At 41.7% G+C, this 72089-nt stretch overlaps 1 protein-coding gene across 3 annotated transcripts; it reads right to left on the reverse strand.

Moving 5' to 3' along the window:
• Nucleotides 1-21489: 21489 nt before the first annotated feature.
• On the reverse strand, nucleotides 21490-43534 carry LOC308408580 (protocadherin-1-like). 3 transcript variants are annotated; one of them, XM_080900913.1, is made up of 4 exons: nucleotides 42964-43534; nucleotides 42769-42867; nucleotides 29359-30196; nucleotides 21490-25367 (listed from the first exon to the last, which is right to left on the reverse strand). In XM_080900913.1, the coding sequence occupies exons 3-4, from the start codon at nucleotides 30172-30174 to the stop codon at nucleotides 23118-23120; spliced, it is 3066 nt and encodes a 1021-aa protein (XP_080757039.1). In that variant the 5' UTR covers nucleotides 30175-30196; nucleotides 42769-42867; nucleotides 42964-43534; the 3' UTR covers nucleotides 21490-23117. The 3 variants fall into 3 exon arrangements, with proteins under 3 accessions (XP_080757039.1, XP_080757038.1, XP_080757040.1); XM_080900912.1 differs by having other exon boundaries at nucleotides 42769-43534; XM_080900914.1 differs by lacking the exons at nucleotides 42769-42867; nucleotides 42964-43534 and adding an exon at nucleotides 35046-35163.
• Nucleotides 43535-72089: the final 28555 nt, after the last annotated feature.

Raw genomic sequence — 72089 nt, forward strand, 5'->3', positions numbered from 1 at the left:
TCAGATCAGACCGGCAAAGGAAAAGCGCCACAGCGTACTACTGAATTACATTTTTACAGCTTCAGGAAACATGCTCTCAGCACACACTCTGTCCTCCCTGCAGGCAAACATTAGCATTGTAAATATGAGTGGCCAGCCAGCAGAGCGGTGAACTATTGAGATGAACACCAAGCAGCTGCTGATGTGAAAACTGGGGGTAGAAAGCAACAGCAGCAGAATGGTGACAGGAAACAGGAAGTTCCCAGCAGGATAACGTCACAGCGGTAGACAGAAGAACGAAACCACGTCGCCCCCGTCAGACTCCTCATGCGGACAAATCGATGGTGGCGTTTGCTCAGGAACTGCAGAATTTACTCAGCCTCTGGCTGATCAATGGTGCGGTTTACTGAGGAGATTCAAGACGGACAGCAGTGGGATTGTTAGAGAGGACGGATAATGAGGGAGGGTGCTGAAGTAAAATAATAAGCACAAAAGAATGAGGAACGAGTATAAACAACAACCATGAATACATCTCCTCCTGCTTAAGATGCAGTCCGCCTCAGGATAAAACCAGCAGTGAGAGAACACTGCAACACCATCACCTTCAGAATAAAATATTGTGAAATTCCTTCAGTGAATTAAAACATCCATTTTATCCGTTGAAACTAACAGATGTTTGGACTTTAAATCTGTCCCTAATTAAATCCCCGTGCCTCTCCTCCTGACGGGAGTAGTGGCAGCACAGCCAGACAGGCACAAGCTCCAGGCCAACAAAACAGCTGAATGGCGGTCACCTGCTGCAGCACAGTTTGACCACAGCGATCCTGGCCTGATCCTCAATCTGAGTTGTAAACACCATTAAGCACTTTTGCTTTTGCCCAACAATTCATAGTTACATAACCAAAGCTGACAAAAAGCATTGGACCTTCAAAACACACCCCAAGCCTCTTCAGTCCCCTCCATTAGCAGGTCTCACATAGTCATTCCAACTTTTACTGGGCGTTCTGTTATTATTCATTTTAGCAACTCTCCAATCCATAATCCATACTCATTGTTAACTCAGGCTCGGCAGGAGTGATGATCACCTTAGCTGCATTAAACTGTGTGTCAGTCAAACTCAGTAAACCCAGAATTTTGCACTATGAGCCATAAGATCATTAATCCACTGAATTGTTTTCCACAACACAACTTTCCTAACATTATTTCAAGTCCATGAACACGACTTCAGTCGGCAGTCCTGTGTGCTGATTGAAAGGCAGATGAGCCCACATTTAGAGTTTGGTGAGATTGTCCACGAGTGAGTCATCTCGACCTTTGAAGTCACGCATGTGACAGATTTTCACACATTATTTGTATGATTTTTAATTCAAAATGTCACTCGGTTAAGGCGTTAAAAACACCTTTGCTAGAATTAGAAAAAGATCATGACTTGGGTTACCAGATCTTTCATAAGTTTGTTTTCTTGGTTGGCATGGCGACACCTCCCCACTTTCTCTACCCGTCAATGAACGCCAAAAAAAGGATTAATTTCTTCATGACTATTTCACAAACTGCAGATGAGACTGGGATGACTCACTTTACAGTAACTTCAATGTTCTTTAAGAATAAAATGAGGTAAGGTCACTGAAAAAAAAAAACAGTGAAATTCAGGGTATGACAGGGATGGATGACGTTTGGTTTCAAATATAATTTTTAAGAACTGTGAACAGCGCGAGGCTGCTCACAGTTCCATTATATTAAATATAACCTGCTGAACTGCTGCGTCCTGACATTAAAAAAAATGTGTTTTATTTGTCACAACCTTCACCTCCAAATGTTCATTTTTACTGTCTAACATAGTCTTCTTTCTTTTAGACTGCAATTCCACTCAATAACTGTGGAATTTGAGTTTAATAAGGAACAAAAATGAGTCCCATGCTCATTATTAAACTCAAATCAAATTTATAAACTGGCCGGATAATAAAAAGGAGATGTTTTAAATTAAAACAACAGTTCTATATTTCCATTAAGCTAAATAGAAAGGATAAATTGATTCCAGTAAATTCATGGAGAGTGCTTCATAGTGAGCTCAGCTACAGCCAGGTTAATGCTTGATAGCTTCAGTTAACATCATATTGTTTGAAGCACTGCATTTCTAAAATTCTATTGGACTCCTTTAAAAATGTTCAAAAATCAATGCAGCAGAACAGAAGATATCATCCTTTTTATTCCCAGCATCCTTTTTCCCAGTGCCCGTTTTACCCACAATGCAACCTGGCTACCAGCAGTTCAGTTGGAGATTAAAGTGTGTTGTAATAGTGGCTTCCAATGTAGTAATGCATCAGGCCCTACACAGCTCCTCGTGGAGACACGAAAGGCTTCATATTTTCACATGTAGTCTTCACTCTTTGATGAGTCGAACTGGCGGAGCTCCCCTTTAATCTCACCTACAAAGCTCTGATTGGCTTTGTGTTTTTTTGCCAACTCGTGGAGCACAAGTCAATCTCATCATATGCACGAGTTCGAGGAAAAGAGAGTTGTCCAGCTGCATGTTTTTACAGGACTTTGATAGCATTTTTATGCATTTTAAAATACGTGCTTCATAAAAATTGCATGACTGGCAGTGAGAGATCAAACAAGGGGGGAAAAAAACCTGCTGAGATTTTTTTTGCATTCAACACTTTTCTGTGACTCTTTCATCCAAAGAGAAATACTACTGAGGTTCAGCACAAAGACGCACACCTCACTGACAGCCCGGAGTTCAAAGGTCGCAGGTGGAATCATGCACACAAAATATGAGCAAACATTTCAGACTCCAGAGAGGAACGATGATGACGATGGTGGAGGATGGAAGAAGAGCTGAGTCTTAGTGTTTGTAGCCCTGAAACCAGAGCTCATTTAAACTTAATCAGGCACGCTGCTAACTGCTAACTTATTTAAATGTGCTGTTCTTCTCAATCTTTTGGTTTCTCGTCTTCACTGAGAGCAGGAAGCATACTCGGGGATGTGGCACCCCAACCAGATACTTTAGCTCATCTTCCTCCCAATCAACGGGATCACCACGGAAAGAGTCACCTGTCCCAGATGCCACAGGGCAAGAGGTGGGGTGGACAGGACACCGGGGCTGTCACAGGACTAAAACAGAGAGACAGACGCCCATTCACACCTGCAGGCAATTTAAAATCCCCAGTTAATCTAACACCACTGACTGCATGCCTTTGGACTGTGGGAGGAAGGCAGAGTGCTCGGAGAGAACCCCCACACACGGAGAGGATGCAAACTCCACGCAGAAGGGTCCTGACCAGGTCATGCATTGGAACCCAGGATCTTTTTGTGAGGCAACAGGTATCAATGTTTGAGTCAGAAACTGTTTCCCAGCTTTGGGTTGGTCATCATCATCTGTCCATCTTTGGGAAGCTTCTACTCAACCTACATAAGGTTTACAGGCTATCTTTGACTCTATTATTTGCCATCCCACGCTCATCTATGCCGTTCATCTTTCACAGCCACCCATGAGTGACAGGCATGGCCATAGATGACTGCAGACTACAGTTTAGACTCTGTTTCTTTTCATCTTCAATACAAGTAAAAACAGTTGCATGGGTCAAAGGTCAATCCAGAGTTGTCTCTAACCGTTAGTCAAAGGTCAACCTGCAGGTCAGGTGTAACTCGTGTTAACAGCATTCAGCAGATTTAGCAGCACGTCACACTACAGATGATTGCTGAATATAATGAGACAATTACACTCTGTACACCTCACCTCTAATGCAAACACACACACATTCTCCTTGATGCACACACACGCTAACACACACTCACACACACAAATGCCTGAGCAGCAGTGAAGGCAGTTAAGTGTTTCTCTGAGGCGTTTAGGGACTTTCTGCCTCTTCCAGCTGTCAGAACCGAAACTGAATGATAGACGGTGATTGGCTATGGCTGCCAAGTGTGCATGTATGTACACATGCACGCACACACACACTCACACACACACTTTCCTGAAACTGCTGGTGAAATATTCAGTGTGCTGTGCTCACTGAAGGCAGCTCATCTGCCTCAAGACATTTACACCTCATTTTGCCAATTTAGAATGGCATCCCTCCTCCAGCCTGATGCGCGTGTGGGCGCACACACACACACACACCAAACACACAAACACACATTTTTATAGAGTAAAGTAAGGCTCGTTAATTCCAGCCTCGGTGTACTTCTCCAGTGCTAACTCCACTCAGTAGTTCTCCAAGGCAACAAAGCTAATCACTAAGCTAAAATACAGTATGCACACATACGCATATAAAATGCACAGTGTGGCAAATTTTTATGTGTGATGGCGCTGTATGAAGCAGCAGGATAATTCGTTAGGACATTGAGCTCCTACATTATATCTCGCTTTAGCGCTGTGTGCACCCTTTTGGGCAGGTGCGTGCGAGAAAATGGTCATCGGACAACCAAAAGCAGCCCAGCACCCAAAACTAGAGATGGCACGATACCACTTTTTTATGTCCGATACCGATACCGATATCATAAATTTGGATATCTGCCGATACCGATATGAATCCGATAGTGTTTTTTAATCAACGAAACTGTTTTTTAAAATATCTTGCTGCATTTTGCAAGTCTGCAAGTTCATACTCAAGTTTAAAACAACAACTACACTAAAGCTATTCTGTTATACCTGTATACAAAAAAAATATTTCATAGTTCAGCAATACTGATCAATCTAATAAACTTAGACCTACACCATCCTCCCTATTCTGGTATTTTAAAGAGTACTTAGCGTAAATATTAAGCAACCTAACTAATAGGGTTCCAACTCCCAGCAACAACAAAAATAAATAAATAAAAAATAGGGAACCACCCCTCACGCGCCACCTCATGATGCTTAATCGACGTAATCAACCTTAATTTGATGCAGTGTAAAAAAAAAAATGCACAGAAATCAATTATTTTTCAAGAAATATTAAATAGATTCAACATCTTTCTTCAACAAAATTGCAGACTGCACAGATGGTACCTTCCCAAAGTAAAAAGTACTATAGCTTACTAGGGTATATATATTAGACTTAACAGTTACTATATACAGTAATTGACTTCTATTCATTTTACATCAAATTAAAACTTTGGGTGTCAGATAATTATTTATTAAAAGCTCGACATTTTAAATGAGAATAAGAAAGAAAAGTATGCCTTTGTGCCCCCTTTTCCCAGTTAATGCCCTATCGGCCCCCCTGGCTAAACTTTGCTAGATCCGCCCCTGCACAGTTACCAGCCGTCAGCTACATAGAAAAAGATTAAATAAATTCTAACAACAGCTTATCAAGCTTAAACGTGCTGCTGTTGTTCAGCCGCTGGTTTCCTCTTTCTGGTGCAAAGTGGACCAAAAACAAACAAGAGACAGACTCGCGACAGAAAAGCCGATCAGCTGATTTAAGCAGTTTCACGATTGAAGTAGCAGCCGGAGAGCGAGAGGCAGTCGCTCCTTAAGCTTAACGTGGGAATGCTTTACAAACATTCAGAGATGGACTTACACACTTGCTTTACTTCTCTCGGGGATAACTTTGTCGGAGATGAAATGCCAGGTTGCTAGCGAAGCTCCACATGCTATCCAGACCGGTCCCGCATGCCACAGCTGCTCTATCACGTGATGCATACTGCTCCGACGTGCTAACGTCGTTCTGAGGTGAGTTACGGCGTGTTGCAAGTTTTGTGAGGTGCTTTCGTGATATTTAATGGATCGGATTACATTTTTTATTTTTCTCCGATATCCGATCCAGTAATTTAGGTCAGTATCGGACCGATACCGATACGTAATATCGGATCGGTCCATCTCTACCCAAAACTGCTGCTGTGAGGTGCATCCGGGTGACGGAGCACAGCTCAGCACTTTTGATGCCTGTGTGAAACACAAAACTATGAATAATTTTAATTAAAATTCAATACTTTAAATAACATAATGTGTTTATACTCAAATCCTCCCACACACACACAAAACAAAATCCACCCACATGCACACAAAGCGTGCACTGCCTTGCATACAAACTCCACATTTGGCTGCTTTTGGTTCAGTTTTGAGGCTTCTGTCACACAGACCTGGCAACCCTGCAGCCGGATTCTTGATGAGGAGCAGTGAGGGAGGAGCGGAGAACGTTTGCCTGGAAGTTTGCCTCGAACAAAACCTGGACATGTCAAAAGTGAAATAGGTTGTTTTGGGTTTATAAGCCACTTTTGCTGTTTGAACTAAAGATGTGATAGATTTTGCTAGACAATACAAGCTAAATTATCTAAAAAGTTCACAATAAACTAGATATGCAAATCCAACAATGATGCTAACAAATAAACTGACCCACTATGCACAAAGAAGGAGAAAAAGGACAGTCTGCACCCACAATTACAGCAGTTCCAGGGCTGAACTAGACCTTCTTGGCTAGAGTATTTTGGCCATGAGGCTGAAGTCCTGTTAGCATCACTGAAACTGAGAAAGCAGCTCTGTATTTACCAGGCAGAAACCAACAAACCCAGCAGGTTAAAAGGAAAACTAATTTGTTTTCAGAAGCAGATCTGATACTTCATGCTCTTTATGTGTCTCTGCAAATACCCATCCTCTCCATTCCAACAGATTTGCAGTTCCCCTTGCCTTTGCAGAGCCAGTAAAAACTTTATCTAATGTGGGACGAGCCTGACGTGACAGCTCAGGAGAAGAACGTCATCAGCCAGTGCCTCATACCATGTTTTGTTGCTCTGAATGGTCAAAGGGCTATCCGACTGTATGCAGAGACATTTTGGCCTGAGATCGCTGATTTCACCTTTAGGAAACTGAAATGAAGAAAGAGGATCCGTGTTTTAAAAGCACCTGCACGCCTCTGGCTTTTTTTCTGTGATATACACCAACTGCAACTGAGGTTCACAAAATTAGCAGATGCTTACCTCTCACAGACAGTCCACTGTTTCTGCCTGAGCTGCCAGGCAAGCAAACATTATGGACTATGACAACTACTCCACTGAGAGACCTGCCTCGGCCAAGACCTCCACACTCGCTTTCTCCTTCCCACGTGCACTCACTGTGCACGCTAGCTGTGGTCAGAGGAGCATCAGCAAACATTATTCTTCAGGGGCAGGCTATGGGGCACATGCATTTGTCCTCTCAGATGGCTGGAGGTCTCATCGTGAAATCAGCTGCCAGATAGTCGTTTATTATTTACCATGCTTTGTGTAAGCTATCAAAAAGTAAATGATCCCTTCACCCTTTTCAGGCTCTGGTTAATAATTATTAACACTTCAGGCGTCACAATATTTTCTGACCAATGTTTCAAGACATAAAGAAGTGATTTAAACACACCTCTGATTCGGATGACTCGGAGGTAAAAACACACAAAAAGGAGGACATTGGCCTTTTTCCCATTAATGAGTAAAGCTGTTTGATCTTCAGTGAAGACACAACATCTGAAGCCCTTTTCAGACAGACAAATGAACACACTGTGAAGATCAGCAGTCGGTCGGCGGATCAGTCAAACCAAACTACCCAGAAGCCCCTGCAGCAGCATGCTGACTCGCCATGTGTTTATTTATCAGTTTTCAGGGATCGCTCCATTGGCTGCTCAGCCACCCGCAACATCGCATAAGGAGCCGGCAGGAGGGCAGGAAGACCGAACAAACGGACACCGTGTTGGAGGACGCGGGAGAGGGCAAGACAAAGATTTTACCTGTCTCACACGCACACAGGTAAACACAGCTTCACAGCATGACCTCAGACTGTATGCAAAGTGCAATGCAAACACGGGTAAAAGGAGATGCTTGTGTGTGTGTGTGTGTGTGTGTGTGTATGTATTCATATCCCTGCATGCCCAAACATGTCTGTGCTTCCACAGAAAAGGGTTCAGCCTGCCCTGTCATTATGTTGCTATGACGACACTGACAGGTTGCAGTGAGGATGGTTGTAAGTGTTTTTATGAATTCAGGTGTGTCATCGCTCCATTCTTCTCTCTGTTGTCACCTATAGTCTCTCTGCCTTCTGAGTATTTCCCTCCATCACTTTATGTATTTTTAGTGAGTGACAGGACACAGAAAACACACACACACACACACGCACACACACAGTGGACTCTCCCAAATCTCATTAACAAACCTTCGAATCGGTGGTTGTAGATTAAAAATGGATCAAGACTCTGCAGCAGCTGCTCGGCCTCTTTCCTCCTCTCTGGATTTCAGTCAGATTTTTGGACTTTTGAGGTAAATTAGAGGTCCGATCCCAGAAGGGGGAGTTTTAAAGAGAATTATTAAACCAGAAGAAGGAAGTGTTATTTTGTACTAAATCGCACCGTCTTTAAACATGGTGATTATGCTTTTATTTGTACTCTTTACACACTTTTTACCAGCGGGCAGTTTTATTTTCTGCATGTAATCACTGTGAAAAGCTCTTTAGTCAGCCTAAATATTTTGTCTCTAAAACATTGATATTTAAGGGGTTTTTCTGTGGTTATCTTCTTTAGGGATTCATTTTCCAATTACTCGATTGATTTTTTTCTCTCTATATACTGTTTGAAAAATGGAAAAATGCTTATTGTTTCCCGGCATCCATCATATTAAATAAACACAAAGGTGTGGAAGAACACGACCTTGGCTGTTACAGCAGCAGAGTAATGATATGGTATCACTGTTGTATGAACACGTATTTCATAAAGCTGCAATGATTGGATGTACCCCTGCTTTTGGCCACGGTTTCAAAATTTATTTGCAGCATTTTCAAAGGCCTGATGTGATTTAATAATGTTGTTAGCACAGGGAACGCAGTCTGCCTCAACAAATCTTCCTGTCTATTTACTGTTCCACTCCAAGTCGTTATTGATTATTTCGTGTATTGATGAGGTTGTTTGTTGGTGTTTTTTTAGTTGTCAGAGTGCGTCAGAGCAGATAAAGCGTCCGCTGGCTTCTTTGGAAATAAACATTAAGAGGCAGCTATGCTCGTTCAGTTTCTGACAGCAGCTGAGGAGAGAACACGAGCGCTGCAGTCCGACAAACACGGACCAAGAGCAGATTTGTTATTTTCTGTTTCTGAGCTTGTGCAGCGGCTTTAACGGGATTCGCACAAACCTTCAGGGAAATTTTCGGCTCCCCTCCCCAAAAGAAAGAAAGAAGCAAAAGAAAAAGTCGCAGATGTGAAGCTGTGTGTTAACATCCGACCTCAATCCTCTAATTTAACCTCCAGAGATTAGGCCGAGCCACTAATCCAGACTGAAGCAGAGGGAGAGAAGAGAGAGAGAGGCAGAGTCCCGATTTTTGATGTATTAGTCATGTATTTTTGTCTTTTTTTATTCGAATATATTGTTGTCAGCAGTGAGACCTCTCATTCCAACCAATAAAGCAGATGGAAGTGAAATGAAAATAAAGACGAGATGAAATGGAAGATGGGGAGCTGAGGTCGGCCAGAGGATTAGAGCGAGAGAGAAACAGCTGTTATAATCGGGCACACACACACACACACACACACACACACACACACACACACACACACACACACACACACACACACACACACACACACACACACACACACACACACACCAGGCTGCAGTTGAAGGCCTCACTGAACCCTCCTTAAATACTTGAACCAAGATCTGTGCTGCGAGCTGAACTCTCATTTGAAATATGGATGAGCAATAAAACTCAATCACTGATTGTATCATCCTGTTTAATCTGCTACTTCATTAGATTTGGAAAAATATTTTGGACCAAATGCAGGCTTATTGTGAGCTGCTGTTACACGTTATTGCTATTACGGTTTCCAAAGGTACTGCTTGCATTTACATCCCAGTGACATTTCCCCCTATTGGCCGTAGTAATTGATGATAATGTGAGTAATGTGTCGATATTGTAGAGCTGTTTGAGGGCAGATAGAAGTGTCCACAAAATGCTGTGCGTGACAGCAGCTAGCTTCTCTTCTTTCTTTTACTGCTATCAAGTGACATAAATGAGGAAGTTATTTATTTCTGTAATGTGATCATTGTTGTGGTTTTTCAATTAATTTAAGGAAGTTTATTTAGGGAAGTTAAGTTGTGGGAAACAATGCAAAGAAGATAAACAGGAGACAGAATGCGTGGATGATCATGAGCTGAAGTTAAATCATGAAAATTAAAAACATCTGGGAGGAGTTTCCAGTGCTCTACAAACAGCAGACAAGTGGACGGTGTTGGGGAAAGTTGGATCAGGCTTGCTAGGATCGCCGATGGCTTACAAGAGTGTGACACTTGTGTGGAGAAACTCCTTTTGATTTGATTTTGTCTAAAAAAGTTGGTGTTTGTGGTCCTTAAAACGCCACTAAACCACTAATTATGTTTGTTTTTTTGTAACATCTAATTACTTGAACAAAGAAAAAAGGAATCGTTTCACAGAACAAAAGTTCAAATAATCCAAACTGGTGGCCATGAGTAAAACACTGAGGACTCCTCGCATCCTGCTGACTGGTAACAAAATGCAACCAGGAAGAGGAAGGAAGAAGAAGAGGAGGAAGCAAGAGCAAAGTGAAAGGATGAAGAATGTGGATGAGATAAAAGCAGAGAGGTGATGAGAGAGGGAGATAAAGAGAGGGAAAGAGGGGGAAGGAGAGAGGAGACGAGTGTTTCCTATCCAAACAGACACTTCAGATGATATGGAGAGAAAATGCCGAGTAAAAGAACGACAACATCTCCCTCCCTCTTTCTGTTTCTCTTATCTCCTCTCCACAGTCTGAGCAGAGGAAGAAGAGGTGATTCAAGGTGAAGTACGAGGTGGTCATACTAAATAAAAAGAGAGGAGACAGAGGGACGACAAGAGAGAAGGAAAGAAAGAGAATGAAAGTTTGGTCGAGGCAGAAATGGAGAGTAAGAAGAAAACGGCGAGGAGATGGGAAAGGAAAGACAGGATGAAAGACCGGGAAGAGAAAGAGGATGGAAGGAAGGAAATAAATGAAAAGAAATATAGAACGCAAGATAATAAGGAAGGAAAAAAGGGCATGGAAAAGTGAAAGAAGAGAAGAAGAGAGGCGCCGAGAAATGAGAGAAGGTGGATGAGGGCGAAGGAGGTGGAAGGAATAAGAGAAAGGAAAGACAATGAGAGAGTATAAGCAGGAGAAAAACGAGAGGAAGGAAGGATGAACGAGAAGTATTTTGCCAACAAGGATGGAAGCCCCTTTGCTCTATAAAACCTCTCTGAGCTCAGTCGACCACTGCGTCATTTTCTGCCTCAGTGCTGAAGCAGTTAACCAACACACACACACACACACACACACACACACAGAGCAAGCCGCCCTCTGCCCTCGTCACGCTCTGCCCTGCAGGGTCCAGGGATTTTATGACTGGCAGAGGCGTGTGTGTATCTGTATCTGAGTGTGTGTGTGTGTGTGTGTGTGTGTGTGTGTGTGTGTGTAGGTGTGTGTGTAGGGAGGAGGAGACATAAAGTAGCAGCACAGAGCTAAAAACAGTCTTTAAACCTGAAGCCTGCAAAGCGTAAAAGTGTGTACGGAGGCAGAGGATGAGGATGATTGAGATGAAGATTACAAAGTGGACTGAATGTGATGAAGAGCAGAAATGAGGATCAAAGGAAAACTTCTCGCTACCAACACACTCGGTCAGAATCAAAGCCAGGCTGACTTAAGATCCTGTCTTGCTGTAAAACATGCGATGTAGGCGAGAAACAACAAGAACAGCACTCGGCTAGTGAAGGCTACATATTAGCTTTAGCTAAAGCTCGTTTTTGTTCCTATAATACCTGAAGACAAGATTTTTTTTCATCACACAAAACCCTCAAAAACCTCCACGCAGGCTTTGAGGGTTTTACAGTGAACCTATCCTGCTCATTTCCAGGTCTATTTTTATTCTAGGACTTTACTCGAGTAACTCTGCAGACTAACAGATTTATATCATACTGGTTCATCGGCTCATCCTTAAAAGTCCACCTTCTCTCCTGATTGGCTGACTAGGGGTAACCATTTCTGTTTTTATAAGTGAGCAGTTTCAGGCCTGTGCACCATACGTTTGTCAGTGCGAGCTCTGTCTGTGCAGTTACTAGAGCTACAATTGGAGAACGTCATTATGTGAAATGTTCAGCACATTTAATCTAGATAACTAACAATGCAACATAATCTTCAGTCCATGCTAGTGCAATATTTTTAAACTAATACTTTAACCCAAATCAGATTACCCTCCACATGGTGACTGTTAGGAAGTTTATTTGGGCAAATAAAACTTGAAAGCTAAATTGAATTCAAGTCACGTGTTCTGAAACCACCTTGTTTAGCACGGGACTAAAATGCAACCTTCTTGGCTAGCACAGGCGTTAAACGTGGGTGTAGTCGATGGATTGTGTTTTGGAGAGACTATTTCAGATACCAACGTTTCAGAAAAAACAAAGTTTTATTTTCTTGTTGTTTTTCAACACTGGGAAATCTGTACTGCTTTCCTACTTTCAAAAACGCCGTACCTGCAGCTCTTCACTGTGACGCGCAGCCATCAGTGTAAACAGTGAATGTGTTTCTGCTGTTTGTGCTCGGATCAGAGCCAGGAGATGAACCACAAGCGGACAGACAGCGACGGAGGATGCAGCTCAGCTCACCTATTCTGCTGCTTCTCCTTCTTGTTTGTCAGGTCAAACAATGAGGCTGCTATTTGACAGATGGGGAGAGAGAGCTGCAGGAAGTAAACACCAAACAGGAAGTTGAACACAAATGAAGGCAACAGGGCAGACCATAGCCTCCGTGTAATGATCAATTACTGTTGTAGGATGGCATTATAATCAAATAACAAGAGGAAGCAAAGGGCTGCTGGTGATTATGTGTTATTTCCTGATTGATGAAGTCATGTTTGTCTCTCTCCCTCGCTCACTCCGGTAGCTGTCACTTCCCTCATCGTCACCTGTCAGTCAGGATGCAGACGGAGGCGGTAGCCGCGGTGACTGCCTGTGACTGTACACTTGGCAGAAGGTCCTTTAACACATCGAGCTGCACTCCCTCTCTAACACAACTCTCCAGAGACTCGCTGCTGACAGTCCTGATTGTCACTTAGCATCTGCTGCCAATTACTGCACTATGTTCCTGAAAATACTGATCCTGATACTATTACGGCTACTGTGACTACTGATACTGATACTACTGTTACTCTTACTTTGGCAAGTACGCAGTAGTGATGCTACTGCTACCGTGACTCCTAATCCCGATGCTCTTTTGGTCTTGGATGCGAGAAATCACGTGTCAAAATATTTATTCCTCTTTTAGATTGCCTGTCATGCCAATAATCTCGTCAATTGCATTTTTTAAATTAAAGCCAGCGTGGTTTAGTTTTTCACAGAGGTGAACCCCATTCCAATTAAGACAGAAAAAATAGTGGAAGAAGTCATGTTCTCCGCAGAGCTTTTCCATCGTTTGTGCTTTGACTGGAGTTCTTTTAATGAATCTCTGCTCTGTCTTCTTCTTCTTCTTTTGTGGTGGCTTATTGGCAACAACTGGAGAATGAAGTTCTGCTATTCGCATGACAGTAGTGGATGGAAAACTGCATTCATTTGCATTTTCTTTTTGCCAATTTGGATTTCATTTCTGCTTGGAAAGCTGACTTTTATCAAAGTGCCCCTCACCAAAGAAAAGAATGACAAAACCCCTTGTTATTTATGACAAATGTCCAGTTGTGGCAGCCGAAATCTGCTCAAAATGAAGCAGGCTTCAGCTTTGTTGTGTCAGTGTGGAGTCCACATCAAGATCAAGGTCAGCAACACGTGAACCAAACCAATCCCATCCCATCTTTTTGCATTTCTGTTATCCTGCTCTGCTTCTATCAACACAACACAGTCACACTGCAGGCAGCATCCGAGCTGCTGCCGCCACTGCTGATGATAACAATAAGCAGCTATGTTGTGTGTGTGTGTGTGTGTGTGTGTGTGTGTGTGTGTGTGTGTGTGTGTGTGTGTGTGTGTGTGTGTGTGTGTGTGTGTGTGTGTGTGTGTGTGTGTGTGCGTACTTTCCTGCAGATAGAGTTCAGCAGCCCGGTGTGCAGAGCAGCTGTACAGCATCTGACCTCTGACCCCACTTACAGGTGTGTATGTGCATGCATGTGTATTATGCGGTGCACATCTGCAGCCCTCTTCTCTCCTGAGTCATACCACCTGCTACCAGCCCAGTCACACACACTCACAAACATAACGCTAACATACATGCTGATATGTGGAGTGAGCGTGTGTCTGTGTGAGGTTTGAGTGTGTCTGCGTGTGTGTTCGTGTGTGTTTTGCACTCGGCTTCATCATCTCCTCCACCTCCTCATTTTTTCCTCTTTACAGGGCCCACACTCCCCCTCCTCTCGTCATGCTTGCATCTACTGTCGCCTGTTTTGTTCCTGTGTGCGTGTGTGTGTGTGTGTGTGTGTGTGTGTGTGTGTGTGTGTGTGTGTGTGTGTAAACCCTGAGGCAGGTTTCCATTCCACTTCACTTGTGTTGTTGGAGCAGGTGGCAAGACATCACACACACACACACACACACATATATATATATATAGAGAGAGAGAAATCTATATAAATGCACTGAACACACAATAACACAATAACAAAATTATGTTTCTTGTGTTTTTGATTTCTGGCGCCACATAAAAGTAAAACACAGACACACACACTGATCTTTGTATTGAGTCGTCTCAGTGGCTCGAACACAATCACAGCCCTGAGGGGGCGACCGAGATAGACAGAGATTGAGAGAGAGGCTGAATAAGAGTTCCTTCATGGCTCTCTCGGCTCTCTATGGATTGTTTAAAATAAACTGGCACTTCTCAAAAGGCTAAGATGATTTTATGTTTTCTGAAGATGATTTCACTCCTGTCCTGTTCTTCTTCTTCCCTGAGAGCAAGCAGGAACGTTCTGGTGGCGTCCACTGAAGCACTGAACTGTGATTGAAGTGATTGAAAAATGTTGCTGCTTGTTGTTGTAGTCCCCATTTTGTCACTGCTGCTTTTTAAATTGGCCAAACGGCTCCTGTGAATGGCTCCTGAGCCGTCCTTTGGCTCTCAAAATAAGCTTTTGGCAGGAAACCACGAGAGGTTTTTTTTTTTACACCATCACTCTATTTTAATCATTTACTTAACTGTTTTAAAATGTTTAATTCCTCTCCTTTCCGTATACACTAAGACAGAAGAAAATGGTCTACTTTAATTTTATTGGTTTCATCTTAAATTTGAGCCCCAACTTGCTTTGGTCCCAGTTTTATGTATTTTTTTACATGGTATGTGGATGCAAAAACAGCGGCTCTGTGAAACTTTGGCTGCTGATATGGGAAGTGTATGCTGAAATAATGATGGTCAGCAGGTGTTTTGTTCATCACCTTTACCTTTTTGTTTTCATATGTTAGCATGCTAACATTTTCTAATCTCCCAAAGGCTTACTTACAGGTGTGCTAGCTGCTTGTAGACAGACATTTCCACCATGTCAGCAGACGTATCATTTATCATAAGGAGAACAGGAATCTACAAAGTAACTCTCATTACATTGTTTATCTAAAACCACCGAGTTAGCAAGCTAACTAGCCACCACGATAGGTTAGCTCAAACCACATGAGTGGTGCTGATGATACAGAGCTTTTCCCTTCATGTTTGGAAGTTCTGTGATTGTATATTTGTACTGTATATTATATGAGGTACAGCAGGACAAACTGAAGTTGCTGTTTTGCATCATGACATCTTTGGTAGCTTGCGTAATGTTTTCAAAGCTAATGTGGGTTGCTGCTAATAATTCACAGCACTTTGAGGTACACTCTATCTCTGTGTTTATCTTTGAGCTGTAAATTTGCAATTTTGTACATTTATATAATACAACCTCATACAATATAAACTATTTTAATATTGTATATACTGTATATATTACCACTGTGATAGTCTTGCAACTACTCGCACTTTAAATTCTGACTACACCCACACACAAGCTACACAAGCACTTGTTTTACTGTTTTACTATATTCTACGCTCAGAGTTAAGTTTATTCTTATTTTAGATAGTTGTTTATTTAGTTGTTTGAAGGGAAGCTGGAAGTAAGAATTTCATTGCTTTGTGTAACCACTTGTGTTTTGCAGTGTATAAGACAATAAACTTGAATCTCGCATTTTTAAGTCATTATAAATTTCATAGTGTAATTATTAGTGTGTAAGTTTTAAAAGACTCAGACTGCTGGCTTGTTGTTCTTAGAGCTTTCAGCTCTCAGGCTGATTTTCTGTGGGACCAGCTTTCAGTCTGGGTTTATTAGACAGATGCTTTTTCTACTTTTAAGATTTGAGCTAAATGTAGTCATACTTACAGGTATCCAAATCCTGTGGCAAAAATAACTGGACAAATATTTTGAATTTTAAACAAGATGAACAGTTCTCTTCCTCTTAAACTGGAGGAGGTGACTCTCCAGCAGAACCTCAGACTCATTTAATGTGTCCTATAAACACCTGAGCGAAACGTTCAGATGCTAATCTCCTGCCATCCGAACAGAGTGTGAACTGTTTAAATCAGTTATTTCAAGGAGAGCTGGTACTGGGTGTCTTCATGAATCCAATAATTTGATGTAATTTGAGGAGTGAGGTGTTTTCTACCTGTCAGACATGCCTCGATGTGTGTGTGTGCGTACACACACACAAGCTGAGAGGATTACTTTGTGCTGACAGACACCCACGCCTTAGGAATGTGTGTGTTGTATGTCTGTGTTTGTGTGTCAGTGTTACAAAGGCCCTTTGTGATGAAACTCCCCAACCATTCTGGACCCGCAACTTCACCACTATAAACACTGCGAGTAGCTGTTCGAATCAGTGAATACACACAACCTTCAAAACATTATACTAACAACAATGAACAGCCAGTAACAAATAATTAGTACGAGCGCTACTGCTAAAAGGAATAATATAGAAAGGTGACAAATTCAAGGAAATACCCGAACCTTCCCATGCAGTAACGACATATTTATTTTGGTTTCTTTGGTTTTAGTTACTCTAGTAATACTAATACTAAAAAGTACCAAAAGACCTGTGGTGGAATTTTAGGTTCTTGATGTCGTTGATGTTATTTCTGTAGCTAAATTGTTGTAAAATTGTTGTAAACTCTTTCCCCCATGAGCAACGTTTGGGGATAACCTTTGTTCCTGTCATATTTCAGACTGGATTCCAGAATAAAATGACTGAATGTGCATCAGAAGTTAATGTGGGTGATCTCTACACAGTCTATTCTAATGGTGCCCAAACCATGTCTTTACTGATAAAGACTACAGGGTACAGGGTAGCTCATCAAATGTGATCTTTATAGGGGAAAGACTCATAAATGCTCACAACAACTGCTGATTTTACATGAGCTGGGTCCTGATATCTTCTTAATGTATCAGCATTATGTATGGATGAGTGAAGATTCTGAGTTTATTTTAAAAGAAATCTTCTGGAGAAGCTATTCAACCACAAAAGACTAGTGCAACTTTAAAATCCTGAAAAGGAGCTGTGATTATTTTTACATGAGTGTTTTGGCAAAGGAAAGTGTGCAGCTGAAGTAACGTGCGAGTACAGTGGCAGTATCTGTAACCTTGCCTTCCACTCAGCTGAACCTGACTGATGACAGGCACTCTGTCCCAGCCTGATGATATTTTAGCCGCTGCCATGAAATTACAGTAATTTTCTGGGGGAGAAAAAGCTGCTAGCTGCCCGCCTAATGACTGCCATTACAGTTTCTTTTCCTGACAGTGAGCCAGACCGCAGAGAAACAGGAAGTCTTCTGTCAGTCAAACTACAGAAACACACGCTATTGATTAAAAACACCTGTTCTGAATTGCCTATGGTTTAATGAAGTGAGCGAGCTGATTATTGAGTGTGAACATTAACAGGTCCAGTGGGATGGAAACCAGATTTTGGTTCATCGTGTGGTTTCGGGTGTGTCATTTTCATGGATTTCATCTGTTAAGCTGACAAGCTGAAACACTGAATGAATGGGTCTGATGGTCTGATTGCTATTGTGGGTGAAAGAGATTAATATTTTTCTTTTCACCCCAATAACTCAAGGAGAAAATTTCATTTCATTTCCAGCATTTCCAGGGCTTTTTAACTTGGTGGCTGATGTAAGTTTATCTCTGATATGATAAAAAAAAAAAAAAAGTAAAAATATATTTTTTTCCCTTCTCTACCTTTGCCCACCCTGTGGAGGTATGAATACCAAATATGTTTTCAAAATTAGAAGAAAATATGAGACAAAAATCTGAAACAACAGTATTATTTTCATGCCATGTTCCTAATGACTACAGCGGGCCCACAGAAAAGCATCGGCCTCCTGGATGCCTGCTAGCTGAGTTGTTTTCAGGCATGACGACATGCTTAGAAGGAGTTCCTTATAGAAATGTGTTTCTTGGAAGACCTAGAGCTCCAACCAAGAAGAGCTGGTTGTCAGGGTCTGGGTATCAGTGTCAAGACTGATACCCAGATAAACCAAGATTTGGAGCCACTCCAGCAGACTGATCGTCGGTAGTACCTGATTTAAGATGCACAAACAATGCTTTAATGAGGATAGTCTAGTACTCGCTCATATTTTTCTGGACAATTACAACTTTCTGCACAACACCTACCACCACCCTGTTCCGACCGGCAATTTTGGGAAGCTCTCTCTGCGTATCTCGAAACTCCACTCAACTTTCCTGGAGAGGTTCTCCGAACAATTAGCCTGTTGTGTCTTGCCTCTCTCGCAACAAGCCAGGTTTGGACATTTGAAACCAAGAGCAACATGGTTCTCTTCCGATGTCTTGACTCCTGCGTCTTTTCTCACAAAAGCCGACCCTCCAAAAACAGCTGCAGCTTTTAATGAGTGGAATTGTTGCTTTGCCTATTTGAGACTATTAAAAAAAAAGCTGCAGAATGTTCCCACAAGCACTTCAAATGAAGCACGAAGTAGTCTTTGGATTTAAGACACACTAAATGTGCCATAGGAGCTTTCTGCACAGCCTGTAAGCCTGTAGAGCATAACGCTCAGATCATGAATCAAACTCAAACAACAGAGTGAAAGTGCAGATATGAACGAAGTGCTGGTTGTGAAAACAGTTTTTGTTCTCCTTTAAACAGCTGATAGGCGCCATGATATGACACTTGGGCTGCTGGCACAGAGATACGCAACAGCACTACAACAACAACACACACAGAGCGAGACCTGACAGCAGACATTTGCACACCTCTATGAAGATGTTTATAGTTTCTTATCCAATGTTTCAAATATGTCCTGGCTTGAATTTTTTTTTTTTTGTCCTGAATTCATTCTGGGCATATCTATTCAGCACTGTTACTATTGATTCTGGATTATAAACTTCTAATAAAATAAAAAGTAGCTTAATCATCTGGTATTTGATAAATATATGTATTCAACACAACTTTAGTATCAAACTAAAACTGGAACGCTTCAGCTGTACAGATGGTAATATGTAATCCAGAAGTCATTTAGCTCAGAGCTTATACAAACACACATCTCCTCATTCAAAGGGCAGAGCTTTCCAAAGAAGGAAGGATTGTGTTGGGTTGGATGGACGGAGAGGGAGGTTGGTCAGTACTATGAGTCAGCACACACACACACAGGCAGAGGTCGTTGTGTTGCCATAGAAACGGCTGAGCTGGTCAGCGTAAAAGCAGGAAGGATGCCGCCGGACTGTTAATGTAGAGACCAGACACAGGGAGGAGTCGGGGAGAGCTGTTAACTTTTGGCCTCTTCGCTCCTCTTTGCCAATAGCTGTTCTTGATTGATATTTGACCTTTGACCCCAGCGGGTTCAGCACCTGCTCAGAGTTGTTTTGATCTCAGTTCTTTCTGTGCTGTTTGCTGTAGGTTCAAAGTCTGAAAGAGTGTTGGGTGTGTGTTGCGTGCATGTAGGCAACACGCCACCAGGTAGGCAGCTGTAAATTTAAAGTGACTGAGAGAATAGCTGATGTGTTCCAGTCAGCTGTTATGGAGAGAAAACATATTTGGAACAAAGGGCAAAAGTAAATTTCAAGCACTGTTCAAACTGTAAAGCTCATGTAATAGACCTCCATCGGAAATGCTAACAAGAATGCTATTTTCAGCGAGTGGTTCTTAGTTGAGTGTTTGCTTATAGAAATGCTCATTTCCACCAAACACAAAAATGATTATTTGCTTGTCAACCATCTGTAAAGAATTTAAGCATGCAATGTATGTTTTCAGTTTGTTTTTGGCTTCCTTTTAGTGTCTCAGTATTACGTTTAATCTACACTTATTTCTGAGTACTACACAAATTGTCATTGTTATAGAACGTCTGATAGAGTGCTAACAGTAGCACAGTTAGCCTTTGGTTTGCATGTTAGCATGCTAACAAGTGTAGCTGAAGATAACAATGTTGTAATATGTCTTTATCACTAAATATTTACTTGGGAAAGTACTGCATTATGACCCGATGATTATACTTGGCACAATTTGACAGCTATTATTATATTGTGCTGTTTCCTAGATGTGATGCTAGGGCTAACACCATGACTCTGATGATTCTGCCCTATGAGCCCAGAGCTGCATAAACCGGATATGTGGCTCTAAAACAGTCATCTGGATACATCATTAATGTAGTGGGAAAAAAACAAACATGATAATCCATCTATCTCTGATCTATTTAATAAAAGTAGTGGATTGACAGAATTAGCCACTTTTCTAACTAACAGTCAGTTTTATCTTATGTTATTCAGCTTTAACGGAGCAAAAACTTTAAAATGTCAAGGAAAAAGCTTGCTAATTATCCTCAGATGTAATCTGATGGGTTTCCTTCTCTTACCCTATAATTTAGTAGATAATGTATTTGAGGACTTTTTTACATCACCTTGTGCTCCCTGTAACTGTGAGGTCTGAACGTAGTTGTTAAAACATCAGTATTATGAGCATAAAACCAAATAATTGAGAAAATGGTCAGATAAAGAATTAAAAAAAATATCTAAAAAGGGAAAAGATATGTTACCATTCTGTCATCCAGCTCTAAAATCTGTGTTTTCTGCTAAACCTAATTGTTTGTCTTGACATTATTAATGAAAGGTGTTGAGAACATGCAGAAACCATACTCAGAACATCTTGGGCCAAATACATTTTCTCTCCATATATTAGAAATGAAAATGAAAATACAATACTGTACCTCTCCTTGCAGCATTCCCAATATTCCCAATTCAAGAACCCAGTGAATGCACAGAAAGCGCCACTTAAACATTTAAGAAACAAGTTTATTGAAATAAATTCTGCTTTAAAGTGTTAAAAAGAAAACAAAACACTGTACAATTATGTCCCCATAGAAAAGTACATGAGAGTACACGACTGAGCAGGTGTGCACAGACTAGATGTGGCTTTAAATTCTAGTATGATGCCTGCATGTCAACAGGCTAAATGTTAAACCAGCAGGAGCGCTAGCAAGCTGCCAACAGCAGCAGGGACTCTGCGAGACTGACCAAAGAAACAGTTTCTCGCGTGTTCATATATATATATATATATATATATATATATATATATATTTTTTTTTTTTTTTTATATATACATATATATATAAAAAAAAAATATATATATATATATGTAAACTGATGATCGCGATCGCGATGACAGTGAAAATGCAGGTGTGTGTGAGTCTTTGGTACATCTTTTCAAACAGTCAACACAAGTCAGTAGAACAATGAAATGGCCTTGTTAAGCTCACACGAGACACACTGTAATGTTGCAAAATAAACAGCAGATGAAAAAGCAGAAACAAAACAAAATGTTTCACATTCACATGTATGTACAGTCTGAACATCACTACAACACCTTAATCTGATTGTCTGGTTTTTTCAGCGCATGTGACATTTTCACTTTTCACAGCTGCAGGTCCATCAACATGAAGCCACAAAACAGCCGATGTGGCGTGAACGCTCATCACAATCATACAGTTAATGGCCCCCGTCTCACAGACCCCCTCCCAACTCCCCTTTTGGTACATTAAATAGAATAAAGCAAGGCACTCTGGGTAAAAGAAGGCAAAAGCGGGTGCCTGGAAAATTACCTGCCATTAATCTGTGCAAACAATTGCCTTTTGAGCCCCTGTGATTGGGAACACAGCTAAATTAAAAGTCGTCTTTCAGCTGACCTGACAGGAAGCGTTGTGGCTCGGAAACGGTCGTATTTAGTTGTAGTGTACCTTTTCCTTCATAGCGTAGAGGCTCTTTATAACCCCACTCCCTTAGCCTTCTTATTGCCTTTCTTCCTTTCTTTCTTCTTTGCTGCTTGGCTCCCTGACTGAGCTGAAATTACCTTAAATTGGTCTGAACTGGATGGAAACACTAAAGTGCTGCTCAGTCAGTCTACTTTCTGGCAAAAGAAAGCTAAGAAACAATAAAAATTGGTTAAAAAAAAAGAACGAAAACTAACTCAGGAATTCACAGTCACTCTTTGTCACACTTCAACAAGCTGATCCGGCCATAAAGAGCAGCTTTAAGCCTCAAGTCAGCTCTCCAGACAAAAAAGAAAAGAATAACACATTCAGACATAATGAGGATGTCAGCATGAACCTTTCAATGGGTGCTCAAAGAACTCCAAGAACATTTGCGAATAATAAAATGGGGAAAACTCATAATGTCCTTCATTTAATCCACCATAAAAAAAGGTAAAATGAAACACAAACAAATGAAAAACACAGATGCTAAGGACAGACCCATATGGGATTTCCAAGTTGAACAGGGGGCTCAATCAAACGTATGCTATCAAACTTGGGTTTACATAACATCATAAGTAATTCTTTGAAATATCACATATTTCGCTATAACAGGAACTTTTAATTAAATTCTGCAGATTAAACATTTGAATGCAAGGCTTTGAAAACATCATCCAAAAAAACCCCAAAACCCATTACCTCAAACATAAAAATCCTCCATAAATGTGTTTTAGATCAACAGAGTCCATTTTAGGAGGGAGGTTACTGTAAGGAACTGACAAATTGGTAAGCCCATATTTGGTCTAGCCCTGCAATCCTTCATTCTGTGGCTTTGTGGTGTCCATGTTGAAGTGAATACCCAAAACTGAGCAGAACAGAAGACAAATGGTGAACAGAACCAAACTTAAAATAAAAGGAATCACAACTGTGAGGAGGTGGGTGATGTGCAGGGAAATCAGTGCAGCTTTGGTGGAATAACATTGGCTTTGCCAAATAAGTCCCAGCGTGACTACCACACCCGGTTGGTCCAATAGATCTCCCTGTGGTACATTGCTGTGTTTGCGTAGTCTCCTACCTGTTTGTTGCTGTATTTGGGTGGGTTGGCCTTGTAGCTGTAATCCGAATATTGGTCGGAGCCAGTAGAGTTGTTGTCGCCCGTCCCCACGAAGGTGTTGGTGGCAGGGAGGTCCTGAACAGCCTGGTGCTTCTTGGAGGCAGACGGTGACTGTGGCTGCAGCTGGATGGATGGTAGCGGGGAGTTGGAGCGGTAGTGGCGCCCCAGATCAGGGCTCCCTGGTGGATAGTTAAGGGGCAGGTGGATTCTGGGACTGTCATTGACATTCTCATTGATTAAGTTGAATTTGAGGCCTTTTTGTAGACTGGCGTCCTCATCATCTTCTCCTGTCTTAGCTGGTTTTGGAGCCTTCCCCTTTTTGCTCTTTTTCCCTTTGCCATTTTTAGGGCCCTGCTTTGGGGCATACAGGTCCTTACTCTCCTTCTTGCCAGCCTGGTAACCACTCTTGGTATCCTTCTGTACCCAGCGTCTGATGAGGACCACGGCAACTATAACTAAAATGACAACAGCAAAACCGGCAAGACTACCGTACAGAATATTGCTTTGCTGAGAATAGGCATAGTTGGGATCTCCGGCAATGTCCCTGTCCAAAGGGGTGTAGAGGCTGTGTCCAACCAGCGCTTCAATGAGGGAGACATTTGATTTTGTTTCATTTACAAAAACATGAACTAGTGCAATGGTGTTACGAGGAGGTTTTCCCTTATCAACAACCTTCACTACCAGCCGATGTAGCCCATTGTACTTCGGGGTTAATTCTTGTGCTGCTGTGATTTCCCCATCATTGGTAGATATTTGGAACAGATCATATGGATTTCCACCTATGATGGTATACTCTAGCTCAGCATTGAGTCCAGCATCAATGTCCTCAGCTTTTACCACCTCCACGTGTGTGTTTGGTCGGGTCCCAACCGGTAGGTGTACAAAGGACGAGTTAGACGGCCTGGTAACATATGGGGCATTATCATTTTCATCCAACACATTGATGGTCACACCCACATAGGAGGATCGAGGCGGGTTACCACCATCCACAGCCTTTAGTTGAAATGTGTAGGTGCTCTTCTTTTCACGGTCGAAGGAGATGCTTGACAGGATGGTTCCTGTGCCATTCTGGATGACAAACATGCCATTGTCCTGTTCCACAAACAGCCTGACTTGGGAATTCTCATCCTTATCTGCATCATTGACTGTCACTACACCAACAGGATTGAGTGGAGGCATGTTCTCTATGACAGAGAAGCTATAGCCATTCAGTGTAAACTTTGGGTCATTGTCATTGCAATCTAGAACATTTACCACCACCGTGGCAGTGCCGGTTTTACTAGGCACACCCTTGTCTGCTGCAGTTACACGGAATTCATAACGCTCTTTTTCTTCCCGATCCAATGAGTGATTCACACGAACTTCTCCAGTGCTGGAATTAATTTTAAAGAGCCTTTTGGCTGTTGAATCAGTGATGGTATAGAACAACTCTGCGTTTGTGCCGCTGTCTGCATCTGTCGCCACAATGTCTAGAACTTTGTCTCCTGGCTGGTTGCCTTCTGCAAAGTCTACCTCAACAGTTGAAGGAGAAAAGTTTGGTGCATTATCATTAATATCTGTAACCTGGACTTTGAGAGCGTTAGTGCTGGACAGAGCTGGGTTTCCAGAATCCACAGCGACTATTTCAATCCTGTAATCCTTAATACGCTCATAATCCAGCAGGGTTGTTGTCTGCAGGAAGTATTTTCTCTTCCGATCGTTGGCTGACTCACTTGCAGGACGAAGCTGAAATGGAACATCACCAGCAACAACACATGTCACCACAGCATTTTCCCCCTCATCACGGTCTGACACCTGGACCAGTGCCACTGGTGTACCAATAGGCATGTCCTCAGAAATGTTGGCCACACCATCATGATGTGTTACCAAGCCAATACCACGGATCTCAATGGCTGGTGCATTGTCATTTTGGTCCTTGACGTGTACGGTCACAAGGACCTTGGAACTCTTGGAATTGGGTCCACGATCTCTTGCCACCACAAAGAACTTGAGAAAGTTTTCTTCTTCTCTGTCCACAAGACCTTTGACGTAGACGATGCCTGTTGCGCGGTCAATGCGCAGAAGCCTTTGGACAGATTCTGATGCTTGATGGAGGCTGTAGTCTATCTCTCCATTGAGGCCAGTGTCTGCGTCGTTGGCTTTGACCTACAAGAGTTGGAAAAAAACAAAAGACAGACAGACAGACGGACAGAAAGAAACAAAGAAACAGATTCAATCGTTTAGCCAAACACTGTCCAAAACAACATTAAGAATCAGATCATTTGCCTGTTCAGAATTGCATTTGGTACACTGGAAAATCAAAATATCATCAAAACATTGATCTTTTGGCAGGTTTGCAGTTTTCATGACAAGCAATAAATATTCTATATTTAAGACATTCAACTTTAGACTAAAAGTCTGAAGTAATCTCAGACTAAAAGAATGATTCGCCACGCTCTTTTTCATGTGACGTCAGTGAAATACGCGTCATGATTCCATTACAGTCTCTGTTAAATTTTAATGATTATTTAGCTTCTTTGGCTAATGAAGAGTCATGACCATTACTAATGCAACAGTACAAGGCCCTTTATGTTTTCCTCAGGGGGAGGAGTTTGTATGCTGCGAAAGATAATACCCGATCAAAGCTGATTGCACAACCCTACACAACAACATCTAACGGCCGTGCAGCGGGTCATTGGCATCTAATGGGCAGACGAGTGAATGTTAATGTTCCTCTCATTATCAGAAAAGCCCCAGCTCCTCAGGGCCCATTAGGAGACTGAATAGGACAGAACAGAATGAACCACAAGCTGACTTCATAAGTCCAAACCTAAAGTGAATGGGGGCAGTTAGTCAATTAGGAGATATGAGAAGTCAGCAAAATATCACTTAGGAAATACTCGTTAACACACCTGTCCTATCTACGGATCTAAACCGTTTTAATTGCAGTCATTGAATGCCATGGCTGCCGGTCAGAAATGTAGGTTGTTTCAAATTAAGCAGTTCTTGAACAGCTGATTTAAATGTCCCAGGTGCTGCTGATCCAGTGTTTGTACAGCCTTCACCCAGGACAGAGTAATGTAATTATGTTTGGTTTTTTTTATTCTTCTTTTTTTAAGGCCATTATACCTTTAAAGCTGGGCTGGTTCTTAGCCAAGCTTGCACTCAGTAATATATTTCCCTGAAATTTAAGTCCAAAATATTATGATTTACTAAAATACAAAAAAGGAATCTGCCAATGGGATAAGATTATTAGGGCTACTTTTTAAAGAACCAATCAAACATAAGGGATTGCTTCTGGTCGTAGCTTCGTATTTATCCAAATAAGAAACACCCTTTAAAGCCCCTAAAAACACCAGCTACATTAGTAATCAAAATCTAATATAATGTAAACATGATATAAGTTCAATGAAGATACAGATTATACCATATCCAAAACCATTTAAATCAGTTTTTAGGAGGAAATCAGGGTTTAAAAGGCTACTGCTAGCAGAATCTCTGAAGACTCTTGTTTTTCACACAGACTCCAGTTCATACTGCCACATAATAAATATGTTGTTTATCGTCTGCTCAAGAAACTCACAAACTGTGACGGACCACCACCAGCACCATGATGTGACCATAGAAGCTGCTGATCCAAGTCAGAGAGGTTAAGGTTAAAGAAAGCATGAAAGTGAAATTATAATTTCTCCTGCCCATTGATTTCCTTTCCTTTGCTCTGGCCTTAAGCAGCAGACATCACCAAACAGCGGTGAATTATTGACAGCTTCTGAGAATTGTGTATTGAACAGTGTTGCTGCTGGAGCCCGGTGCCACTGTGATGGGGACAGAGCTGCACTGGCTGCGCTCCAAGGCCACTTTGTCCAGGCATACAGAAACTATAAACACTCTTTATCTACCAGTTAACAATTAACCTGCAAGAGCGTCTGGTTTCCTGACTGAGTGAACCAGAGTTTCTGAATGTTTCAGGTGATTTACAACAGTAAACCTTTAATTTATTCCAACATTCTCCAAATGAGCCTGGTTTCTCCCCCTCCACGAAACTATTAGAGAATTTATTCCCGAGGAAATGAGCTTGCAGACACTTAACGCAGAGAAATAATCTATCACAGTTTATATCCTGTCTAGTTTATTGTTGACTAAATTACATTATAATGACGTGGCAGTTCAGTGTGGACTCTTCAAACCATTTGAGGCTGCTTTTTGAACTAATTAATCAGCTCGTCAACATCATATTGTTTTTTAAATCATCTTTAGGATTTTAGTGACTACGCATTAGGGACCCCTGTCAATATTCCTTGGTCTTTAATAAGCGCTAAATTTCAAGGATCTGTCTTCTGCTAATTACTTGATTAAAGGCTCTAAAAACTGTTAATTATTCTGACTCAGCTTGTTGATATGGTTGATTAGAGCTACATTTAAAAGAAAAGATGCCAAATTTCGAGCTGCTCTGGTTGATGTCCTTCTGGTTAGCTTCCATTTCTGAAGGGTTTCAGGTAGGCGGAGCTAAGTTCAAAAGCTTTAAATGCAGTGGTGCAGAAAGGATCAGTGAATTCAACTTGGCAAGGTGGGGATATCATGTACCTAAGTGCACCTATCAGGCACAAGAGCAACATTTGAATGTAAAGAAAAAAAAATCGGATCAAAAACCACACCCACACAGGCTCTGTAACTGGGCTTTTCCACACATTGAATATATAAGAACAGAAGAATTGTTCAAAGGAATTTACTTTAGGTTACATTACAAGGGAATATCAATCAAATCTTTTTTATGCATTATTTTTATCCAGAATATATATATTTTTTCCAAAAATCTAGCGATTTAAACTTAAATTTGCCCATTTTTAGACAACAAAGTTAGACCCACTGATGTTACTTTTTTTGAGATAACAATCTGGCTGCCTGAAGGTCTAAAATAAGGTGACTCGATACTGAAACAGCTTTAGAAGAGGCTAACAATAATCACAAAGCAGCAGTGTGTTCCTTTAAAAAACAAGTCAAAAGAAAGGGATATACATGTCTGTGTTGCCATTGGCTGATTTAAGAAGGTCAGGGTCGTCAGTCGGCGATGTCCTGCTGCCTCTAAAGCATCGCTCCTCAAACGCACGTTAAGTGAAATGAATTCTGTGGCTCTCTGAAATGCAATGAGCCACATCCAGAGCAATAATACCAATAAGCCCCGTGGATAATCTCATGACTGACTCAGATTAAGTCATGCACAGCAAGCTGGAAGGCTGGCTGGCTGGCCGCACTGCAGTCTGGGAGAAGGGGCACGAAAAGTGGAGGATGACATGGTGAAGTGGGTTTGTTGGGATGTTGCGGAGTCACCGAGCCAAACCGGGCCTTCCTGCTCTGCTCGCTGACGGCAACATTACGTACCGCCGCTCCAGCCGAGGGCTCAAAGGTGAAGTTGAATCAGTGGTTAATATGTGACTACACACAGCGATCCCACGCCCCGCTTCACCTCCGCTGCACCATCTGTCTGTACGGATAATTGAGCAGCATATTACGTGCAGTCGCTGCTCCGTGTTGTCCTGCAGTGTTATCGCCAACAAGGCCAAAGGTTCCACTGCAATGTTCGGCGGACAAGAAAAACTCTGGATTGACTCCTGAACAGCAGCAGCAGCAGCGCTCACACGCAGTTTTGCCTGGAGAGAACTAACTTTGCTACTTTTAAAATAACACAATAATAATCATTTACTTGTGATATTTTAGATTAATAGACTGTAAATGAAAAAGCTCCCATAAGGCTGGATCTCATATGGTTGAGACTTGTATCCCTAAATCACACATAGGGGACAATTTTGAGTAAATAAGAACTGTCCTCAACTTCCACTTCATATTGAATTTTTCAAAATGGAAAAGGTTTTAACAGCAAAGCTTTACTGCCAAAACAAACAAGTGACTTCATTAAGGAAGTTCTAGTTTCTGAAAACCTGCCCATGCAACACAACTGAAAGCCGACGATCTGTTGGGTGTGAAGAGGTAAACATGTTGAAACCTTTAAATGCAAAATGTAAGTGTTTAAAGTTACATTTTACACTGAAAAACATTAATCAGAGGATAAATGACTGATTAGCTATCGATAATAAATCAGAGCTAACGGCTCTACAGATTCAGATAAAATGAATTGTACGACACTGATGTGTGTGCTGACCTGCAGTACAGAGTGTCCCGGTGGACTGTTTTCTGGTAGGTCAGCTTCGTAGTGACTTTTCTCAAACTTCGGAGTGCAGTCGTTCTGGTCGGTCACCGTAACTCTCAGCAGAGCGCTGCTGGCCCTCGAAGGCTTCCCGCCATCCTGTACCCTAATGTTCAGGTCATACGAGTCCTTTATCTCACGATCTAAGTTGCCCATCACGACCAGCTGCGGCAGCTTCTCCTCCGCGTCCATGGCGACCTGCAGGCTGAAGAGCTGGTCAGCGCCTAATCCGGTGCTACTGCTCAGAGAGTAATCTGCCACGCCGTTGCTCCCCGAGTCTCTGTCAGTGGCCATGGGGATGGAGAAGAGGGCGCCGATGTGCGTGTTCTCGGGAATGGACAGAGTCAGGATAGGCGAGGAGAACTGTGGAGTGTTGTCATTTATGTCCAGGACCTCGATGCGACCTTCAATGAGCCGCGGCCCATTGCCGATACCCTTCACCATGTCAGTGATCGACACCTCAAACTCCAGGTAGCATTTGTCGCCCTCGAACAGGTTGCGGCAGTCTCTCAGCGTCTCACGATCGATGGGGATCTCGGTGGTGTAGATGTCACCGGTCGAGCCGTCGACCCTCAGGTACGGCGCACCCACCTCCAGCTTATAGAGATGACCGGCATTGGGCAGGCCCTGGTCTGTCGCCAGGCTGCCAATCATCGTGTTGGGCGGTCGTTCCTCAAAAACCTGATAGAGGATGTCACTGGGCGAGGCGCTGCAAGACACCAGCAGGAAGGCAGCTAAAAAGAACAAAGCTTCACACCTCGGCGCTGCCATGTCTCTGCCAGAAAACACCGCTCTGAAACAGACAGAGACAGAAAACACATTAGTAAGACTCATGTTCTGCTTCAGACGGCACCAAACAAGACTGATAACTGAGGATCTGCAGAGCTGCTGCTCAGATTTATTTCAGGGCCACTCAAGAAAAGATGGCTAAATTCATCTCCTTCAGCGTCTAAACATATCCTCAATGGTTACTCGCCAGACCCGAATGCGGAAAGTTTTCGAGTCTGAACTCATCGGCTGAGACGGTGTGGGGAGAGCAGCCGAGCAGGGTAGAGTGATGACTTCCTCCTGCTACCAGTCGACTGCTCTGGCAGGAAGACAAACTGAACGCTGCTGCAGGCGACCAAAAATACTGACAAGAGGCAGCAGGTGGTAATGGGCCACATGATTAGAATAAAAAAGTAAGATAACACGTGGGGAGGACCGCACTCGTAGAAAATCGGATCATTTTCATGTCTTTCGTGCGTCTCAAAACATGTTTAGTTTGCAATCCAACCTAAAGTCCAACATTCTGAGTAGCCTATAGCATTGAAGGCTGTTTGCAGGGATAATAAACTCAAATTTAAGCTTTTTAAATGTCAAACAGAATTTCAAGCAAGAGCAGATCTTGTTCCTGTGCAAGCAATTCAAGACATAAAGAAAAACATTTGCCATTGCCTTCATCACACACTACTTGTTGGGCATAGTACTTGTTTTCCAGCATAATACAAATGTGGTACAACAGGTTCAGCAAGTCATCAATGATTGAATGCTTCAGGTAACCGTTTTATAACTACACAAGACACACAAGCCTCCAACTAAGAGTTTATTAGTTTTAAGTTTAAGTACATTTCAGACTTCACTTGACCTTGCAGACTCTCAGAAGAAATCCTTTTTTCTACAGAACTCATAAGAGTCGACTCTGCCGTCAAGTCTGAATGTGTTTACTCAAACCGACTTCATTCCTGATGGCCTGGTGTTCATAACGCTACATCTGAGCCAGACTCTTCTTGATATAAACTCTTCTCTTTTCTTCTCCCCTCATTCACTCCACCTCTCCTCCTCTTTCTTCTGTCTCTACACATTATCTTTTCTTGGCAGTAAATCTCAGACAGACACTCCACTCTGTATTTCCTGCTGTAGGAGTTTCTCAGCTGCGGGTCGCAGAGGTTAATCTGAAAAGTGCTTTTTTTTTTTACTTTTCCTCCTCACGTACTTGATTTGGAGAGACTATCTCCCTCGCGCGCACACACACACACACACACACACACACACACACACACACACACACACACACACACACACACACACACATAGATCCAACATGGACCAGTATGCTGAATGGGAAGCAGGAACCCCGCAACTCGGATGCACGCAGTTTATTTTGTCCTACAGGATGGAGTCTGCTTGTGTGTCTGAAAGAGAGGGGAGGAGTGAATTTTCTCTGTTCACAAATCCAACATAAAACCAGAACAATATTATTTTAATAGCACGTGCCCCTTCACACATCAGAACGCCTCATCTGTTCACACGAACCCAGAAAGAAAGTGTTACCCTGCAGAGCACTGTGGTGATATCAGGCTACATCCACGCCAGACATCAGCCTGTTAAGTGAGACTGTAGTTATCTGCCTTAAACTTCAAAGCATTTTTTCCCCCATTAAATAAAAGACAAACGATTGTCTAGTAAAACTAAGAGTATTCTCATATGGTTCGACTCAAGCAGCTGAGCAGGATTTTAAGTGAAAATGAGCAGGAATGTAATCACGGATGACTTTATGGACCGATGATTTCTGTTGTCGGTTTGTTTAATGGCCTTGTGGTGTGGACTGAGTCTCCTGCACAAATTTTTTTTTTTAAATTTAAAATCAAAAATAAATTTCAAAGTGGCAGCAGACCCAGAAGGCTGCAAATTAGCCTTTTATATTAGCTTCTGTTATTCTGTAACAACGTTACGTAAAGGTCAACCTGGGATTTGGGACGTCTCACACTTGCACGATGGGCCCTAATTATCCATCTCCCACTCGTTTCAAACAAAACAGAGAACGGCAACAAAAACCGGACACTGATCTGAGCGTTCGCCCTCGCCCTCCCCACTGTGACACGCTGGCACCGAATTACCCCTGCACCACTGCGAACGTGTGCGTGCATGTCGGGCTGTGAGTGTTAGTGTGTCTGTTACAGTGTAAATGATGCCCGTGTGTTTCTTTTCTCACATATTTTCTTCAGAGCTGCCAAATACCCCAAACTATTGACCCCTGACCTTTGACCCTGTGATATTTCACACGTCACTGTGGAAACGGAGCAAAAACGACTCGGGTGGCTGGCTGGTGTCCAGTCTGCTAATGCAGCTCTGAACACATGAGAGTGGCTCCACAAAACCAAAGGCTGGCTCTAATCAGTGTGATACATACGCACACAGATGTGACGGCAGCGATCGCTGATAAGTGAGCTTCCTTTACTGTCAATGCAATGAAGTATTTTCATTTCCTTGTGTATTTACATGAGGTTTCATGTAAATACACAAGGTGCTGTTCCTGAAAACAGTTTGTTTAAGGGTGAGCTCATGCTTTGTCAACATATGAATATAAAGCAGATGAATGGGATGACAGGCAGTTACTGGGTCCAACATATCTTTCCTTCTAAACGCCTTTAATGAGTCTATGGAAACATGAACCCCTGCCCTGTGGATTATGAGACATTACCCGAGAACACAGAAAGCAGTTTTATTGAAAACATCTTTGTTTCTATAGATTCAATTTGGATTTTCAATTCATGAAAAATTGCAGATAAAAGTTTGCACATGTGCAAAGTTCACGCAACACTTGTAATGTAAACTGCAACACGCTGAATCACAGTGCCAATATCCCCTCTGGGGCCAACATTTTCATTTAGAAAGTAGCAGCTGAAAACATATTTCAGCACAGCTCGTGGTACCTGAACGTGAGCGCTGCTTTAACGCCTCGTGATAAAAATAGAAATGGAATCAGAACATTTGCTTTATTCGCCTTTTCAGCACAAACAAATCACGTAGGTGCGTTGGGTTTCTGCATGCTTGCCACTCAAGGCCTCAGGTGAGATCAGGGGATTCTGTTGTTGCAGTTGTTTCCACAGATCGTGGGGTGTTAAAAAAAAAGAAAGAATTCAAGTCGTGAGAAAAATTTGATGCTAAAAAAATCTTCAGGGTCAAAATGTGAAAAGTTCAAAGTGCATGGATTCCATGTTCGCATGTTTGTTCACATGTAGTGCGCATTTTTGTGAGTTTGTGTGCGCCTTCCTCGGGGGACGAGTGAGCCAGAGATCGCCCCGCTCGTCCTCTTTCCCACAGTCTCAAGCTTTCTCACTAAGCAGTGTGTGTGCGTGCGTGTGTTTGCATGTTTGTGTAGAAAGCGGGACAGCCAGTTCAGCTGCTGGAGCCACTTGTGTGTGTGTTACATTACAAAGACATTAGACAAAGACTAAGGACAGTAACATTTCCATGTGTAAGGCTCGCTGCCACCCGTGTTTGCCGCTGGAAGAGGCGAGAGACAAAGACTCACAATAAAGTACTCAGAGGGATTGAGGGGGGGGCGTGTCCAGACAACAGCACTCATCTATACATTACAAAGCAGCTTAAAGGCCCTCGGACCACCTCCTGTGAGTGTGTGTGTGTGTTTAGTGTTAATATTCAGAGTGTGTCTCCATGTTAATGTCCCACCTGCATACCCGTGGAGTCACAGCTGCATTAAATTACCACCACTGTAAATGCCACATTATGGTTTTTGCCCCCTCTCTACGCCTTGCCCCCGGGTGCTCTCATGCCAAACTTGGTACGAATATCTCCAATATGCACGTAAAACAATTACAAGTGTGTCGTAAAATTGTAAGTTCAAACGCAGCTGCAGCTGAGCCATAAACTCAGTCTAAACATAGTATTTTCACCGCAGTTTATTAAGTCGATAAAATGCAGTAACGTCTTCGATGAAAAATCGTGTTTTATTTAAGTAGCAGTTTGAAAGCAAAAAAGTAAAACGTATTTCCTCCTGAAAGATGGCAGAACAGATGAGCTAACTGACTCTAGTCGGAGCGAAATGCTTCAAGACAAACACGCTTCTTACTCTTTGAAAGCTTTAGTGAATGTGCAGACTATTAAGTAATATCACTTATTATATTATTCATTTGATTTAGAGTTATAAGAATACCTTTAAATTATGACTTGACTTTCTTTTTTGAGTACTTACTTAAATATCTGAGTACTTCTCAAACTTTTAAAACCTTTAAAAACTGATGTAACACTTTCAAAATTCTGCGTACAGTAACGGGTCGCTGGATAAAATCAGGACAGATAATTAGAATCATATATCAGTGACAAAATAAAATCCATTGTGATGAAAATCAAACTAGAATAAAACGCTACTTCAGTGTTTGCCAAGGGAAATTCTTGACTGGTCTCTGTGGTTAAATGAATTTATATCAATGACAGTCACAGTTCCAAACACAAAACTGCAACATATTTTATGTAATTTCAGAAAATGTAACAAAAAATGATCACAGAATTTAAAAAAATGCTTTTTGTCATTTGCTTTAAAAGAAATCTATTTTGAAAACCATCCACGGACGGGTTAAGAGATGGAAAAACCAGCTGAAATTTCCAGTTTTTGCTAATCCTGTTAATTAAATATCAGACAAATCCAGACAGCATGCAGATCACTGATGCAGAAATCCCATAAATCCAACAAACCCATAAAACAAATCTGTTCATTAGTTTTCATGTATGAAAAATAAAAGAAATAAAATAGAACAGAGTAAAAAGGTGGCTAGCAATATATATATAAAAAAACACGACTGCACAAGAACACACTGAACTGCAGACACAACTTCTAGCACATAAATTGGACTACTGACCTTAGCGCTGTTCTGCAGAGCCGGTTAAACTTTAAAGATCCTGTGACTTGAGCTGTTCAGCTTGTCTGTGCTCCCTGGAGCATCTGCAGGGATGAGCTCCCGCTGCACGAGTGGGCGTATCTAAAGAATGGCATTTTCCAACCATCCTGCCTCTCTGCCTGTCCTTCCACATCATACTGCATGTATCTCCATAACAAACAGCCCTGGTACCTCTACACATGTCCCACTGACTGCAGACGCATCAAGGAATGAATGACGAAATGTCACGAAAACCTTAAAGAACACAACATTCTTGCATCTCTGTTGTCATTGTTCCACGATTATTCCTTAACACGCCACTTTTCACACACGGATTCAAAATCCACCCTTTTCAGCTGCGATTGAAATGTAGCATCTAGGAAAAAAGGGCATGAGGAGTCTGATCATGACTCCTCATCCCTGCTTCTTTGATTCCACTTTTCTGCAGGTCACACAAAGAATTAAGACTGACTTTTTTACACCACAGTATTTGGACTTGTGTTGCACTGCTAATATGTCCAACACTTGACTATCGATCAACACAACAATCATAATCCTGAACATTTTAATCTTGATAATTTAACACAAATTATTTGTAAACTACTGGCAGACGCAGCCGAGCGTGAAGATAGCCCCAGGTGACAGCAGACTTGAATACCTTTGTTCAGTCAAATTTTTGAAACGTCATCACAGTAGCCTGAAGTTAAACGATTACAAAAAACAAACGGGATACTGCCTAACTGATTGAGCCACTTATCAATGAACTGCGGCACCTCTAACACTGTATATGCAAAACTATAAGTGTGTATAAACTTAAATGATTTCTAGCCCTGTGCGATACGCTGGTGTCCCTCTGCTGCTGCACAGTATTTCAGTGAAGTCATTACTGAACTGGTTTTCTTAAAGAGATCCATCTAAAGAGAAGCTGTGTGACTGTGACAGAAACATAAAGTCCTTTGTGTTACATAAAAGGCACAATTATCCCTGGTATCATTTTTAATTGCGGTAATGTGTTGTGTAATTACACACGAAGTCCATCAGACCAATTACAAACCACAAAAATGGCAGCATGGAGCTGATGGCCAGCGGCCAAATTGGAAACCAGTTCGCAAAAGTTTCCGTGCAGGTGCGCACCGCTGTACCTGGGCGTATTTCCTACACAAAATGCAGTAACCTGAATGTCCAGCTCTTCAGGTTCACGCATACCAGAGCAGGCCTGAATTAAACATCACACACAAACACAGAAAATCAAAAGCTCCTTTGATGTTTTCAGATCTCAGATGGGTAGGATGTGCATGGTTGACGTGAGCTTTCTGGACAGTCCAGTGTGTGTGTGTGTGTGTGTGTGTGTGTGTGTGTGTGTGTGTGTGTGTGTGTGTGTGTGTGTGTGTGTGTGTGTGTGTGTGTGTGTGTGTGTGTGGTCCCCCTGCCTTCCAACACAATGGGGATTACTCTAATGACTCCATTCACTACCATTGTTTGATCCAGATTACTGCGCACGCAGACACACATCCTCCCTTTTGAAATGCAACAATCAGAGGTTGCCAGGTTCTTTCTGCCTCCCGACACCACCTGGATATGTTCAGCGTGAATTTGCTGGGTGCTGTAAATCTTTGGAAGTCCTGCAGTTTGACTCAGAAGTGCTTCTTGATTCAATAAAAAGAATCTGGGTACAATATTTACATTTAATTTAGTGCCAAACAAGGCTCCAGTCATTTGCCCTCAGAGCTGCGAATGAAAGCCGGAGAAGACGGAGCTTAAACTTATTTATGCAAGTTAAGTAACTGCATTGATTTGGAGGCATCCCCCGCTTGTTGCCTTGCGTGATTCCTTTCTTTCTTTCTTTCTTCCTTCCTTTTTTTTTTTTTTAAAGAAAGTCATTTCCTGACCAAAAGCACACGTTCGTCAAAATGCAGTACGGGGGCAGGACTTTTATAACAAAAGCAGTTAAAGCTCGAAAGCCTTTTGTTCACGGAACTGTGTGAACAGTAAACAACAATTTAACAAATATGAGAAGAAGCTCTTTAAATAATCCAGTTATGATCAATGGTTTTCGGGTCTATGATGCCTCTACACCTCTCCTCACAGGCAGCAGGAGCTGTGCAATGTGGTTTATCATCGGTGTGTCCACACCTTGTGTACACAGCCTTGTAACTTATCAGGTGTTCGGGGTTAAAAATGAAAACAACGTGACTACACTATGAGTCATAAATGCCGTGTAACTCGAGCTATGTCACATGATCATCATGTTGCTGTCAGACGGGAAAATTTGGATTTATGTGCATTTAGTCACCGATTTCATCACGCTCACAGCTGGTTTCTGTATGCTTGCTTCTTCTTTCTGTTGCGCAATTTTCATCCCGAAACTCCTGGTCTGAGGCACTGTGGCACGACTGGCTGGTTCAGGGATCAAACGTTTGACCTTCTACTGACAGGATGTGCCAACCTCTGATCCACACACACACACACAGTGATCCTCTGGGAGCAGCAGCAGAAGGGGATTATGGGAGCGGATGGTGGATGAACAGCAGGCTGGTATGAAGTAAAGATCGGGCATCATCTGAATGCGGTTTTAAATCCACGGCAACATATTTATTCCACATGAATGTCAGACTGCGGCAGGAGGAGATAATAACAATAAACTACCACTGCTTTATAAGCACCAGATAACACGGACTGACATGCTTATATAACATCAGTGAGCTGCTTTCACTTCTTTCCAGTCCACCCTGCTGGATTCTTGAGGGTTTTTTTTCTAATCTAAACTCAGATTATTTTTTAAAGGCTCCAATGACTCTTGGTATAAAAAAGGGTGTGGCCAAAGGTGTGAGGGGAAGCTTTTACAGTTACTACTGTAAAAAAAAAAAAAAAGCTGGTTAAAGCCTCTACAATTACGCATTTAGTTCTTGAATGACTAAATACAACATTCTGGGTTTGTGCTGGGGACCTTGCCTTGGATTGGATCTGATGCTTGTTTTCCATCGGGTGTTTCTGATTTATTGAACAAATGTTATGTTGGCATTCAAAGAACACCTTTTCAGCACACATCATGTGTGCTTTATGCACGCTGCCTCCTCACTTTTGCACTTTTAATTCAGCGGTCCATGCATCTCTATGTTTCGTTACATATTCCAAGTCTCTGACTCACCGCTGCAATCTTTATGATTTGGTCATTGCTGACCACTCGTGGTAAACGGCTCTGGCGGATTATCTACGAGGTGCCCCGGGTTTTTAGAGCTCTGGGATAACGATGCTTTCTTACTCTTGGATGCCGAATGTGTTGCAGAATGTTAAACGTGCTTTAATCTGGTATCATCGAGAATGTGGTGACACTGAAGTTCCTGTTTCACTATATACTGCGTTTTACAGTGTATATGTCTCTCCTGAAAAGACTTGATTTGAACCGTTCTTTAAAACTGCAGAGACAGATCATATATCACCTGAGCGCTCTGGATACAGGTATACCTGTTCTACACTGTTCAGTCATTATCAGTGCCACTCAGCACTCTGCACATGCTCAGTGCTGTTCTCTTGGTTTGTTGATCATCCAGACCCATATGGAAAAGAAATAGTAAAAACTTATATGATTTACTCATGAAAGTGGCCACTTCCTCATTACTTTCATATATTGTTTTAGTAAGTATCCAAAACATACAAGTTTCATTATATAATTTTTCAAGGGATCTTATATCTGTTTTCACTCTTGTATGCTTTTCATACAAGTTTCACACAAGACAGATACAAACTTTATAAGATTTATATATATCTTTTCCATATGGGGAGGCACACATTGCGTTGGAGGAAAATAAAGACAAACAAACCTAGTTATGTCTAAATATGGAGGAAATCAGTGTTGCTTTTGTGTTTAACAAAGCCGAAAGACGAGTGTCTTTGCTGGTGCCGATCAGCGCACCCAGTTCGCCCCAGTCCTCCAACCAAGGGTTTGAATAGTTGCCGTCAATTACCCCTGGAACCTCCTGAGCCCAGTAAATGGTAATCGGGCCAGCCCCATTGATACATACATTTAATTCTTCTCTGCACTCGATGGCTGGCGAAGCTTAAAGAGGCTCTGTGCAAGTTTAACAGATTAGTGTTAATCAACCACGAACTGATTAAATCACTTTTGTCATTTATCAAGAAAATGTGACAAGTGTCTTCTGCTTCCAGCTTCTAAAAGCAGCATTCAATACTTCTCTCTCTGCTTAGCATCGCTGTAAAATGCTCGAACAAAAGAAATCTGAAGACGACGCCTCGAGCACCTGTGACAGTTTATCGACCATCACCGCACGGCTGCATTATGTGAACACGCAGAGACGCAGCCTGAAATGACGCCTGCTGCTCAGAGTGAGAACACGCAGCGAGTTTTTTAACATTTAACTCACTTTAATGACTGCCTCTATTAACCAACAGAGAGAGAGAGAGAGAGAAATCAATACGGCTATATCATTCCATATCGGTGCTTTTAGTCTCATTTATGACAGGAAACGATGACAACCTTCCATCTGCCAGGCTGTAAAGCATCTCCATGTCAGCCGGACTGATTTACATGAAATTAACAGTGGGTGTGTTTATGATTCCCTCAGGAGGAGTTCTACCATTGCTCCTTTTTAATAAAATATAAAAATGATGATGACATTGCAGTTCACGGCAAAATTCAAGCCAAGCCTTCAACCACCTTTAGTTGATTTATGACATATTTGCCACTAGAAAGAGGGGGAAAAAAACCCAACCTCGCATAGGAGAATGTGGGTGAAAGTTTTTTTCATCAGGTCACAGTGTCCACAATATCACCGACGTGCTGCAACAGCACCGTGCCCTGAGTTCCCCCGTGACTCCTCGCCTTATTACAGAAGAGCAAGAGTGTAGCTACCAAGCAGATATAAACCTCTGCGACGTGTTCAGTGTGCTCCGCGAGCTGTAAGGGTTTCAGTGGGAAGAGGGGACACATCTGATCTCAGAAAAACAAAACGACAAACCACAAAAGCCAACCGGAGCCCGTCATCCTAACAGACTCAAAATGAAGCATGAATGTGCATTTATAACTAGGTTTGTGTTTTATTTCAAATGATTCATGTTTTCTTCTCGGATAGAAATCTATAGAAAAATATGTGATGGCTGTTGTACAACCACATCTCTGAGCGACCTGTTCAGGGTTTTCTTCCTCCCAAACTAACCGAAGGATCATCTAACTGGAAAATGTTACTGCCAGTCAAACTTTTCTAGCTTGTTTGTGAATTTCACTGAGATGCCAAAGATTTTATTGCTATTTCCAAGTTGTGACTAAGAGGTCAGGAGCCATACCCAAACACCATAAAAGAAGAAACAATGGATTAGTCAAGTAACCAGCCGTGTCACAGGAAAGACGTGACAAAGCATCCATTTCTCCTTTTTTCTTCTGCGTGTTAATGCGAGTTTTTGGTTTCCTCTCCCATTTGCGCGCTCGTTGTCACACCTAAACTTAAATTAGAAAGGAAACTGTCTGTGAAAACTCTGAAATCAGAAGGGTGGATGTCTCTTTTCCTGCAGTGCAGTGATGTGAATGCATGTGTGTGTGTCCATTTCACACACCAAACCCATTTCCACTCTACCTCCTCCTATTTTAATGACGGGCATTAACAATGCGACTCGCTCAGATCTCCAATTTTTACGCAGAAATGTGCAGAACGGACTCGGTGCGACCTCCCTCCTCCCACTCCATCCCCTTTCTCCCCCCAATGACTAATCCCCCACGCCGCAGAGCCACGGAGGACTGTGACGTTTGTCACCGTTTTATCTGATCACCCTGAATTAGAGGAGGCAAGAGAAGAATCCTAAAGATGGGAATCAAACCTCAGACCTCACCCTCAAAGTGGCGGATGGCATAAGCTCAAGTGACAGCAGGCTTGCCATCGAAGCCGGCCGCAAACCTGAGGGAGAATATCTCCAATTCAGTCGCTCCTGCTGCACAATAAACCTGGATCTACGCTTAACAGTGGCAGAATGCACAGGGGGGAACCCTCCAGCTCGACCATAAAACCACAATCTCACCCTCGGAGGCTTTTTATGTTTGTCCAACAGCAGAACACAGCAACGCAGCTACATTAATTCATTAATATTCTTTTATTAAATAACACCACTGTTCAAGTGGATTCTCCAGTTGTTCCAGGAAGTACGCTGGACCTGCTCTACTGTGCAAAATCGACCTTAAGGCCAAATGTGATTACAACGGTCTCGCCTTACTGGCTGAGACACATGAAGCTTCTAATGCAGCTGGATGATTTCACATCACGAGTTTCACAGGAAATTATGGGAGCGAGATGACAGTGGGGTAGTGGGGAATAGGGTCAAAGGTCAAGCGTGTAGGAAGAGAAAACATGGCAGATTCCCACGGAAGCGTCTCCGGAAACATGTGTTTGAAAACCACCAGTACTTAGCTCAGTATCAGAGAGGCAGATGCAGTTTGCATGTAAATACACTCCCCCCTTTCTCTTTCTCTCTCGCTCCCTCCCTCCCTCCTTCATGTGGAGCAGGTCTCTCTCTCTCCCCCTTTCTAGTACACACGCGCGCGCACGCGCACATACACGTACGCACACATGGAACAGAAGGAAGGAGGAGAACCGGAAAGCCGGAGACTGGTGGGACCGGACTGACTAGATTCCCAAGCGGTGACGCGGTGGATATTCATCATCAGCTGCCCTCCTGTCCACCTTTGATAGTTTACACTGATACTCTTGTGCCTTTATTTGCCTTCACACCATGTTAACGGCACGTAGGCTCCAGAAAACAAGCTCATTAAAGGGGGGTGTTAAGGAGGAGGAAAAGGGAGTTTAATTTGATGCTACAGGTGCTCAAAGCGGCCTCAGGTGCCGCAGAGGATCAGATATGGAGAATGATGTATGCCCCCACGTCTGCGCGTCTGGTTTATTAGCAGCCGTGGATGAATAGACTGTTTTGTTGCCAAGAGTCCCCAAAGGCAGATTAGCTCTTATATTCCAAGACAAACCTCAGATGATAAAGACACTGCCTTTTCACATTCTCTGAACACCGAGCGTCCCGTACAACTCCTACAGATCGAGCTTAAATGAAGCCCCAGTGAGTTTATGATGATGCTCCTATATGCACTACAGGGACCCGCGCGCACACTCTGCCCTACTGTACTGTCCTCCCGGAATGCATTAGCCAGGATTACCGTGGGGTTAGTTCCAGGTTCCGAAAGGTTTATCAACCCAAAGTGACCCACAGGAACGCATTTTATTACTAACAGTCACGGGGGTAATGCTGAGCGGGGAGGGGATCGATACGGATCAATAGCACTGTAGTGTAACACTGGTAAAAAAAAAAAAAAAAAAAAGCCATCTGAGGAGATTAGGCAGAGAATATGAAGGTCCAGTCGCGCTGAATGGATTTTATTTATTTATTTATTTATTTTTACCAACAAGTGTTTTAAAAAGAGCTCCTGCTCGACACAAACGCCCGTGTGCCTTCGGAGATTCAACCTCCATCGAATATGTGTTTTTTAATTAAGGCATAAGTGCTCATCCAAGCGAAACTGAATACAAAGTGAATGTGTTTCGGGCTATTCTCGTGCGTAAAACGTCTCCTGCAGTCCGACAGAAGGAGCTCGAGTCAAAATATTTGAAATATTTAGCATGAACGTAGTTATGTGCAGATAGAAGAAAAAGATTTTGTGTATGGATCGCGTATTTATGTGCAGAGAAGTTCCTACCTGGACCGGGTAAGAGCTGCGCGGTTCCCCGGCTCTGAGCGCTCCAGCCTGGCTACAGGCTCCGCTCCTCCTCGGCACCAAGACGGAGCCGCTCCAGACCTCCCGGGAAAAAAAAAAAAGAAAAATAAGAATCCCGAAAATCAAATCTCTAAATAAACCAAACAATCCAGTCAGACAGCCAGGGGTGGTGATTACTCCAATTTCTCTCAAATCTTTGTCCACTCTGAGTGTCGTGATCAGCGCTGCGCGTCAGCCCGACAGTCCTTCCTCTCACCGGAGGAGCGGCTGGAGCTGGAGTCCAGTCGGGGAGGAGGAGGAGGAGGAGGGGGCAGACCCGTCCGGGCGAGGAGGGGTGGGGAGGAGTTGGGTCACTCAGTTACTCCGCAGAAACGTTACCGCCGCCCGGGCTCTACGGACAGCGGCAGCAGCAGCAGCATCCTCCGCTGGTGGCACGCGTGGGGAGATGTTGGGGTGGAGGTGGACGGAGCAATGGGACAGGGCAGCAGTGTTTTTTTTGTTTTGTTATTTTTTGTTTTTTTTTAGAAAAAACGACCTGAGCAACAAACACAAGGTCCGGGAGCTGTCAGCAGCGGGTCTCCAGGTAGTTCCCACTCAGAAGCGCGGTCACCGCTCAGCCGCCTCAAACTCTGTCCGCCTTCCCGGTCCAGCACGGAGCAGGTCGCGCGACTGCACCGTGAGTGCTGAGAAAGTGGAGTGAATCCAAACGAGTGCGCTCGCGCTTCTCTCTCTCTCTCTCTCTCCCTCCCGGTCTCTATCTCGCTCTCTTCCCCATCCTCCCCCTCCCTCACCCATACACTCTATACACTACACCGGAGGGGGCGGGGGCGGAGCGAGCATCCACCCCAACAACTTCGTGGATTTCCCAACATTTTTTCTCTCTTCAAATCAAACATTTGGCGACTTCCCCGCTGCCGTCACCCCCGTATTCTATGTGAATACACCTGATTTTATATTTGATGTATCTTTATAAGGTGTCGTGTCTCGGCCATAGGTCCGAGCCTGCGCGCACCCGAGATGGCAGACCAAAGTGCGCACACGCTGTGACCCTCGCATTTAAACCCGTCTCTGCATTTTCACACGCACATACAGTAAATTAATGCTTCTACCTCTTTCTGTTTTCTCGCGTCTCTCCCTCTCTCGCTCTTTAATTATATCCAGGGGTCTCTCTTCCTTCTCCCTCTCTCGCTCGGCTCCGTCCGGCCACAGAGGAGGAAAGCTGCCGTCTCTCGCGCTCTGAGCGCCACCTACAGTCGGCAAGTGGCACGTGAGAAGATGAGAGCGAGCGGAGGCTCTGCTTCCCGGCCGCCGTGCAGCAGAGGCAGCACGGGAAAGGCAACAAAATGGAGCCCGTCGTGGAAAATCTATAGAAAGCTTATTTATTGGACGTAACGCCCGATAGAGCCCGTGAACCCGGCGCAGCATGTGGTGGAGGGGAAGCAGTTATCCAAAGCAGCTTACTGAACACCGATATTACACAGGGCACATATGGATTATGATTTTGCATATGCCTCAGTTTTTGTGCATCTGCTTACGAGCTAATCCCGAAGCAGTGAAAACAGTCTTTAACGTGCATGTATGAGGAAGGCCGTTACCGCAAAACACAAAAGTCTTTCTTTTTTCTCACGCAGAGGCCCCAAAATTACAATGAATCTTTGTTTAAATTTTTTTTTCTTTTAATTAATAATTTTCCCCAGAGAAAAGCTGCGAGTTACTGTCATGTTTTGCAGTATCGTCTGTGAAATGCTCATTTATTCTGATTACTCTGGCATCTCTGGACTGTAAGTGGTGTAGAATTACAGATACCTTTAAAATTGCACTGTGTAGAATTACTGATGCAAGTTTTGCATAAAAAAAATCAATCTTATTACAGAAGGGGAAATTATTAGCACGCATTTGTTTGAGTATTGAAAGTAAACATACTAATAATGCAGAATGGATTACTGAAGAATGGCTAATCTAAAATAGCTGGACTGCTGGATTTATTAAATATTATGTGCATGTATGTACTTATATTGTGAAATGTTAATATTCTTTAAAGTTCATAAATAACACAGCTGATTCATTGAAATACTGGACTCAACCAAAGTGTACCCTGTCCACTTTGACAGGTTTCTAACAAAACACCACAGAGAGGATCACAACTTTACAGAAAAGAACAAGAAGGATACAAAAACACACATGAAAAGTTTACAAACAGACAAATGACACACAAATAACAATGGACACACACACACACACACACACACACACACACACACACACACACACACACACACACACACACACACACACACAGCTACCACAAAGGGACAAAAAGTACCTGCAGATACAAAAATGACCAATAAATTACAAAATGATCAAACAACACAGTTTTCAATGAAAAGTGTTCACTCCACTGTGGGTGTTCCTGTGTGGAGTGGAATGAAGCTGGATTGTACACTGATGGTGTAGCTGCCGTTGGCTGTTTGTGGGTATAGCGACAGAGAGCTATATTTGCTGTATGCTTCTGGAATGGAAATATTAGAGGCATGCGACAGTAATTGGGTGAATAACCTGTCCAATAAGTTGATGCATGTATTGTTTTATTATGGCGAGCCAAAGTCCCATTTGCAGGATGAACTGCAATATTATTGGATTGTTGACCAGTTGTTGAACTCCCTGACGAGCTCTATTAACTATTTGGGGCGTTCTGAACATTAATAACTGTTTGCACAAGGGTTGATTTTCCATGTTGCTTGACTTTTATGAGCTATATTTACTGTAGCCACTTTGCTGCCTGGCTAATCAAGGTCTCTGTAAATAGCAGTTTGCACTTTTGGTTAATTACAGAGACATTAAGATCAGAGAAATTGGAGGGTTGGTGAGCAGAGTTGAGGATAGCTCATGTGCTAGGATCCACGGAGCCTTTATTTAACATCGCATTCCCGACTGACATGCACAGCACTGCAGCGGGCGTAGTGATGGGCTGCTCATTATCCTTCCTCAGATTTCCTTTGGTGCACCTGGATTCAGGTTATACAGTGAAATGTTAACACACTCACTTGCATTTTGGGGATTATGGGTTCTTGTAGCAATATTTGTCTGAAACACTCAATCTGCAAAATATGGTCTAACACAGCGATATCGAACATAAGGGCCAGAATTAGCCCAGCAAAGACTCCAATATGACCCACTGTACTGGAAGATGTGAAGGAGTGAATAGATTTGGACATTTTAACTGTATCTTCATAACATAACTTTTATCTGCTACAGAAATGTCTGTTCCTACACCAGATTTAAAAAAAGAAAGAAAAAAATAGAAAATTTATATTTCATAATGACAGGACAGTCTGTGCAATGAACTTCCACATTTATCACATAGTTTCATTGGTCCAGCCCACTTCCGATCAAAGTGGCCACGATATAAATCGACTTTGCCGTGTCTGAGATAACGTCTTCTGATGAACGATCTGGACCTGGATGTGCTGCTCGCTGTAAGACGTAATAACGGAAAAGAGCTGAATACCTTTTCCAAACATAACCTAATAATACAGCTAGACCATGTCTTTTATCTTGTCTTCCTTCTCTCACCCTGTCTGGTCGCAGCAGATGGCCCCGCCCCTCCCTGAGCCCGGTTCTGCTGGAGGTTTCTTCCTGTTCAAAGGGAGTTTTTCCTTCCCACTGTCGCCAAAGTACTTGCTCATAGGGGGTTATATGATTGCTGGGTTCTTCTCTGTATGTATTAGTGTAGGGTCTTTAACCAACAATACAAAGTGCCTTGAGGTGACTGTTGACGCTGTATTAATACAATTGAATTGAATATGAGTTAATTAAAAATGCTGTATACAGTTTTAGGTTGTTTTTGTTTGTGCTGTATGATCGAGGGTTCACATAAATTCATATCAGACTTCTCAGCGTGCGTTGTTTGACAGTTAAATCTCTCTAGGGAGCACTGTTTTTGCTGATTGCTGTCATTTCACCTTCTGAATATAAACTGGGAATAGCATGAATCATGATGGATGTCAAAAACATAAGTTTTTGTTTGTTTTTTTTAAAAAAAAGGTGGCACCGTCATCATCGTCACTGATCTTGGATTTGGGGTGTTTGGTGAGATTCTCCTCCGTGTTAACATGAATCACCGCGTCACTGCTACGCTGATCAGATCTGGTACCCAGGGAGTTCAGTGACATCAGTAATCACGTTAAAGCTGTCATTAGACGACGCTAAACATCTCAGAAACTACACTTGTGACTGACTGGTATTAAAAACAACCAACACAAGTGCACCAGCAGCAGGACTGTGTGCACAGGTTCCATGGCTTCACGCCGTTGACACCAAGTTGTGAGTCTGCCAGCTGCATAAAGATGATAACCAGGTAACGGTTTCTTTTCTTTTTTGGGGGGGTCCAGTCAACTGTCCAGTCTGGGCGAGCCTGCACCTACTGCATCTCCTGACAGGAGCGAGCCCTGACATCGTCTTCTGCTGTTGCGGCCCATCTGCCTCAAACTTTGACATGTTGTGGGTCTGAGTTGCTTTTCTGCCCAGTGCAGCCATAAAGAGCGGTTATCTGAGGTACTGTAGCCTTGCTGTCAGCTCCAACCCATACTCCTCTGACCTCTCTCGTCAAAGAGGCGCTTTTGTTTGTAGAACTGCCACTCACCGGACGCCTTTTGTTTTTTCCAGCACTGTCAGTAAACTCACAGTAAATACTGCGAGATTAACGGGCTCAGAAATTGTTAGACAGCGAAAACCTCAGCCTGATGTTAGACGAGCAACTCTCAAGTTTTAGCGTCTCGCTTTTATGCCGTGCAGCTGCTACACGATTGGCTGATTGGAGATTTGCATGACTAAACAGGTGTACAGGTGTTTGTAATAAAGACCTTGATGACTGCAGATTTACAAGTTCAAACAACTGCAGTCAAATAAATTAGCAAATTAAATATGAGGGTTTACATAACATGTCGTGTCATCACGTTCATATTTGTTGGGCTGCAAATGAAAAAAAAAACATCACAGATAACGCTTCAACTCAGCTTAGTTTCATTTCCAAGGTGCTGCCGTCATCAACAACAATGAATATCACTAAGTCGCAGCATGGACCCACACACGCTTGTTGCCTTTCAGACTTTAGTTTGCAGCCATTTTTCTTTTTTCTGCTGCACTCAGATGGATGTATTTCATTTTTTCTGTTATGAAATCTGTTACAATAAGCTCAGCAGTTTTCTCCCAGGATAGAGATGTAAGATATACAGAGATAGTGTATGATAGACAATGGTGATTTTGTTTTCCACTCCAATGTGCCCCTTAAGGGTGGTTTCAGTGCTGAATAAGCTTACCTCCCAGAAGAAATGTTTCAAATGAATGGGCCTATTTCTCAGCATGTCTTTATTTCAGTTCACAAAAGGAAGTCAAATACAAAGTAAAACACAATTTCATTACAATAATAATCACAATAATAAAATGCTTCTTGGCTGCCGGAGCAATCCATAGCTTTCTGAGAGTCCTGGAGGGCAAAAGCACCAAGCCGGCCAACGCTGGACACTCCTCAGAGCTGGAACACAGGATGGACAGATTTCCATCTGATTCTCACTATGATTATTTAAATTAGCTCTTAACTAAATGTCTGTTATTTTTATCTAAAATGGAAAGGACGCTATTATTTTTGTTATATTCTACAGCACAGGTGTCGAACTCCAGGCCTCGAGGGCCGGTGTCCTGCAGGTTTTAGATCTCACCTTGGGTCAACACACCTGAATCAAATGATTAGTTCATTACCAGGCCTGTGGAGAACTTCATGACATGTTGAGGAGGTAATTTAGCCATTTAAATCAGCCGTGTTGGATCAAGGACACATCTAAAACTTGCAGGACACCCTTGAGGCCTGGAGTTTGACACCCCTGTTCTACAGGGTCAACAGCCAAATAAAAGGTGATAATGAAAATAACGGGCAGGAATCATGAGAAAGCATCACTGTGACCCTTCATGCAGAAATATAAAAATCCCACAACATGACAACATGAAAGGAGCAGTCTTGCAATTCTTCTTTGTGAGACACTTTCACACACCAGACATGTTAAATTTATGCAGAAATTTAGTCAAAATATATTTTTGGACTCGTCTATTCTTAATGCAGCCGTTCACACCGAACACGAATTTCACAGGAAAAATTTGCAGAATTTTAGTTGTGAAAACGCGCACTAGTACTCATCACACAGGGTGATATACAGAAATGTGGAAATAGGGAAATAATCCTAATTTCTGACTTTTTTTTAGTGCAATTTTTGGGTTTGAATCTTTTGTAAAAACACAACATTTTTCATGTTTCTATACTTTGTACAGGTTCACATCCTAAAAGTATGGAATTTTGTGTCATTTTTGTCAACACACTCATGTGTAAAGACCTCTACTTCCTGTATTTCATTCCCATTAGCTCTCTCCTGACTGTTTTATCAAAAATAAGGCAGTAGATTGTAAAGCGCAATTTTGAAATGAAGCAGTTTGTGATCTAAAAGAGAACTGATCGTCCACCCGTTGACTACATGGTTTTCAAAGACGCTGAATTACTGGTAAATCCACTTTTTAATTTAAGAACTGGTATTATTAGCATTCTTTATAACTATATTTGTGGAAGGAGATACAGAGATACAGTTCACGCTAATCTTTATGCTCCAACTTGGTTCTACCTGCTTGTTAATGAATGCAGTCAAGTTGTAGTCCTGACTAATAATGATCATCATCATCAATTATTTATTCTTGAAGTCTTTGTGACACCAGGGAAGACAAACAGAGGCCAGGTTGAAAGAGCCCCCCGAGCTACTGTCAGTCACCTGCATTTGATTTTGTTCCATTAGTCTATGTTGCTGTGGAAGTGCAGGATGATGTCACCAAAACCGAGCCCAGAGCCCAGGGGTCAGGAGTCATTTCTCTTCAGAAAGTTAAAAGAGGAAATAAAGGCAGGAAACAATAACAAAAACGTCATCAAGCGAGAGACGTAAATAGAAACACAGAGACAGATAAAGTTGAGAAACACACAATTACAAGATGTGACCTCAGTCCAACAATGGCTAAGAGGTCACATTAACATAACTAATCATTAACATAATTAAGACATGACTTTTATTTCACCATTTCCCATTTGTGTTGCTCTTTTTCAAGCTTCGGTAGAATTTGCAGAGTGTTTGCAGACACATCAGCATCTTCCATGCAAATTAGGAGTGACCGTGACTATGCTACAAATAAAGCAATCACAAGGAGAGTTTTGAAGCAGCACCATATACCTCTCTGCAACCACTTGTAACTGGTTAGGGAATTCTCACCAACTAGTCTGTGCACCTGTGAGACTGGGGTCCAACATTTTTATGACACAGCATTTAAACTGTTTGGTTTAAACTAAGAAAAGCAAATTTACAGATAATATATATATAATGCAACATTGCAATAAAAAGCAAAAAGGTTTTAAAGAAAACTGTCAGCAGTTTCAATATGTAGCATCTGTTTTGTTCTCTGATAGCCAACCTCGGTTGTCTGGCACTGACTCTGAGTTAAAACAAGACAGCCAGCAGTTCTGTCGATACCGTTTAGTTTCTGTCTGTTTCCTCGGTTTGTTTTTCCTCCTCTTCTTCCTGAAGACATGCCGCAGCAGGTTTGTCTCCAGAGGAGTTTAAACCTCTGCGGTCAACTTCGTCTCCCAGCATCCCTCTCAGTAATTAACCCTCCAGCCTGTGTGGCCCCCGCTGATCAGCTGTAATATCCTTATCAATATTCTCTGTCTGTCCTCTGTTGCTCTTTGCTGCACTCACACTCATAATCACAGTTATGAAGTTAGTTCAGACATAAAAGTTCCCTTTGTTCAGTTACCAAAGTGTTTGCAGGAGTTATGGACGGTAATGTCTCTGCTGTTCCTTACATTGATCTGCTGTTTGTTATGTTAGTCATAGCTGTAAGAAAAGGTAAAAAAACAAAACAAAAGAATATTGTTATTTACAGATTTACTGTCCATGTTGGTCAAACAGAGATCTTGTTACAGAATAATCCAAAGTAGGAATAACATTCTTGGATTTGGGAGTTTTGGTTGGAATAACCAGAACTTTTCAATATGGCCTGACTGACCTTGAAATAATAAACATTTAAACAAGAAAAGGAACAGATTATTTGATTTGCCACTGGATTGATAGATTTCATGAATATGAAACTTTAGTGATTCATTTGTTCATCCGGTCCTCCAGACACGGATTTCCTTACATGTAAACGTGATGAGGAAACCAATTTAATTGTGCAGAAATGTAATTTCGGCCAGAACCACTGCAATTCAGTTTACTTGTATAGCATCCTTTAGACGTGCAGTGAAATCAGGCCCAAGTAGTCAAAGAACCACGTGCTTGGACAAACAAACATGTGAGCAGTCATAGGATGACAGTCGTGTATAACTGGCGTAGGGCTCTGTTTTTTGGACCTCACTGCCCCTCTATGTACATGCACTGGAAACACAGGGCTGTGCATCCGTGCACAGAACGGAGCAGCTATCACTTACAACGGATGTGACTTTGCAGCATGGCATCACAGCACTGAGTAATGACCCCTGATCTGTTTATTTGTACTTCTGGATAGAATTTATCATCTCTTTGGCCTTATTTGTAGTGATTCGTGTCCATGTTTATACAATTTATATTTTCCACTTTAAAAAAAAGCCCACATCCGGAGCCGGTGGTGGAGAGAATCATTTTATCAGTCGTAGCACAGACTGGAGTTTGATTAAATACAACTTTGTTAGTTTAAGGTGTTTTTCTGCCCAGTTTGATTAAAAATGCATTTTTGGGACACAAATCAGATTGTTTTCATGACTATTTACTGTTTTGCTAAGAGAAGGGGGTGGACACTGACCACAGCAGAGAGGCATGAAAAGAAAGAGCTGGGCTGGAGGTGCAAAAGTCCTTGCAGGTGCATTAGTTACTGTGTGCAGACCAAAGAGACTTAAATCGTGTGGATGGTCAGCTGATCTGTTTGCCTTGTGTTTGGAGATTAATAACACATTTTGAAATGTAATATTTCACAGCAGCTGTGGCTAAAAATGCAAACATATCAAGAGTGGTTCCTTTTAAATCAGCAGCCCCCCAAAAAGCGCTTCCCTTCTCATTGTAGCTGATTTCATGTTACTGAATTTCTGTTAATTCTGATTCAGACCTGTGTGATCATAAAAATATTCCTTTCAGCAGAGGAGTTCAGCTGGGGTTACACTTTTAATCTTCTACATTTCCCTGACAAATGGTGTTTTTACTGCAATACACTCATTTTGAGACCTTTAGCTTGTACAGATTACGCCAGTGTTTCCCAACCTTTTGGAGCCACGGCACATATTTCACGTTAGAAAAATCAGATGGCACACCGCCAAACAAAAATGTCACAAAAGCATATTGATCATTTTTGCCTGTGCACCAGCCATTGTGGAATTGGCTCCGTTTGTCCCCGGTATAGCTTTTTGCTTTCTTCTGACCACTACTCATGCTAGGGCCTTCATCTGGGTCAGAATTTCTTCCAGGACCCAAGTCAGACTGGCTACTTATTCTTTTCAAATATTTATCTATTGTGCTGTCTCTCACAGCATGACTATTCTGTAATTTCTTCTTCTTCTTCTTCTGTTTTACTAGCAGTTGGAAACTCATTTAATTAGAGCAGGTAGTTGTACTGCCCTCTAGTGGTAGGTAATGTAATTGTTCTGCCCATTACTCACGCCGGTTGCTTAGAGTACTAATCAGGTGGAAGCAGATAATCTTCCATGGCACACATGATCATTTTGTTGGGCAACACTAGATTACACAAACATCTCAAATCCGATTGGATGTTGTAGATTAGGCAACTTAACAGTAAACAGAAGTGGAGCTCGATTCTTATGTTCTAATTTATTTTATGATATTGTCTTTGAAATTTGACCATTTGCTACTTTTTAAAATTTGGATTTTTGACCCTTTTTTTTTTTAACAAAGCCAATATCGTGCGTAACCTAGAACTAACTGAGAAAAAGAATCACATCCAGAATTAAACATGCTCGACATTAATGGCATTTTCCACTCATGCATTTATTTTAATTAATATTTTCTTTGCTTTTATTCACAATGCAATATTATTTAAGTGAAATGCTGGTACTGATATGTGATATCAGTGTACCTGATTTTATATACATAGTAATGAAGAAGAGCGAACACAGCTTTTATAGTCCAGGGATGAAGAGACCATGGGCACAGTTTTTCCTGTGTGTATGAGCTGTCTTTGTTTCAGTGACAGCCATGTTGTAGTCCCGTGGTGAAGATCTATTCTCTATTATAAAGTATTAACTGATAATAAAGGTGCGAAAGAGTTTTGCATTAAAATCATGAGACAGAGACATAGAAACTAGTGTTAAAAATTTGACCTTTTCTTCCATGTTTTTGACCTTGTCTGTCTTCAACTATTTATATAAATAAGATAAATGTGAACTGAATGAAAATTAATGTTTTATTACTTTCCATACACAGTGGCTGCTGTTTAAAGAGTGCAGGAAACCTTTCCTTTCATTCGAGATGTCCTGAAAGCAACGTGAGAGCAGGAAACACACGGGTGGACTCTTAACTGTTTAGGAAATGAAGTTAATTATGCTGGCAGAAGAACAACAAGATTCATTAAAATCCCACAGTCCTCTGCAGATAATCATCATTAATCATCAAACAAAGAGAAACTGTGCTGTAAAAAATTTCTGCTTCATTGATTTTAAAAAATAGTACCAGACTGTGCTTCACGGCAGAAGTCGACTACGAGTCCCAGAGAGCTGTGCTGCACGAAACATCCAATCAGAGTTCAGCAAAGTTAAACTGCATTAATCCAAGTGGTCCAAAGTGATGGTGTCAGGGGGGCAGGGACAAATGGAAAGTAGCTGATAAGGATATTAATTATTCAACTGAATTATTGAATTATTAATGCGAGGGAATGAATGAAGCAATTCAATGGCACTGTACACAAAAGTAAGGCAAAAAATAAAAGTGACAAATGAGAAATTGCAGGAATGATTTGTAATTTCAGCTGCACAAATGACTCATTCCACGGAACGATTATTAAAAATTTCCCTCCAGACACCTGCGGGCCCAGCAGACCCGTTTGGGCCGAACGCTCAGATTCCAGCTTATCCTCGAGATGCAGTTTGACGCCCAGTACATGACCAAAAGTATGTGGACAGATGAGCATTCCAGCCTTTTAATGATGGCATCGCCCTTCAGTGCTTCCAGCAGACGTTTAGCATTGATGCTCGGAGGCTTTGAAGAGCTTGTCATTCAGGAATGCCATTTTAGACCAGAGTCAGGATCACTAATGATAACAAATGTAACAATGATTAAGTCAGAAACACACGAAAGGAGGAGCTGGGGTGGAGGTGAGCTACAAAGGAACTTGCAGATGTGCAGAAACAGCCTAAACAGCACAGCTTATTAAGACCTACGAACTGAATACTCAGAAGATTATCAACTGAGCTGAATTCAGGTTGTCCACCGAGACTGTGACTGAGTTGCACTATGCGATCTGTGCTCTGTTAGCATCATGGTTCATTTTAAGGTGTTGGATTGGTTTGGGGAAAAACCACTCAGCGGAAATTGTTGATTTAAGGCAGCAAAGAAACAAATACAATCTGCAGAAACTTGCAAGGAACCATGATATTTATTGTCCAAAGCTGGATTCTGGAAAATCTGTGTGGTTGCTCATTATTGTATGGATAAGAAAGAGTAATGTCTGGTTTTGCACTTTTATTGAAAGTGCAGAATTATTTAAACACACCTTTAAATCAACATTTTAAACTCTTGACATTTCAAAGGCTTGAAAAGTACCTTTAAAGTACTTTTAAATGTAACATTAGAAGTAACTGATTAGAGTTGCAGCTGGCAGCAGTGACTGTTGTACAGTTTAATATTCTCTAATGCCTGGCTATATATATCACCAGCAATCAAATATACATACCGTTAAAAAGTACTAAACTTCCCAATGAACTGTTGCAGAGTTAAAGTACGTCCTCACAATATTATCGAACAGCATATCCTGGAAAAACAGAACCTGGTCTGATAAATGTTCATTTCTGCTGACGCTGGCATCAACAGCATGAATCCATGAATCCAATCTGCCTCCTTTAAGCAGTCCAGGCTCCTGCTGGTGATGCTGTAATGGTTCACTTGGCTCACTTTAGGCTCCTTGATGCCAATCAATCATGTTCCCGAGGCCAAGTCTGTATTGCTGCTGACCATGTGCATCTGTTTATCAGCAGTTTACTATCTACTAGTATTACAGCACCTCAATCAACTGGTGTCATGGCCATGACAGTGAGGTTATCTGCTGGTCACATTTCTGCACCCAGGAGAACATGTTTAGAAGTTCTTTCTCTTCTCGGAGTTTGCCGTTGTTAATACAGTTGTCCCTGAGTCTGTATGCCTCTTTCTAAACCTTGTCAAATCTAAAAGACTCAAGTAAAGTATGAGTACCGTCAAACTACACAAGGCTGATTGTTTCATATGTTTCCAGTCTTTCTGCTAACGCAGGTCAAGCTGTTCTGGATTTCTATATTGAACAAATGGAGATCGAAGTGAGCCTTTCTCTCAAACTTCCACAAAACAGGAATGTGTGAAACATTGCTGATCTAAGTTTAAACCTTAAAACAGTGTGCTAAGGTGAGCAGCAGGTTGTGCTTAATTTGACAGCGTTTGCTCATGTTTGTGTGTTAGAAATGTTGCACTATGAGCAGTGACACACACTGTTTGTCATGATCTGACTGAGATGTAGACTTTAGGCTTTAATTCAGGGGGTTTAACAGAGTTTTTGCATTGAGGAGTGCGAAAACAACATCCCTAATTTTCCAAGGTTCAAAATGAACTGGATGAACTCATTTTAAATATCAGGATTTTCTTTAAAGCTGCGATGAAAATCCCTTGTAGTTAATGCAAAAGTTCTAGAAAACCTCTTGAGTGAAAGTTTGCACTTCAACCATAACCTGCTTGTTTGAATTAAAATCCACTGTGTCGGTGGACGGAGGTGAAACTGTAAAAACTGTGGACCTAACTATATATAAACCTGAGCATATACACTCTGAATAAGATGTGCAAACACATCAGAGTTCATCATCGTATCACATCCATGTTATACAACATTTAAGCTGTATATCCCTTGGAGTAGGAAGGATGTAGAGGTCAAAGGTCACGTAGGAAGCAACCTCGCGGTTTAGCCGACCTGCTCGTTTTCTTCATCAGGGAGCTGCTTTACATTCAACGGCCTTGTTTCGTCCCGCTTTAATAAATAGAGTGTAATCTGTAATCTACCTGCTGCCAACGAGCCAAATTAATTAGACGCTGACAGTAAACATCAATTGATAAGATCAGATGAAACTTTATTGATCCCTGAGGGGAAATCAGCAGTTGTAGCGGCAAACGTTAACGGGAAGCCGTAGAAGAAACGAGCGGGGGACACAAGGCACCGCTGCGGCGGGAATGTACAAACAAAAACGTGAGGTAAATAAATGTGAGTCAAAGCTTTTAGTTCAGAGTAACAGAGGAGGAACAGTGACATGAAAAATAAGAGCAAAGCTGTGACAGTTAATGAATTATTTGCAGTATGAAAGAGTGACAAATTGCTGGAACACACAGACTCCCAAACACACACTGTTGACAAATTAGATTAACCTCCAGAGGTTTCTTTGGTGTGTGTGTGTGCATGCCCGCATGTGTGTGAAATGTAGAGCATAAATAATGAATCTCTGCTGGAAGTTGATAATATTGAAGAGTGTGCAGCTCTCCCGCGGTGGGGTGTGAGCTATCATCAGTTCTGTTCTTTAAGCCGTGCTGGTGGGATGTCTGCTGGTCAGTCGGCCTGCCTCTGTGGCCCAGTTGAGTGTTGTCACTTGACTCTTTCAAACCGTTTTGAATGCAAAGTGCTCGTGAGTCAAACCTCACCTGTGGGGAGGGCTGTGAGGATGAACGTAACAAAAACTAAGTGCATCCTGATGGATTCAAGCCAATGGCCTGATCTTTTATCGTTTGTAATGAAGAGCTTGAAATATTGTGACAAACCAACAATTGTTCAATTTAATACTTCGAATTACGCACGTGTCGTTTAGAGATAATGCGCGCCTTTGTGGTGTTGGGCAGAAAATCAAAAACCTAAATTACCAAAGGCAAATTGTCCGTTTCTTTGGCCATTGTTCTTTATGCTCTCTAGTGTCCTCCTCCATTATTTACTACCTCAGTTTACTGACAGGTCAGTAGAGTAGGCCAGGCCAGTGCTGAATACATATCAATTTTTAGCAACATTTCAATGAATATTTCAAAAATAATAACATGAACTGACAGCCCTATCCACTAAAACATATGGAACCTGGAAGAATTTCTATGAGATCTGAAATACTGAAATACTTTAGCGCCACCTATAAGAAATATCAATATGATTGTCCCAGTTCCTTCCTCAGTTTACGGCTGAGTGACAGAGCCATCCAGGTTGTCTTGACTTGTCTTCTTGGATTGTGCTCCAGAATTTCTCACCAGAGTCAAACTTCTAAATTTGGGAATTGTCCACGGTAGCATTTCATTTTAAATAAATGTTGCCCCCTTGTTTCAAACGACATCTTACAAAAATCTATTTCATACATGGCAGAACTCGGAGAATATGAAAACATCCTTGTGTATTGTTCTATCTCCAGCACGGGCGTCTCCCCTGGACTATTTCCAACCTTTGCTGGTTTCACACACGCTCATACACACACACGTTTTTTGCTACCATGAAGCTGACATTTCTCTTGTTGAGCGGAACGTCTCAACAACTATTAGACAAATTGCTCAGCTGTGAATTTGTGAATTCAGGATCTGTGGAATTACTCTTTCTCCATCCTGTTGTGTGTTTTCTAGCCGCTAGTGATGTACAAGTCCATTACTCAGTGGAATGATCTCCTCTCTCTTTTATAGAAACACCGAACAACGTTTGTTATGAAAAACAGTTAAAAATGCTCCTAATGAGTCACATTATAAGGACGCAGTAAACTTTGAACAGCAGCAATCAGCTTTATTCTTTCCCTGCGTCACTGAAGTGAATGTGACGCCATGGGCAGCAGCAGGGTGTTGATTGAACTTAATATGGTGGATTTTTGCATTGTATGTTTACAAGTGTGGTCTTTCCGCACCAGGCCTAAATGAAAGGATCTCTTACAAAAGGCGATGTTTTAAAATAATATTAACCGATCATCAGCGCGTGGTTTACAGGCATGTCTGAAAAGAAGAGCCGCAGGGTTTCACAATAACACCTCATTCAGTTCTGAACGCATGCAAACAGCAAACCCAAAATGTGACTTTCCAGCATTCCGACTTGAAGGTATTTCAATATATCTGTAAAGTAAAGCAACAATTGGAGATAACAAACTATTGTGCGTCATAAGATGACCCAAGTCAGTCTTTGAAGTGACTCAGACAGTATAAGACGGTAAATGTTCCGCCTGCCATCTGTTTGTCTTTACAAGAGAAAGAAAAACTCTGATTTAATACCTCGTCCAAACAAACTTTCCGGCAGGAGTGTGAGCGTTCCTGATATCACCTCTTTTACACTTTGCAGCCTCTCCTCATTCCCAACTAACCTCAGATTCGTTAAATTGTTTACTCTGTTTTTCTGTTTGGGATTAATTTAAGAGTAACAACCATAAAATTAGCTTTTTTATATTTGTTTGATTTGCGTTTGAGCCTTACTGTTTGAGAGTAATAAGGCTCACACTGCCCCACCAACATGGTTCCTCTCGTCTGTATTTCATATAGAGATATGTTTTTTGGAAACTTGCATGTATACATAGGTAATAATAATCTGACACAAGTCAAGAAGGATAAAGTGATGGCAACTGAAATGCTAGAACTGTGAGGTTTAATATTTTTGAGTCAGGAGGTCACTAAATCGTCACAGTTTATCCTCTGAGGATCAGGACTCGACATAGAAAATATCATAAATCCAATAATTATATTTCCATGTGCTTGGTCATGGGGAAGTTTTCTTTGCAAGGAGAGATTTGGGACTGACAGCAGAGGTACAGGAAAGGTTTCATCATGTTCTGAGCGTCAGTGAGAATATTTAGAAAAAAATCTGAAGTGTTCCCAGTAAATTCTACCACAGCGGGAGGAATTTAATCTTCTGTCTCCAGGTGTCCCGAATGGGTCAGTATCCAGAAGCATCATCAGAATCTCGAAGCGAGGACTCCTTTTTGCGCGCCGGTTCTGTCAGCATCTGCAAAGTCATCTGTTCTTCAGTCTAACACATGAAGTGTCTCCCGGCAGAGCACGCGCTAATGGTTCCTGGATGACATTTCGATAAAGGTGACAGGGAAAAGGTTCAGTAAACCTGCCGTCGACCTTTAACCTTCCATCCAGGAAGTCAAACTGCAGTCAGTGAGCCTGACATTTCCACTGCAAAGCACTTCATTCAGCTAATTAACCCGTTAGCCAGATGACCTGCAACACAAAAGCAAGAGGAAGAAAGGATGAGATGGAGAGAGAAAAACAGCGTGACAGCAGAGCAGCTGGACAATCACGCTGCCCAGTCTTATGAGTTTGTGTGTTATTCACATGCAGATGGATAGAGAGCTAGATCCCTGCCCATCACTCCCGTATCACTGATATTTATACAAGACGAAATTCTAATTTTTTTATATAATTTCTTTCAATTGCATAACCCTCACAAAAGAGACCGGGGCTAGCAACCCATCTGCAGATTAGGTAACAAAAATATTTAAGTTAGAACATTGTTTTTGGAAATAAACAGCTGATATGGAATTTATGATGAGGCCGTGTTTGCCCTTGTGCAGAAATAAAAGTTTGGGAGACGGTGATGAATACAACAGGCAAACTGATCCAGTTCTTACATTCTGATCTCCCGCAGTTTCACAAATCCCTCCTACATAAATTCTCCAGATAAGACATCAGACCCATTCCTACAACACTGTTCAAAGACGTCTTACAATTAATTACTGCTTCAGTCTTAAATATTATCAATTTATCTTTATCAACAGGATATCTTGCACAGGCTTTTAAGTGGTTGGTTGTAATTAAACCACTACTTAAAAAGCCCTTACTTGACTCAGCTGTCTCAACTAATTACAGGCCAATTTCAAACCTTTTCTTCTTAATTTCTTGAAAGAGTAGTTGTAAAACAGCTGGGGGATCATCTGCAGAGGAAAGGTTTATTTGAAGAGTTTCCATCAGGATTTTCAGTCAGTGCATCACGGCACAGAAACAGCTTTAGTTAAGTTTATAAATGATCTTCTTATCTTCTTTTCATCTCTGTGCTCATCCTTCTTCACCCCGGTGCAGCATGTGATACTCCTGACCTTAATATTTTACTACAAAGACTAGAACAGACCAGATCAAAGGTACTGTTCTGCAGTGGTTTGTATCATATCTATTTAATACACTCCAATTTGTTCATGTAAATGGAGAGTCCTCCTCACACACTAAGGTTAGTTATGGAGTTCCACAGGGTTCTGTGCTAGGACCAATTCTGTTTACATTATACGTGCTTGTCTAAGACAGTGTTATTAGAAAGTATGACATACATTTTAATTTCTATGCAGACGATACCATTCATTATGTCTGTGAAGGTTCTCAGTCATTCTGGACTTCTTTAAATTAACTAAAAGAAGAAACTCATGTAGGCAGATAACATTCATCAATCAGTTAAAATACAGGAATGTCTTAATAATATCCTGCTTCTGAATTACTAAATTATTATTACTTCTAGACATTTACTTCTTTTATAACAGCCTGCTGATAATGAATTATCAGCAGGTTGTTAGCAGCCTTCAGCTCATCCAAAATGCTGCAGCCAGAGTACTGACAAGGCCCAAAGAGGACATAAATCCAGAAACAAATTTATAATGCTCCTCGTGTACAATGTCTCGAACCATCAGGGCCCATCATATTTTTATAGTACCAAATCACCCCAGAACACTTCGCTCTTAGACTGCGGACTTACTTCTGGTTCCTAGGATATTTTAAAAAAGAATGAGGATTAGGAAAAAAGGAAAGTTTTAAGATTAGATTTCCCTTTTTGATAAAGCATATACAGTAGATAGGGCTGGATCAGGGGACTCTAAACCATCTTTAGTTATGCTACCATAGGCTCAGGCTACCTAATGCTCCCCTTTTGTATTTAATTGTTAGTTAATCTCTTCCACAGTAAATGGTTTGTCCTGTCTTCCTTCCTTTACCCCAACTGGTTGGGGCAGATGGATGGTTTCTGGTCCCTGAGCCTGGTTCTGCTGGAAGTTTCTTCCTGTTAATAGGGAGTTTTTCTTTCCCACTGTTGCCATGTGCTACCTATTCTGGGTTGTTTGGTTGTTGGGATTTTCTCTCTAATATTTTAGGGTCTTTAACCTACAATGGACGTGACTGCTGCTAGAAATTCAGAAAGAAAATTTAATGGGATTATGTTTATTCATTATCCAAAAGCAGCCAGGGTATTCTTGCAGCACGTTGGTGAGCCAAGACACCCAGCATGATTACATCCTCACCGCATTGACTTTAGCTATGAAATAAAAATAAGAAATGCAGAAATCTGTCAAAGAGTTTACACATCATTCATTCAAAATGAATCAAAATATAAATCAGTAAAATAATCATTTTTCATTCTTTAACAGTGCAACAGTTGAACATTTGCAGGGACTCGTGGAACACACTCGTCACTTCCACTGTGACCTGCGTTATACTGACTCATGCCACATGCAGCATAAAGTGAAAAGGTCTTGAATTCTTTATTAAGAAACAATAGTTTGTTTTTCTATTCCCAGAATACTTTTGCATTTGCATTTACCACTAAGAGCTACAGAGGTCACCAAATCACACAGGAGCGAAACATTATTATAAGACAGAGCTTCATTCTCCAGCCTCAGCTGTCTGAGGAGCGTTGTTTTATAATCCAATAAAGAAAACTAAGTCTTAGTTTTCTGAGTCTAAGTAGGAGGTCTTTGGATTCAGCTTGTGAATTCTTTTTGTTGATGTATTCTTCTTTTTTTCTGGTAATTTCTGTTATTATTCTGTTTCTCATTCTTGTCTTTTCTATCTTTTGGTGGCCTGATTTTACTTTTATTTTGGAAAATTGTGATTACCTTCACTGTGTCACAATGAGGCTTTAACATTGTTTTCATCACAGAAAACTGTCCATCAAAGAGTTTATTTAGTCTGCAACAATAGTTCATATAACATGTTATTTGTTACACATCACTCTTTGTAATAGCTGGAAAAAGATCCAAGCCATTGTAAATGTAAAAGCAACCAAAATAACATTAATACTTTTTGTAATTGCCTTTGCTTCACAGCTTGTACCAAATTTCAAATGTTGGTTTTGGATCTGCCTTTTGAAGAGAACCAAATCTACAAAAAACATTTGTAGAATATTTGATTTTGTAATAGTAAAACTCATCATTGTGGTCTCAAAGTCCAAAAGTCAAATTGTCCTTGAACATACCAAAAGTTTTACTCCTAATCTCTACCTGCTTCCAAAAAGATAATGCCAAAAATTCCCTGCATTCACTCTTTCAAGGTGATTTTATATTTTCAAATGAAGTAAAACAACAGACATCTTGAAAAATTTGATTTCAATCTAAAAACTCATTAACTTTCAAAGCTCAGCTGTAACTGAGTGCACACGGCATTTAATCACATAAACTGTGCAAAAACAAATCAGCATATATGGACCTCTAATCTGGTAACCTGAAGTTAGACTGCAAACCTAATCAAAGGCAATGACTGTTACTGGCACAGTAACAGGGGATCATTTTAGCAGTGGGCTTTTCGTGTATGTTTGAATGGAGCTTTTAGCCTAATCGCAATTAATTGGGGTGCAAGTGGCTTTATCAACGCATTGGAGGATTATCCAGTGACATAACAGCAACATCATCAGGCGGTGCTGCAGTCTGGGAAGGCGAAGACATGATGGTTCACTTTTTTCTGCTTGTCAGGTGACCTTTGACTCTGCCTGAAGAGCCACCATTTATTAAACCCTTAACAATCAAAACATTTAGGAAAGCTAGTGATAAATCTGGTCAACTCCAATCCAAAGTCTCCCACATGTGAAACTTTGGACACGCACAAAGATCAAATATCAACTTTTTACACTGAGGATCCTCTCTGCTCCTGACAGCTGGCTCTTTGGCTCTGACCCACTGAAAAAACTGATGTTTCTTGTCCCCTCCATCACAATCGCTCGTCCTTCTCTCACCAGATTTGGTTCCTTCCATAAAATCAGCACATCTACAGGTAGTCCGATGGGGATTTCTAGGGGGGCATTTAAATGAAGCTTATGCTTAAGTTCAGTAAAGAAGATCTGTAATCACTCATCTGCCTGCTTTCCTGCATCTTCAGCAGCTAGTCTGTTGTTCACATCACTACCACTTTACCACACTGTCAGTGATGTCATTACATTAATCCAATCATCTTCTTGCCTGCCGTCTTTGAGCCAATCAGCCCTCACTCTGCGTGGTTTAAATCTGTGCGCTCTCCCTTTAAGACTCTCATTTGTGCAGCCCACCTCCACCCACATCTCAACCTCACCTGAGAAACCCAGAGCTCCACCCAAGCCTCAGTCTCATCTTCACCACTACAAGCATCTAGACTTAGTTTCTGCAGCTCAATAAATCGTGTTCAGTTCTTCCAAACAATCTCTCCTTATTGAAATAAATCAATTATAACTTTCCTTTTCCTTCTTTTTATTTTCTGTTTTAGGTTTATGGCTGGGAAAAATAATTTATTTCTGAATTACTAAAGATATTACAAATAAAAGACTGCATATCAAAGATGGACTGGCATTACCCAGTTCTGAAAACGTTTGGTTTCTCACTGCATGTCATCAGAAACAACACGAGAAACCACAAACGCTGCATTTATGTTACTTGTCATAGCCTAAATCATTCCCTGCTTTAGCCGCTCTTTTACTCTACATGAACAATAATTTCCAAAATTAAATCCCAACTGTTGAATGAGATGATAATGACGGCAGTAGCTTACAGACCTCTAAATTCTTTAAGCATCCACAGCAGTCCAAAGAGAGAATGTAAGTTTCAGGCAGTGAAATTCAACATGAATGGAAAGAATTGGCACACGTGGGTTATTCATTTAATGAGTGGTGAATGATATACATCATATTCTATAACACTAAAGAAGCTCCTGTAATGTTTCAGTTAGATGAGCATGGACTGCTCCCATCGATGATGGTCAATGTGGATCATGTGACCAAAACAGGTTATTAGATCTATAGTGACCAGAAGCAGGATAATAACTGTCAGTATCAAATCAATACCATTAAGAAGATATGATTATCAGTCTGTGTCCAGATATTTTCCTGTGTGTGTGTGTGTGTGTATTTGAGCACTGAAAAGCTCACTCACTTCTGAATCTGTTATTTCTTCATGTGGACCTTTTCAGTGAACCCTGTTAAAATTTCACTTTTAAAATCTGGAAACAACATGGCATGCTTTTATTTCCTTTTAATCCAGGGAGCAAGGAGACATTTCACAGCACCTCGCTGTGAACAGCAAGATGAGTAGTAAGTCATCTCACTGTCTTGCATTGTAAAGACCGAACAATATTCATTCAGAACCTGCTTCGACACATAAGAGAAGTCACTCCACTGCATACTGGATTTATTCATGTAACACTCCAGCCCAGCAAAAATATCATATGTATATGGAAAGTGTGGAACACGTTCCAGACTTGTCCCCTTATGGAATAAATAAGGCAGCTCTGCCAGTACTATGTCATCATACAAATATACTGCTTCTTACTTTTCATATTTATATTCTTTGCTGCAGGAAACTGAACTTCAGGGTGACACAGTTAATTTATTTATTCTGGTGAAACTCAGGAACTCAAGGTGAGTACGTATGTAGGAGTTTTTATTCAAAGCATCCTACATGCTGTATTATCTTGGCTCTGTAGAAACTCAGGGATATTAAACTTACATTGAAATAACATTTCTTGTGAAATGAATATTAGTGTTGAATTAAAACGAAAAAGTTTATATTAGTCTTATATAATAATTCTTTTTTCAAATAGCATACAGTCCACTTAGTAAGACCACCCAAGTGTAAATCAGTCAGCACAGTAACTGATTTGATTCACACATTTATAGTTATTGGAACGTGATTATTGCACACGGCTGCGCAGCTCCACTGGGAACTATTATTATTTCGGAACGATCATCAGATGCATTTTGGTCGTGCTCCCATTCAGCTCGCTCCCTCACTGGCATGCTCTCTTTATTGTTTTTAAGTTGATGAATGAACGTTCACATAATCATAATACTGATAATCAGCACTTCTGGTCTGTCTTTAAACTCAGAGCCTTTGACGTGGAAGAAGTTCAGCACAAAAGAAACTTGATGCCAGGTACAAAAGAGCATTAACTTATCAGGAGAGCGATTACTGAGGTCATAAGTAAAGGGATCAGTGGGTCGTTTTCACTTAGACTCCTGTGCAGTCACATAGAAGAAGTCACCCCCTTCTGGCCATCAGAAAGAATCCAGGTTTGGGTTCTCCTTTCTAATACTAAAGTTATAATAATTATTAATTAATCATGGTAACAAAGCCTTATATTACATTTATTTACATGTCTATCATTGTTGCAACTCTTTAGATTTTTTTGTTTTTGTTTGTCTTCATCTTACATAAGTGGAATATTGTAGGTTTGACAGCAGCGTTTCCTGCTGTTATTGGCAGTGAATTAGGAGATGATAGAAACTTGTCCTCTTAACATTACATCCCATGTTTCCCTGTCTTGAGATTATTTTAAGCTTTGGATTTAGGTGTGGGATACGCTGGCATGGTGTGAACTAAGAAACAGAGCAGCGAGGAAGAAGGAGAGATGTGTTTTCAAAGCTGAACAACAAAGGGACGGTTCACTTTCTCCCTACTCGACATCTCACAGCAGCACAAGGCTTTGGAAAATATTGCCAATCAATCAGGCAGCCCTGACTCCAACACACACACACACACACACACACACACACACACACACACACACACACACACACACACACACACACACACACACACACACACACACACACACACAGCATTCTGTAGAACAACACACCTATTTAGCATCCACAATAATTGTGTTTGTGTGTTGTAGTCTCCATGGTAACAGTGAGGTCAACCACCAACAGAGGGCTGATTAACATTAATTATTATTTATAATTATTCAAGAAGGTTGCATCCGCTAATATCTATCTCTCACAATTATTTAAAAAAAAAGCCTTTTCAAGTCCCTTTTAGCAAAATACATAATGTGGGATGTGTTTTTGCTGGTTGCTATCAGTAAAAGCAAAGACTGAGGCAGGGCAGAGCGGTCCTAAATTTCTTTTACTGCCGATATGAAACAGAAAGCGAGGGTGGATATCAAATCAGAAATGATAAAAGCCTGAAATTTTCCATTGAAATGAATCAGGATGTGTAATATGTCTGGGTATTGGCTAGTTTAAATATGAATAAAAATATGAAAACATTCAGGCTGTCCTGTAAAGTTGCACATTTGAGAACACACAAATAAATAAAAAAAAAAACAGCTCACATTATAAGACAATTAGTGACAAACTGACACTTTTCTGCTGAGTTTGTGAGTTTAGTTACTCAATGTGGATCATACTGAACAAAAATAATGATTTTTATAATTCCTGGTCATAGAAGTCATTGGTTTTGTGCAATGGAAAATCATCTCAAGGCTTCAAAACAAGACAGAAACCAGCGGCTGATGTCCTGGAAGCGGTGTCCATCTGTTATGCTGTCTATAGCAGGGGTCAGCAACCTGCTGACTTCGTACAGCCCCGATTTGCTGACGCTTTGTTCAGAGGTTCAGGAGCAGAAGTTCCATTGTAAACATATCACGGCAGACCCGACAATGTTTCCATGAACATGCTTTTCAGCATCTCTTTATTGACCACTTTTCACACACGGTTGCTGTACCCACACAGCCGGCTGTAGCTTTTCAGCTCACAGCCTGACACATACCAACACAACAGCACAGATAGCACAGACATTAAGGCGGCGTGATTGCAGGTCCCGCTCAGGTGCATCCGCCTCGCCTGCAGCGGTGCTGCAGACCACACCCCGCCACACACCATAACCTGGTAAAATACCAACACGTGCAACCAAAATACATATTTAGACAGAATTGTGCAAATATCTATTTTTCATCTTTTAGCAGCATAGTGCTTTTTTTATCAATTATTTTTTAAAAGTCAGGTCAAGGCTCCAAAAGCTCAAAGGCGATATGAGGGTGGCGGCTCACAACAGTTTTTGTTTGCTGGATCATTTTAGTTCAGCTGGGTGTCTTTCCTTTTGTTATATTTCTTCAAGATTTAAAAATGTGTTAATTACATAAATAAAATGTAATTTTCTCTGTAGCACTTCATGGATTTCATAAGCAACACACCTTAGTTGTTCACAAAAAGCATAAAGGTAAAAAACAATATACACAGTGTTGTCTTCATTTTAGATGTCAAAAAGTATTTGCGGCTCCCAGTGTTTTCTTTTGCATGGAAACCGGGTCCAAGTGGCTCTTTGGGTGTTAAAGGTTGCTGACCCCTGGTCTATAGTAAACGGATGAAGAATTTCAAAATAAAATAGGAAGTGACTAAACATCATGACAAGATGGATATTTTCTGAGTTGTTTCACACACAAAGAGCACATTATGACAGCTGGGATAGACTCTCACCATCCATGGATATTACAACTAAAGATGCAAATTAAAAATATCATTTGACTCAATGAATCATTTTCAGTATTTTTTCTCATGACACGCTTCTTCTATTAAAGACAGCTTTGGTTCATTTTCTTCACTTTCATTTGCAGAGAGTGGTAGTGATGTTTTGTATCTTTTGAGCACATTATTGATGAATAGTGAGTGGCCATGTGCCATGACCTAAATATTCCTCATCAATATCTTCTGAGGGCTCTTGTTTCATTGACATTGAGATCAGGATTCTCAAGAGCATCCATGATCTCGCTGAATTGTGCATTTTCTTTATAGAAACTTCATTACCCACTCATTACAGGGATAATGTAACAGACTGAGGTATTTACGTGAAATTATTTCAGCTTTCTCCTGTGGTCATGCAGGAATGAACTGTATTCACTGCAGATCAATAACCATCAGGTTAGAAAATATGTCTATTTACAGTGTTATTCACTGAGTGCTAGCACTGTGCCGTCTTTGTTGTTCCATGAAATTGTTCATTTAGCTGCACAGACTGGAACTATGACATGTGCTCTGCATGCTGGAGAGGCTTGATTTGAAACTGTACTTTTTCATCTATTGGATCTAATCTAAATCTTTATGCTATGTTTCTGTTCTGGGATTTTTCTCAGTAGGCGTTTTTTTCATATATCATGATGACCAATCGTATCACAGTTTGTAAAAATAATGTCCCTTTTTGACAAATACAAATGAAAATACATAAAGATAATGATTGTGGTTGAAAATGAAATATCCCAGTGGGGGGCCAGTTTCTATCTTATAACAATTAAAAGAAGCATTTCACTGCACGAATGACTATACATCAGATATTTGTGATCCAGCAGAAATGGAAGTATATGCCATATAAAAACAGTCCCTTTTAAAATATGATTGATTAAATAAACAAAGAAAAAATAAGATAAAAAATTGTAGCAGCAAGCATAACAATGGTAGAGCCTCTCGGGTACATTCAGTGCTCAGGTGTCAGGTAGGTTCACTTTGACCTGTTAACTGTTTGTTCAGTGGCTCTGAGATCCCAAAATATCCCGACATGAGAAAATCCATGCAAAAAAACAAAACACGGTAAATAATTCAGCCCACACGCAAAGGAATGCAGCTCATTGCTCTGTTTAGTTGTCTTTCCTGTATTTGTATTCGAATGTGCTGCTGAATTTGCGAGAATTGTTTCTCAATTTGTTCACATTTTGTCTGCTTTTTCTTCAAGTCACAGTGCGATCAAATCACTGATAATATCTGTACCTGTAATACCTGTCTGCTAACAAGTTCATCAAATCCACTTCAAATGTTCACAGCTGGTTTGTGCCGAAACACGCAGCTCGGCAGACACGCAGGTTTAAAGTCTGACACGAGCTGCAGTCTGACTGCCGTAAGGAGGTTGTAAACAAACAGCAGTTTTTGTGTCACTGACAGTAGGTGGGTCTTCTCAGGTGAACGCACTTTAATAATTCAGCCAGTAAAAAGGGGAGAAGAAACGGCATGTGCTTGTGCTGGAAGGGCTGCCACATTAAGTATAAGCATGCAACAAACCAAATAAAAATGTGTTTTTGGAGCATCCCACCTGCAATGACATACAAGTGTGCAAGGGACACTTTGTTCATTTTGCTATTTTTGTGTTAGTAATGTTATTTCAGACAGTCGAGTTTACAGTTTTTGGTTGTAGTCTTCAGGCTGGGTTGTATTTTTAACAAAACTCAAGCAACGCTTCACCTGTGAGCAAAATCTTTTCCTCACAAGGTTCAAAGTCTTTCCTCTGCAGACTTACACGATAAAATTGAAAGCAAACTGTAGATAAATTACAGTCAGATGCTGCTTAGCTGGTCTTAAAGACTGAAAACACAGAAACAGTCAACCAGACTGTTTTAAAAAGCACCAAAGTCCGCCTACAAGCACCTTGAAAGCTCACAAATGAACTTGAGTGTTTGATCTGACAAAAATCATGTTTTAAACGAGTCATTTTCATATTTCCTCCAAACATCTCTAGGCTGATAAAACTTTTAATGACTGTCAAAACTGCCTCTGCTGCTGCTGGTTTATGCATATTTGCAACTGGGAAAGCACATGCGAATGTGACTTAGCACAGGTGGTCTGGTGGGAGAAACCTAACACTGTTGATGGTGTTATTTTAATTGGGCATGAGTGGTTGTCTGTTGCTCTTGGGAACCTGTGCACAGTGTACCCTGTCTCTCACACCATGGCAGCTGGGAGAGGCTCCAATCACCCTGCAACCCTAAATTGGAAAAGTGGAAGAAAATGAATGGGTCTTTGATTCATTTGGATCGACTCTGCTTTCGCTCCATTCAGTTCCATCCGACTGCCATGGCCCATAGTACACCACGAAATGTTTCACAATAAAAGTCCAGTTGAATAAAAGTGTTAGCAATTATTGCTATGAATTTGACATAGTTACAAAAAGTGTCAACAGCACAATTGAGACGCTTTATCAAACAGAAAACATTCATTCTATAGGTTTGCCTCATACAAGCCTTCTACAGTTATGTCACATTAAGGCCTCAGTTTTACCAAATACAAAAGGTCCAATGACTCAGGGCAGGAAATAGTGCTGTTGTCACGCAGACAGGTGTATCGCTAACATCGCTGATGAAAATCAGTCTTAAGATTTAAAGGTTACCTAACACTGGGCCCAGTGGTCAAACATTTATGAGCAACAGTATTGTAGTCCTGTAACTTTGACTTAAATTGTAGGCGCTGACTGACTGCAGAATACGTTTTCAGTGACAGAAAATACTTTTAACTGATGATGCAAAAACAAAAAGACATTCAAACTACCAAAAAAACAAACAAAAAGAAAAAAACAAAGAAATGTAGACACACACGTATGCCTCTGTAGTTTGGACATAAATTCTCAAACAGCTTGTTTAACATAAAACACAAAAAACCCTTAAAGAGATGTTTTAAATGCAAATTCTCTCTCTCTCTCTCTCTCTCTCTCTCTCTCTCTCTCACACACACACACACACACACACACACACACACACACACACACACACACACACACACACACACAAACAAACAAGGACCCGGGCGCAGCCCTTATTGTAGCAGGAGACTTTAACAAAGCGAATCGGATTTTGGATCACTGCTACACGCCATACAAGCAGGGCTACAAAGCTGTCTCACACCCGGCTTTTGGGAAGTCTGACCACAACGTCATCTTCCTCATTCCCCAGTATAAACAAAGCATACGGAGGGAAGACGTGACCACGAAGGAAGTAAAACGGTGGACTGCCCAATCAGAAGCTACGCTACAGGACGCACTCAACGACGTAGACTGGGACATGTTCAGAGCATGCGCAGTCGACATCAACGAGTTTACGGAAGTAGCAGTATGCTTCGTCAATATGCTAGCGGAGGAGATTATCCCCACTGCGAGAGTAACCACATTCCCAAACCAGAAACCGTGGATGGACAGATCGATCCGCACTGCAGTAAACGCCAGGACCGCCTCCTACAACGCGGGTCTCGCCACTGGCGATATGAGCGCCTACAAAGCGGCCTCATACGGCGTGCGGCGCGCGGTGAGAGATGCCAAACGCAGGTACCGGGAACGTGTGGAGTCCCGCTTCCACCAGGGTGACACACGGAGTATGTGGCACGGACTACGCACCATTACGGACTACAAAGCCAGGGACACTGCGCCGATCAACGCCGACTCTGCATTCACCAACGAGCTGAATCGGTTCTACGCCCGTTTCGAGGTTAGCCAGGCGGCTAATGCTATCTACCGCCTGACTACCGAGGACAGTGACGTCATCAGCGAGAGACCGGTGACCAGCATCGCGGAGCATGACGTCCGAGCGGCACTGAGGAGAGTGAACACAAGGAAAGCGGCGGGGCCAGACGGCATCACCAGCCGTCTGCTGCGCTGCTGTGCTGACCAGCTAGCAGGTGTGTTCACTTACATCTTCAACGAGTCCCTGGCGAAGTCTGTGGTCCCCACATGCTTCAAAAGATCCACCATCATCCCTGTGCCCAAGAACAGCAAACCCTCATCCCTGAATGATTACCGGCCAGTTGCACTGACCTCGGTAGTAATGAAGGTGTTTGAGAGGCTGCTGAAGAACATCATCTCCTCCTCCATCCCAGACACCACAGATCCGCTGCAGTTCGCCTACAGATCCAACAGATCCACAGAGGATGCCATCGCCCACGTCCTACACACCACTCTCAGCCACGTGGACAAGAAACAGGGTAACTATGTGCGAATGCTGTTTGTTGATTACAGTTCAGCATTTAACACAATAGTGCCCTGCAGACTGTTCACAAAGCTGAGGCATCTGGGACTTAACAGCCGTCTGTGTGCATGGGTGTTGGACTTCCTCACTGGCAGAACTCAGGTGGTGAGGGTGGGCAGGTGCTTCTCCAACAGCATCACCATCAACACAGGAGCACCTCAGGGATGTGTCCTCTCGCCACTGCTCTACTCCCTCTACACTTCAGACTGTGTGGCCACCCATGGCTCCAACACCATTGTGAAGTTTGCTGACGACACAGTGGTGTTGGGTGCCATCTCCAACAACGATGAGGCGGCC

This window comes from Rhamphochromis sp. 'chilingali', assembly GCF_963969265.1.
Source record: "Rhamphochromis sp. 'chilingali' genome assembly, chromosome: 13".
Lineage (NCBI taxonomy): Eukaryota > Metazoa > Chordata > Actinopteri > Cichliformes > Cichlidae > Rhamphochromis > Rhamphochromis sp. 'chilingali'.

Coding starts and splice junctions, on each gene's coding strand:
- LOC308408580 (XM_080900913.1), bottom strand. CDS start 30,174: ATGGCAGCGCCGAGGTGTGAAGCTTTGTTCTTTTTAGCTGCCTTCCTG. Junction 25,368..29,358: donor CGGGACACTCTGTACTGCAG/GTCAGCACACAC, acceptor CAACTCTTGTAG/GTCAAAGCCAACGACGCAGA.